At 40.4% G+C, this 72,089-nt stretch overlaps 2 protein-coding genes, 2 long non-coding RNA genes and 2 other non-coding genes across 6 annotated transcripts; 1 reads left to right on the top strand and 5 right to left on the bottom strand.

Moving 5' to 3' along the window:
* Nucleotides 1-20,647: 20,647 nt before the first annotated feature.
* Nucleotides 20,648-21,182, bottom strand: LOC130986938 (uncharacterized). Its single transcript, XR_009089500.1, has 2 exons — nt 20,962-21,182; nt 20,648-20,857 (listed from the first exon to the last, which is right to left on the bottom strand). It is a non-coding gene; the product is annotated as an uncharacterized LOC130986938 (long non-coding RNA).
* Nucleotides 21,183-45,464: 24,282 nt separating this feature from the next.
* LOC130986937 (basic leucine zipper 61-like) lies at nt 45,465-47,965 on the top strand. Its single transcript, XM_057910496.1, has 4 exons — nt 45,465-46,319; nt 46,499-46,589; nt 46,689-46,815; nt 47,255-47,965. The coding sequence occupies exons 1-4, from the start codon at nt 45,877-45,879 to the stop codon at nt 47,404-47,406; spliced, it is 813 nt and encodes a 270-aa protein (XP_057766479.1). The 5' UTR covers nt 45,465-45,876; the 3' UTR covers nt 47,407-47,965.
* An 844-nt stretch (nt 47,966-48,809) lies between these two features.
* LOC130987273 (U5 spliceosomal RNA) lies at nt 48,810-48,927 on the bottom strand. The gene has a single exon (XR_009089663.1). It is a non-coding gene; the product is annotated as a U5 spliceosomal RNA (small nuclear RNA).
* Nucleotides 48,928-49,011: 84 nt separating this feature from the next.
* Nucleotides 49,012-49,130, bottom strand: LOC130987278 (U5 spliceosomal RNA). Its single transcript, XR_009089668.1, has one exon. It is a non-coding gene; the product is annotated as a U5 spliceosomal RNA (small nuclear RNA).
* A 9,650-nt stretch (nt 49,131-58,780) lies between these two features.
* LOC131025830 (uncharacterized) lies at nt 58,781-59,956 on the bottom strand. Its single transcript, XM_057955616.1, has 3 exons — nt 59,953-59,956; nt 59,626-59,849; nt 58,781-59,509 (listed from the first exon to the last, which is right to left on the bottom strand). Exons 1-3 carry the CDS (start codon nt 59,954-59,956, stop codon nt 58,781-58,783), a joined length of 957 nt encoding a protein of 318 aa, XP_057811599.1.
* A 5,845-nt stretch (nt 59,957-65,801) lies between these two features.
* LOC130986930 (uncharacterized) lies at nt 65,802-69,193 on the bottom strand. The gene is made up of 3 exons (XR_009089494.1): nt 68,846-69,193; nt 66,642-66,704; nt 65,802-66,045 (listed from the first exon to the last, which is right to left on the bottom strand). It is a non-coding gene; the product is annotated as an uncharacterized LOC130986930 (long non-coding RNA).
* Nucleotides 69,194-72,089: the final 2,896 nt, after the last annotated feature.

Raw genomic sequence — 72,089 nt, 5'->3', positions numbered from 1 at the left:
AGAAGATTATCTTAAAATAAAGCTCATGCAAACCCCCCAAAATTTAGAACAATTAAGCATAAATCAACCCCCCACACTTAGCCTTTTGCTTGTCCTCAAGCAAAATCCATATGAATTCTAGGAAGAGATTGATTTCAACAATGCTAATTTCCATCCAAACATTCTCAAAGTCAATTCAAAATTTTACAATCAACACACATCTCTCGATCATGCAAGTAACTCAAAGTTTAAGAAACAACAAAACAGTAATGTAAGCAATTCGATCAGACCCAATTCTCCGCTAGAAGTGAATTCCCTAATGTGATCGCCTTTATAATCAATATCACCATTTTTCACACTTTGTGTGCTTAAGATTTTCGACAGTTGAGCCATAATTCATGAAATAAAAACCATTTGGATGTACTCCAAAGTCTTTTCACGTGGTTTCCCATGCTCATAGTTAGACTAGAGGAGCAGAGACTCAGAGCTGTCACGTTTTCAGAACATGCCAGATGTTTCAGAGCTGGCAATTTTGAAGTTGGCAATTCGTCCAACATTTTCACAGATAAGATACGATCGTAGGCAATCACAATGACAACACTCCTTCTAGCATCTACCAGACAAATCACGTTTTACTAACTTACAATCATGTTGCAACAATACTCAAATTCTTTGCATAAACAAGAAACATATATCAAGAGTAAAACAAGAATAACCACCATTCATTCACAAACCCGAAATTCGCATCGAAAACCATCTACTCTTCCACAAATTCATAAAAATTAGCAAGATTCGAGACCAAAAACTAAGCATAGAAAGACTAATCTCGCCCAATTAAAAGCATAAACACAATAAAACACCCCCCCCCACACTTAAAGCATGCCATGTCCTCAGGGCACAAAAGAAATAAGAATAGAGGAGAAAACGTCCCTGATTATTGGCATGGAAAAACTGAAGCATCGTGAGAGGCGGTGAAGAGTGGAGTTTGTGGTCGATGCAGAGTAGAAAGTGGCCACACTGAATTAGGTCAGCGCTGGCAGAGCAGCGCAGAGAAGTATAGCGGTGGTGGCAGCAGTGCTGGCGGCATATTGAGAATTGCAGCGCTGAAAACAAGACATGCACACCAAGCATCATAGTATCCGCAAAGCAACCGAAACTTTGGAAAAACACGAAACACACAACTAAAAATAAAGAAAGAATAAGAAAAACATAAACAAACCAACGGTGGGTTGCCTCCCACCAAGCGCTAGAGTTAAAGTCGCTAGCCCGACTTTGCTAGTGTTATCCGAAATCAGACTCAAGCTTGAACCACTCCATTATTTGGACCATTTCATCTTCATCAGCCACAACATCTACCGATCCCAAAGATAAAATTGATTGAGTCATGCTCGTCCCTTTTAGACATGCGGAGTTCACCTCTTTTGCATCATCGTCACGTCCCTGCATAAAATTATTGGAGAAAAACGTGTCAGAGGAAATGATATAACAATAATGAACAACCAAAGAAATAGAGGGTGTAGAAATTTTGTTTTGCTTGGCATCGCTTAGTGTCTTGGCAAAGGCCAATTCAGGCTCTTCCAACATCACGGTGGAATCTTCCTCTAAATTTGCCAAGCATTCAAACTCTATCATATCCTCATCCACCAACTCGATTAAATCATCACCATCCAACAAAGACATAGGAACCTCCTCTTTCTCCTTCTCCCTTTGTTTCTGCTGCGCTGCCTTCTCTTCCTGGCAGGGGCTCGTCAGAGCTGGGCTGGGCAGCGCTGGACATTGCAGAACTGGATTTTTCAGGACCGTATTCTGCAGGACTGGATGCTGCAGGGCTGGATCTGACATGGCTGAGCTGGGCAGCGCTGCACTCGGTAGGGCTGGGCTGGGCAGCGCTGCACTTGGCAGGGCTGGGCTAGGCAGCGCTGCACTAGGTAGAAGTGGACCTTACAGGGCTGGCACGTGGTTGGCAGCATTGGGAGCTTGACTCATCAGAGCTGGGTTCATCAGAGCTGGGCTCGTCAGAGCTGAACTTTGCAGAAGTCCCTCCTCGGTCATGATCTCAGCAATTGGCTTTTCAGCAGTGAACTCATTGTCATTGTTATCATAATCCTCCATGTCTAGATTTTCTCCCTTGCACTTGCGTATCATATCTCTCACCCAACTAACGACTTGAAGGACGCGAGTCTCAAAGCATTTTACTGTTGCATCCATAAACTCAACATCCTGTTGTGCCGATTGAATAACTGACATGATCGCTTGTATGAAGGCTTGAATGGTGCTCTCAGGGTCAGAATCACGCAAATGTATTTGGGAGTTATGCCCAACCTTAAAAAGTTTAGGCACTTTCGCCAACGTTCGTATGACTTCATGGTATTGAATATGTGTAACTCCATACTTGGGAATCGCTCCCTCCAAAAGGCTCATGTACTCACAAATATCATAATAATCTGCCATAGAATTTCAATCTTAATCTCGAAGCATGATGGCAGATGGTTGGTTCTTTGTAGTACTGGACTTGCAGCGCTGGCGTGCTTGCAGGGCTGGAAACGCTCTTCTTCTTCCTTGTTACCGGGCTGTTCTGTAAACACACCACTTAACACACGGATTAAACGCACCGGAGGGAGACAGTAACCAAAAACAAGAAAAAGAAAAATAAAGCAAGTAAAAACGGAAAGAAAAGTGACACAACTAAAAAGCCTAAAACCTTCCCCGGCAACGGCGCCAAAATTTGACTCAACTAGAAACACCTCTAGATTGACTTGCAATAGAACAAGGACATCCTAGCAGTGATAAGTTAACCCAGTGTCATCTCTCAAGGAAGATCTTTAAGGGCAATTAATTATGTCACAAGAAAGCTATAAACTAAGGATTGAAAGCTGTAAAATTATCTAAAGCTGTGAAAATAAACTTAACTAGAAATTTAAAGTAAAGAATTATCTAGGCGTGAAACTATTAAACCCTAGGCAAGAATTAAACCAACTTAAAGTAAAGAATTAACTAGACAAATTGAATTTAAATAACTTTAATTAAAACTTCTAATCTAATCTAACTAGGCAGAAACTAAAGTGCATAATTTAAAGAAAGCATTATAAAAACGCATAAGTAAATTTGCAGAATTTAAAGAAAGCAAGTAAAAACAAATAAATAAACTTGATTAAAGAAATACCGTAAATCGTCTCGAGAAGTAATCTATCACATAATTACAACTCTAAACGGGAACTAATCTAAAACATGATCAATTAAAAGAACTATAAACTAAACTAACTAGAACAGAAATCGAAACTAGAACTATGAAAAACAATAAACCTAAGCTTTAGCTAACTTGGCGGAAACTAAAGATTAGGGCAAAGGGTTTTATCTAACTACACGCCTGGAGGCAGAAGGATTGATTTTTACAATGAAAAGTATGGCCCTATTTATAGACTTCAAATCCTTCTTGATTACCATGAAAGTTGCCATGTAAAGTTGGACTCTTAAAGGCAATAGAATCGTGTACTTAGGTAAGTCCAGCTGGCGTGCTCTGCAAGTAATCTCCACTCTGGCTGAAATCGCGGCTCGGGAAAATCAGCTTCTCTGACTATTGATTCCTCTGACTAGTGATTCCTCTGCTCTGATATGTTGATTTCTCTGCTCTGACTTGGTTCCTCTGGCACTTATGATTCCTCTGGCACTTATGATTCCTCTGGCGATTCACTTCGCTGCTCTGGCTCTGGCGCATTTCCCTGGCTTCCCATTTCGCTGCTCTGGCATGCGGGACTCGCTTCTCTGACGTGCCAGAGTATGCACAAAAACGTAATTCTTAGCCCAAACTCTCCAAAATTTGCACTCTTCATCTCGAAAACCTAAATCTCCTGCAAAGCATAAAATACACCATAAAACGCACCAATTTCCAGAAGATTATCTTAAAATAAAGCTCATGCAAACCCCAAAATTTAGAATAATTAAGCATAAATCACTCAACCCAAAAGGCTATTGCGAAACAAAAGTTTTCCACTACGTGTGTTATCAGTCTGACTGATCTATCCTCTGATAGTCAGTGAGACTTATAACATCTCTGTTTATCAAACTCGACTGAAGCCTTACGTGCTTCAGGTAAGTTCTCGTAACTTAACTGATAACTCCTTACTGAAGAGTCTTTTAGTATCAGTCGTAACCCTGTTTTGGTCAAAACTTTTTTTCTGTATATAGGTGTCTGAGTTTGTGTTTGTAGTTTCACTTTTGATCTCTGTATTGAGATCTTGATTCATTAAAAATAGCCTATAGGTGTATTCCCCCCCACCATACACCTATTCGAGACCCTCCGGACCTAACACACCCGATTCCCAAAGCTGAACACAAAAGTCTTTACCCTTGCTTTTCTTCAGCCACATGGCTTCAAACCGAAACGGCCGAGGCCGATTCTCTGCATCAGGTTCCGGTTTATCAAGCATCAGAAACAAAGGGCAGTGATCGCTTAATTTTCGTGCAAGATGGTTGATGTCAAACCCGAGAAAGTCGAAATCCAAGCCTGACTTCCAAAACTCCAATCAAGTCTTTCCAAGATGTGTGATGTCCTGCTTTGGTTGTTAGTCCAAGTATAAGGGTCTCCAGAAAACCCCAGGTTAGTAAGACCACAATCTTCCATAACAGCTCGAAAGGTGACCAATCTGGAGTCAGCTTTAGATTGGCCACCAACTTTCTCGAAATGGTACATCATTTCATTAAAATCCCCGCCACAAATCCATCTTTCAGCCAACTAGGGTATAAGAGACCTCATCAAAGACCAAGTAAGATGGTGTTCTTCCATCCGACTCCATCTATAGATACCACAGAAATTCCAAACAGGATGGCTAGAATCATCAATAGCACCATGGATATGATTAGGAGACCAAGATTTAATAGTAATCACAATGTCATCAGCCCACAAAAGGGACAGGCCACCTCGCCGACCACCTGCTTCACAGTTGTAATCCACAACAAAAGAGTTATTAAAACCCATTTGCAAAAGAATAGGCCACCATTCATTAGTAAGTAATTTTATTTTCATAAGAAAAACCACATCGGGACGCTTTTGTTTGGCAAGCCAAACAAGATGTCGAATTGTCGCTGGATTTCCAAGCCCTCGATAGTTCCAGAATAAGTGATTCATTGTGCTCGGTGGGATTGCTCTGAAGCAATCTCCGCCGTTGTTGCATTTGAGAGGGGTTCATCATCAAGGAGTGCACTTTTGAGTTTTTTCTGGACGTGCTCCACAGCACCATCATTACTAGAAGACCTGATAGTCTCCTCCTTGCGCGACTGCCATTTCTTTGTCGTAATATGTAAAGTTGGTAATAGTTGGGTTTGTGTAGTGGGAGGGCGAACTTTGCGGGTCCATTTTTTCAATTTAGGGGTGGATTGTAGGTTGAGGAGGCTAAGGAGTTCTTTGGTTGGGGTTATGTCATTTGGAATGAAGGGAGCTTTCTGATGTTGGGCGTTTAAGAAGAAGGTAACAGGGGTGATGTCTGGGCTGTCAGCGTGGAGCTGGATCGTGGTTATTTGGTTGGGGGGATTATTAGTGGCTGGTATGTGGTGTGGCGATGGGGGGGTAGGACGATGAGAGGGTGTCGGTATTGCTATCGGGATGAGGTACTCGTGGGCCAGGGGGATAAGATCGTGGACGAGGGAGGCATTATTGGGTCCAGGGTCAAAGGTGGGGTTATATGAGAGAGGTGGTGGCCGGGGCTTGGTGTGTTTAAGAGGTTTGTATGTGGGGGTACCAAGTGTTTGCGAAAATGTCAACTCCGGCTGGGAAGGTTTACCCGAAGTTTCATTTTCATGGCTTATATTTGGCTCATCCGGCTTCATTGTGAAGTGATTGTGCACTGCCTTGCCCAAGCTTTCTTCATGTGTTGTATGCCAGAGTCGTTTCAGCGGAGAAGCCTTCAGAATCTGACCATATAAAAGGTCCTCAAAATGCTTTCCCAAATTTTTTCATATTCTCTTGCCGTAAAATCCTTAGAAGTTTTCCACAATTTTTTCATAATCTCGATTAGGTGAAACCCATTAGGAGGTTTCACATTGTTGAGAAGCCGCCCCACCAAGCTGTGGACATAAGAGTTTTCCACTGACCCCTCTACTGTATCAGTGCTATTGATTTCCGCAACATGTGCTTCACGATCAGTGCGCTCTTGACAACCAGTGTCGGATCCATAAACCCAAGGTGGTGCACCACGCTCTATAGAACCTGCACAAACAAAAAGAGATGAAAAGATTAAAAAACCGTCGGCCCTAGCACATAATCGGAGTGTTTGAATGGGGGTGAGAAAAGGAAAAACCGGGAGAAAAAGAGAAAAAAGGTGGGGGAGAGCAGGAAGGGAGAGGATGTGAGGGGGAGATAGGCGGACAAGCCGCCGACAAAAAAATAGGGCGGAATCCTAGACACAACCCACGGTGAGAATAAGAAATCCTAGAGAACAAGAAAACCCTAGACGCCTAGGGAACTTTCGAAGTTTGTGAGTGCAGCTTATTTGTCAGGGATACAATCCTTATTTAATTTAGACGTGGGAGAATAAGGAAGAATCGATAGTTGATGTTTGGAAGACGCTCAAAATTTTTATGTGTTTTGTCAACTTTCAAAATAAATATACTGATGGTGCAAGAGGTGTCTATTAATTATAGGAAAACAGACCTATTGTGACATACGTACATGCGACACTACATGTATGTAATGTAAAATTACCACACTTACGCTTTTTGTGTTGTATATTTACATCAATTGTGCGTCATTTAAACATTGTGTAGTAGTTTAGTGACACATATGCGGCACTCATTTTAACGTCTTAGAATTGCAACAATTTATTTGTGACGCTTCAACAAAATGTCATAATTATTCGACATATTAAGAATAGTGTTGCATTTAGTGTCATATATTTGCGTCAAATGTGCATCATCTAAATGCTATGTTGTAGTTTAGTGACACACATGCGACACTCGTTTTAAACTCTCAAAATTGCAACAGTTTATTGTGACGCTTCAATAAAATGTCGTAATTATTCGACATATTAAGAATAGTGTTGCATTTAGTGTTGTATATTTGCGTCAATTGTGCATCACCTAAATACTATGTTGTAGTTTAGTGACACACATGCGACACTCCTTTTAACGTCTCAAAATTACAACGGTTTATTTGCGATGCTTCAATAAAATGTCGTAATTATACGACATATTAAGAAATAGTGTTGCATTTAGTGTCATATATTTGCATCAATTGTGCATCACCTCAATAAAATGTTATAATTATATCACATATTTAGAATAGTGTTGTATTCAATGTCATACATTTACGATATATTAATTTTTCATTTATGTAATGTATCCCGACTTAATTTTAGTTGATGTTAAATATATGTTTTATTTTGCAATAATGCTATTTGGACAAAATATGTTCGGACAGAAAATGGTTAAATACTTTTTAAATATATTTATTTTAAAATTTTGATTTAATATAAAAAATAGATATTTTAATTATTTTCTCCATGTTGTAGTTTTTTAATAATATATTTTTAAAATTTTTATTATTTTTGAAGTACACAAATTACAAAAAATAGTAAAAATTAAAATAATTAATAAAAAATTATAATATTGAGAAAAAAATAAAGATAACTAAATTCTTTTTAAATATGAACCAATTTTTTTAAATAAATCATTTTTTTGTTAAGTTTTTAACATTGTTTTATCATGACAAATTAGTGTTGCAAATAGCACTACTCTTATTTATTTTGGATGGTAAAGGTGATGTCAATCATTTATGAATATTTTGTGAAATGTGTAGGAAGTGTTGTCTCTAACACTCTAGAGTGGATAGCTTTACCAGTGATTATGATTTATTTGGTAGATTTTTTAAAATTAGTAAGGAATGAATAATATTTAACTCACTAACTTTAGAACATGTGTGAGTCCATTTGCAACCCACGACGCATAAGCTTGATTTGACAGTGACTCCACATTGGGGAATTAATTTTTTACTACCATTCTTCATTTCGAAAGATGAGAGAAATTTTAAATGTGACAACCCCATTATTCTATAACCTCTTTTAAGGTATGTATAGTGATGCTAGTTTGGTATTTTATTTTAGAACAATGTGTGATTCAAATCAAAATATCTGGAGTTGAAGAAGAATCTTACACGTCGGAGTTTATATCAATATAATGAGCCAAATGGAAGTCGGTGTCTAAATAAGTTAATTACACCGATAATATTTTTTTTTTCAATTGATAATCGGATGTGAAAGTGCAAAATGAAATCCAAATGGAATCAAAGAGTGGCATACTTGAACATTCAACTGTAAACATCAAGCATAATGATATTCACAAGACCCATTCTTTTTTGCTAAAAAATAAAGTCTTCGAGCACATATTAAATTCTTAGGAGATATATTTGGTTGTTAAATGCACAAAATACATTGTCATTGTTCCTTTGTTTTTTGTTCCTATAATTGAACAAAAAACCCTTCAGAGAGATCAGAACAAAGAGATCATGTTGATTCACAGATATTTTTTATGTTTGAACCATACTCTGAACTAAAAAAATATGAAAGTCACGTCCAATGTTTGATTGATATAGCACTTTTCAGCTAGGTAAAAAAAAAACGATAACAAACTGGTAGAGAGATAAAGGGAAAATGAACACCTAGGCTGAGGAAGTTATCATGAAAGACCTCAAATTTATTGAAGAAAGCTGCTATGCTATCTTCATATTGTAGTTGATTTGTAGCATATCCCAACGTCTGCAGCAAAAAATTCAAGCATGTTGTTGGTCTTTGACTATCGATATTCAAGCCGATTCCTAACGTATAATACAAGCACCTCAGTGGAAAGCCTTGTGATTTCGAAGATAGTCTGATGTTATACCATATAGTAATATATATGACCATACATGACTAAATTTCAATAGGTGGCAGAAATAAAAGATTGAATCTTTTCTAGCATTAAAATGAATGGACAACAGGTCTGCTAACAATCCATCAAGGAGAAGGTAAAAATCAGTAATAAAAGTGTGTGTGTGTCAGACAAATTCAAATGACATAAGCTACAAACAACTAACACATTCTAAATTAAATCCATAAACATCACATAATATAAACTAGCAAGATACAAACATAAGAAATTAAATTTATTACATAGTGAATGACCTAATTTGTTTCATTCTCATCTGATGGTATCTCATCTTCAAAAATTCATCATCGTCGGAATCAGATTTATCACTAGAGAAGTATTCAGCTTCATTATCTTCATCATCGAAATTATCAACATTATCTTCACCAATATCATCAACAACTATGACACCATCAACATCTGCTCCAGTCCATGATATATTTTCGTTGTTAATATCTGGATCATTTTGTGGACAAGAAACCTGCTCATCCTCAATGCTTTCAAATTCATTAACCTCTGGATCAACATTGAATACAGCTCGAGGAGTCATCTTCAAAGCTACATGCCAATCTGGATAAACGGGATCTTGAATATACCATGCTTGTTGAGCTTGAGATGCCAAAATAAATGGCTCATCTATTTTCCTATTTCCTCTATATAGTAAGTGAGCAAAGTTGACCAAAGTGAAATTAAACTCATCACGTTTCAACCCTAAATTATAGTCAACCCAATCAAACTTGAACAATATAAATTTCAAGTTATTGGTGTACCTCACTTCTATTATATCCTTCAAAACACCATAGAATGACACGTCTCCTGCTATAGGATTCTTATCCTTACTACTCGAGAAACTATTGGTAGTAGTAGTCAAGAAAATTCCACTATTTTGGATTTTTCTTCGCATCTCACGTTTCTTAGTATGAAAACGTAGTCCATTTACAATATACCTCGTGTAACGACGAGCCCATTTACTTGGCCCAACAGCTAAAAATGGAATAATCTGGTCTACAATTTCTCTATTTGCTTTTGTCATTTCATTCACCTATATATTTTAATAATAAAAAATGGCAATGTAAATATGTGTTAAATATAGGGCTGTCAAAATGGGCCGAAAATGGCCCGGCCCGATGGGCCCGCTCGGCCCGCCCGTAGTTTTGGCCGGGCTGGGCTAGGATTTTCAAGGCCCAAAAAAAACCGGGCCTCCCTGGCCCGGCCCATGCGGCCCGCCGGGTCACCCGGCCCGCGGGCCAAAAAGCCCGTCGGGCTTTCGGGCCAAAATCGGCCCGTCAGTATAAAAGGTGAAAATTTCAAAAATTTATATCTCCTCCCAAATTTCAATCGGCCAATCCCAATGAAACCAACCCAATCTAAGTCAATTTCTTCAATTGACGACAATGACGAGTCGAAGTCTAACTTAGGATTTAAATTAGCAATCAACAATCAATATTAAATTATTTTTACTTGAAAGATTTATTTATTTTTATATTATTTTTTGTGGTTGTTATTTGATTACTGTATTAATTAATTTGTGAATAAATCATTTTCAGTTTTTGTTGTTTTTGCAATTAGTTTTTGTTTTTTTACTTGTATTCATATTATTTACATTTAGTTTTAGTCATATTTGTTTACATTTAATTTTAGTCAATTATGTAATTTAGATGTAGATGGTTTAAGGTCGAATTTGTCTTCATTTTTTTCTTTAAATTTGATTCAATTTATTAATTTTTGGAGCTAAAAAGAAAAAGAAAAAAAAATATAATTTTTGGCCCATTTTGGCCCGGCCCAAAAAATTTTGAGCCGGGCTGGGCTTCGTTGTTCAAGGCCCGCTGAAATTTTGAGCCGGCCCGACCCGGCCCAAAAAATTGCCTAGGCCCGCTGGGTTGGGCCGGGCCGGCCCGGCCCGCAAGGTTTGACAGCCCTAGTTAAATAGCGTAAAGAAATAAATAATCCAGAACATTGTTAAATTATTATACGAACTTACTTGACTTTTAAACCAATCAGGAAAGGTTTCAGTATGAAGCTTTTCTCTATCATAACTTGACATGCGCCTATTTTTACGTTCACGTTGTATCTCACGCAAATGTTCCCTGCAATATTAGGATATTATTAACTTAGCAATTTTAAATTACAAAAACCACAAATATATGTCTACAAACCTTTTAAAATTATCAATAATTGATAGACTATTGAGCACATATCTATGTGCTTGAATCCATTCAATGTCGTCCAACATAAATATTTCTTCTTTTCCCAAAGGACGACCATCTTGGTTTGGGCTAATCCCACCACCTTCATTGTTTCTAGTTGGTCTATTGAACTTTGACTCGACATCACTTAAATACATTGAACAAAATGTCATGCATTCTTCCGCGAGATACCCCTCAGCTATAGATCCTTCAGGGTTACTTCTAGTGCAGACATAGTTTTTTAATGTGCACAAATACCTAAATAAAAAAAAGTATTGTTAAATCATCATGCTAACCATATATTGTGAATTTAAAATAAAACAAATATTAAATATTACCTCTCAATAGGGTACATAGAACGAAATTGCACAGGTCCAACAAGTTTAGCTTCTTCCGGCAAGTGAATAGGCAAATGCTCCATAACATCAAAAAATGAAGGAGGAAATTTTTTTTCCAGCTCGCACAGCACTAGGGCAACTCGATCCTCTAGAGCTTCAAAATCAGCTACAGTGTGCACCTTTGAATATAATTTCTTGAAAACTTCACATAAGCCAATAATTGCTTTGCAGACATGCTTAGGAACACATCTTGTTAAAGCAACTGGTAGCAATTGTTGCATTAGAATGTGACAATCGTGACTTTTAAGACCAAATATATTTCGTTAACCTAAATTCACACACTTTGAGATGCTTGATGCATAACCATCAGGTACCTTCATTTTCTTTAACACTTGTAAGAATACATCCTTCTCCTTTTTACCCAATGTGAAACAAGCTGGCTGAAGATAAAACTTATTGCATGTGCTTTGAGGATGTAGGGACTTTCGTATGCCTAATACTTGAAGTTCCAATCTAGATTTAAGATTGTCTTTTGTTTTAGCAACAACACCAAGCAAAGTCCATAAGATATTTTCTAGAACGTTTTTTCTATATGCATAATGTCAAGATTATGGGGAACTAAATTTTCTTCCCAATATGGTAATTGAAAAAATATACTTAACTTATTCCAATTATATCTACATCTAGTATCTGCATGAGATTTTTCCTTCCTTTTTCTTTTTTCACCCATTTTTTTGGGTTCACGCTTTCCAAACTTATTCACCATACCATCAAATTGCTCTAATATCTCAAAACCACATAATCTTTTAAGTTTATCAGATTTCTCAGTGGACCCATCAAAATATATCATGTATGTACGATACTTATGCCCGCTTGGAAGAAACCGACGATGCCCCATATAGCAATGTTTCTTTCCATTTTTTAGCCATTGAAATTGGCAATTCTTATTACAACAAGGGCATGCATACGCACCTTTGGTACTCCAACCTGAAATAATAGCATAAGCGGGAAAATGATTTATAGTCCAAAACAGTGCTGCTCGTAGTTGGAACATACATTTTCCGGTTGCATCATAAGTAGGAACCCTGAGATTCCCTAACTCTTGAAGCTCATCAATCAGAGGTTGCAAATAAACATCGATATCATTCCCTGGACCTCGAGGACCATCAATGAGAGTGGATAAAATAATCGATGTTTGTTTCATACATCTACCAGGGGATAAATTATAAGGTATGAGAATAATAGGCCAAGTATTATGAGCAATGCTCATTGACTTAAACGGATTAAAGCCATTAGCTGCTAGTACTAAACGAACATTATGACAATTAGAAGCAAAGTCAGGATACTTTTCGTCAAATGATCTCCATACTTGAGAGTCTGCTGGATGCCTAAGTTTCTCATCCCTAATGTGCTATCAATTTTGCATCCTGCAAAATCTGAGTCTGAATATCCGGTGAGCTTGAAGTCATCGTCAGCTGGGTACCACAATCCTAAGTCGGGTGTACCTTTAAGATATCGCAAAATTCATTTTGCAGCATCCATATAAGCTTCCTTTGGATCTGACTGATATCTTGCACAAACCCCGACTGCATACGCGATATCTGGTCTGCTCGCAGTCAAATACAACAAAGATCCAATTATTTCTCTATATTTGGTTGAAGATATAGATTTTCCTTCTGATCCTGGATCAACTTTCCAGTTTGTGTTCATTGGGATCTTGACTGATTTCATGTGCTGAATACCAAACTTGGCGATCAGTTCTTTGGCGTACTTTGACTGATTGATCAGTATTCCTTCGCTGGTCTGCTTGACTTGTAATCCAAGAAAGAAGTTCATTTCTCCCATCATGGACATCTGAAACTTGTTAGTCATGATATCAGCAAACTTCTTGCACATGCGTTCGGATTTGGATCCGAAGATTATATCATCGACATAAATCTGAACAAGTAGGAGATCTTCTCCTGCTTTGAGAGTGAACAATGTTCTGTCCACAGATCCTTTCTTGAATCCTTATTCAACAAGATACTCAGAGAGAGTATCATACCATGCTCTTGGTGCTTGTTTCAAGCCATAGAGCGCTTTCTTCAGCTTGTACACCTTTTCTGGTCCTGCAACCTCAAACCCTGGAGGTTGTTCCACGTAGACTTCATCGGTGAGAACTCCATTGAGAAATGCGCACTTCACATCCATTTGGTGTACCCTGAATCCTTTGTGAGCTGCGAAGGCTAAGAAGAGTCTGACTGCTTCCAATCAGGCAACTGGGGCAAAAGTCTCATCGTAGTCGATTTCTTCTTCTTGACTGTAACCTTTTGCTACTAGCCTTGCTTTGTTTCTCACAACATTTCCTTCTTCGACTTTCTTATTTTTGAAAATCCATTTCAAACCAATCACATTTGCATCATCTGGTCGATCCACAAGCTCCCAAACTGAATTCCGATTGAATTCATTGAGTTCTTCTTGCATTGCGATGACCCATTGAGTGGACTTCAGAGCTTCTTCGACGTCCTTGGGCTCTGTAGATGATAAGAAACTGCTGAAATTCTTATCTTCGTTGATGCAGTTCTGGTTGATATCAAAGACGAGATTGCACAATGATCTTCGAGTCTTTACACCGTCTAATGGTTCTCCAATGATGTTCTCCTTTGAATGGAGTTCAAACTATCTTCGATACTTCTTGATCTCTTCTGGTGATGGTGGAGGTTCTTCAGTCAGAATGGTTCTGAATTGTTGAGCATTTTCTTGAGCTGGGGAGTGTTGAACTGGAGTTGCTTCAGCAGGTTCAACTTGTTCTTTGGCTACTAGAGTTCCCCCTTGACTGATGCCATCTGTTGTGGCTCCAGTATGAGCTTCAGACCTTTGACTGATCTTCTGATACTGAAGTTTTTCAGTATCTTCTTCTTTTCCTGGTCCCCACACCAAGACTGTAGAAGATTCGGTGTTGTTTATTTCAGTTCTGGAAACTTCAGTGTTCTCAACACTTGTTTCAGTTTCCTGTTTCCTGAAATCATCAGTAGACTCATCAAAAACAACATGTGGTGTTTCTTCAACATAAAGAGTTTGAGAATTAAATACTCGATAGGCTTTGCTGGATCGTTCAGTTCCAGAGTATAGAAGAAATATTCCTGGATCAGCCTTGCTATCAAATGTGTTTAATCTCCTCTTATCATTGTTGTGGATGAAACACCTAGAACCGAAAGCATGAAAATATGAGATTGAAGGCTTCCTGTTCTTCCATAGCTCGTATGGAGTTTTACCATGTCTTTGAGTGAGGAATGAACGATTTTACGTGTAGCATGAGTTGTTGACTACTTCGGCCCAAAACTTCAAAGGGAGTTTTGATTCGGCTAGCATCGTCCTTGCTGCTTCTTTCATAGACCTGTTTCTTCTTTCTGCTACTCCGTTTTGTTTAGGAGTCCTTGCCGTAGAAGTTTGATGACTGATTCCTTGTTCCTCACAATATTCACGAATGACATTATTGAGGAATTCAGTCCTTCGATCTGATCTGATGCTGATGATGTTGACTTCCTTTTCAACGCTTAGTCTTCTCAGCAGCTTTGGCTGTTCCAACAGTGTCTCTCTCTTGGTGTATAGAAAGATAACCTAAGTATATCATGAATAATCATCCACAACAACTAAGGTATACTTCCTACTGTTGTAACATCTGGGAGAGATTAGGCCAAACAGATCCATGTGAAGTAGTTGAAGAATTCTTTCAGAAGAGTGTCCCGTCTTTGACTTGAATGACGTCCTTGTTTGTTTTCCTCTTTGACACGCTTCACATTCTTGCTTCTTCTGGAACACAATAGAAGGTAAGCCTTCTACAAGTTGATGCTTAGCAAGTTTGTTAATCGTTTTGAAGTTGAGGTGGTTGAGTCTCCTGTACCACAGCCAATTGAGCTCCGAGCTGCTTTTGCTGATGAGACATGTTTTTGGAGGGCTATCTTCCCATGAGACGACGTAGAGGCTTCCTTGTCTGATCCCTCTCAGAACCACCTTTCTTTTATTGTTTCTGACAGTGAATTCATCCTTTTTGATCTTCACTACGAAACCGCTGTCACAAAATTAACTCACAGACAATAAATTATGTTTTAGTCCAGAAACATAGCTAACATTACTGATACTGGCGTTACCCATGTCGAGCACACCATAGCCTTTTGTTTCTTCGATTGAGTTGTCTCCGAATGCAACTTTTGATCCAGCTTTCTCAACATACTGAGTTAGATATTCTTTGTAACCCGTCATGTGCTTCGAACAGCCGCTATCCAGATACCATGTTATGATTGAAGCTTTAACTTCTTCCTTCTTTTTAAGTTTCCTGTTATTGAACTACAAGGAAGAGTTAATTTAGGTACCCAATCAATGTTTGGGTCCTTTATTGTTAGCTCGTGTTTCTTTTGGAACCCATATCTGCTTCAGAACCGGTCTAGGTGCTGATCTCTTATGCTTTGTCGGTTGTCTGACTGAAGTAGTCGGTGCTTCAGTCGGCACATGAGCAATCTTCTGTTGAGCTTTCTTTCTGAGAACCTCACTCTTGTAGAAGCTTTGTCTGGTGAGTAGTTGAGGTCTTCTTTGCTCAAGAAAGTATCTTCCTTGAGATACGTGAGTCATTCTTGACTGATGAAGACTTGACTGATGTTGTGAAACATGAGTCATATGATGTCCAGTTGCTCATCGTCGTGATTGGCGTTTGGCTCGTCTGGACCTATCATGGCTTTGTCTCCATGGATGTTGTTCTCTTCGGAACTGAACTGGTTTCAGTTTCTGACTGATGTTGTTGTTCTTCCCCCTGGACTGGTGAGGAAGATTCTTCTTGAGTCCTGATGTTCCTTGCCCAATCTTTGACTGAAATCTACTTTCCAGTCTTCTCAGTAGGATGAACCGGTTGGGGGCCTCCTTGGCTCGTCTGTAGCTTTGTGGAGGAGGAACATTCGTTCTTGCCATCAGCTTGCGTTTCTGAATTGCATCCATTGAAGGAATATTAAATTGAATTAACGTTCCGTTTGCCCGATGATCGTTTCTTGGTTATTATTAATTTGCCATACAACGATTAATTCCTAACATGCTCCTATGAATTTAACAGCTGCACACAGGTGTTAGGAAAACTTACTTGAGAAACGGATGCACAGATGGTTGATGATCGCGTCGAATGATTCAGACTCCAGCTCTGATCTTCTCGACTGTATCCCGCTCAATTCCCAACGTTGGATGGACAACGAGCTATGAGAACTCCCAAGACAGAATGGCACCTCACGATTTTCTGCGCCTCCCTCTGCTCTCAAACCCTAATATTTTATCAGTGTATTTTCCTGAGAGCTGACAGCTGTATTTAATAATACAGAAATAAGGAGGAGGCGCCAATTACAGTGCTAGGGCCGAAAATTCTGTCTTCATGGGCTAGGAGACATTGGGCCAGCCCAGGGACCAGATACAAGGAATAAAGATGGGCCTCAAATAAATTAATTCATCCATGGTCAGCCCAGACCATAATTAATTTATAAATATCAGTTCATTCCACTAGAGAACCGATACTGACTTACCCCTTTATTGCCGGTGATGAGTCGGGGCTTGTATTTAGACTTATTAAATCTCCGTATTTAAAATATCCGACATCCATTAATTAATTAGAGCTCTGACAGCTTAAATTAATTAATCTCTTAATAATTCCTTAAGCAGTACCACTCAATCTTTATTATTACGCCTGAACTTAATCAACCTGCAGGGTTTAGCGTAATAAACCTTATTGAGCTCCTTAAGGGGATGTCATTATCCTATACCGGATACGGGTACTAATACAGATAATCAAATATCATATATTAACTGCTATCACCCAAGATACAGAGTACTCGAGTTAGTATTTAACTCTCGCTCATAGTAAGTCAAAGTGATATACGAATTAACATATATATCTGAATACTTATTAGTATTAAGATTTATAAGTCACCGAGATCTTGATTCTTCACTTAAGTCAGATAGAAGAATACATCTCAAACTGTGGTCCTATCAATACGTAATGACGTACCAGTATAGACAAGTAGCCAAGACAAACTACTTCCATCTATACTGCAGCCTAAAACAATAACTTGTCCTAGAGTTATTTCGGCTGTGATCAAATTATATCTCTTAAGGTTATTCCAATTATATGGTCTTCTGTGATCTACAACACACCATATAATCTACTTATACAGAGATAAAGAACATACATATGCAATCATGAACACAATCAGATAGGAGATAAGAATAGTGAATAACAGGAATCATTGTATACAAGCATAAAGTTCTTGCTTTCAGTATACAAATCCAACAATCTCCCACTTATACTAAAGCAAAACTTTTAGTATACAATGTGTCTAAATACTAGCTATTACAAAACTTCACTTCATCTCTCCCACTTATACTGAAAGTTTTTCTCTAAGTGGGTGGCATCAACCGCAATCCCATCCCTCGAGCATGCTTCTCATAGGTCTTTTGCGGTAAGCTTTTCGTGAAAGGATCAGCTAGGTTCTCCAATGTATCAATCTTCTCTACTAGCACATCTCCTCTGTTTACGATTTCTCGTATGATGTGGTACTTTCTCTCTATGTGTTTTGACGCCTTGTGGCTCCTGGGTTCCTTAGAATTTGCCACTGCACCCGAGTTATCACAATAAATTATGATACTCTTAGGCAAATTAGGGACCACTCCTAGATCCAAGAGGTAGTTCCGGAACCATACAGCCTCCTTAGCAGCTTCCGAAGCAGCTACATACTCGGCTTCCATGGTGGAGTCTGCAATGCACTTCTGCTTTGCACTCCGCCATGATACGGCTCCACCTCCCAAGGTAAACACATAACCAGAGGTAGATCTCTTCTCATCCCGGTCAGCCTGGAAATCCGAATCGGTGTAACCCAAAGGAAATAGACTGTCTGACTGGTAAACTAGCCTATAATCTCGAGTCCTCTTCAGGTACTTGAGAATATGCTTTACCGCAGTCCAGTGTCCTGGTCCAGGGTTCGACTGATATCTTGCAACCATGCCAACGACATAGCAAATATCAGGTCTCGTGCAGAGCATCGCATACATGAGGCTACCTACGGCGGAAGCATAGGGTATCTTCCTCATCTCCTCAACCTCACTAGGCGTCTTAGGACACATGTCCTTAGACAGAGGAATGCCATGTCTAAAAGGTAGCAAGCCTTTCTTGGCATTCTGCATGCTAAAACGAGCAATCACAGTATCAATGTAAGACGCTTGAGATAAGCTCAACATCCTTTTCTGGCGATCACGAACGACCTTGATCCCCAGGATGTACGCTGCATCTCCTAAGTCTTTCATTTGAAACTGTTCGGATAACCACTTCTTTATGTCCGATAATAGCTCAACATTGTTGCCAATGAGGAGGATATCATCTACATAAAGTGCAAGGAAAACCACGTCACCATTGGCATCTAAACGGTACACGCAACTCTCGTTCTCACAACGAGTAAATCCATAGGATTTAATGACCTCGTCAAAACGTTTGTTCCATGACCTCGAAGCTTGCTTAAGTCCATAAATGGACTTCTTAAGCTTCCACACAAGATGCTCTTCGCCCTTCTTCACAAACCCTTCAGGTTGCTGCATATAGATGTCCCTTCCTTCTTCAAGGAAACCGTTTAGGAAAGCGGTCTTGACATCCATTTGCCAAATCTCAAGGTTCATGTGGGCTGCTATGGCAAGGAGTATTCGGATAGACTTAAGCATGGCAACCGGCGAAAAGGTCTCATCATAATCTATACCCTGTTCCTGGGTATAACCTTTCGCCACCAGTCTAGCTTTAAAAGCTGCGACTTCGCCATCCGAATCTCTCTTTCTCTTGTATACCCACCTACTACCTATAGCTAGGAAGCCATCTGGTAGTTCGGTCTTCTCGTATACATCCATAGCACCCATGGATTCTATTTCAGAAACCATGGCCTCGTACCAAGAATCTGCATCTTGATCTTTCATCGCTTGTCTATAGTTATCAGGGTCGACATCCTTCTGTTCATCAACAGGGAGTAGATCCGAAGATTCTCCCAAGAACATAAATCGATCGGGTTGAACTACAACCCTCCCACTACGACGAAGCGGTGGTGGTACAGTTGTGACAATGGTTTGTGCAGGGTCTTGTGGTGCATTCACTTGCACACTTGGCTGGGGTGATGGAATCGCCTGTCCATTGCCTTCGATTTCTTGAAGGACAATCTCGGACTTAGACTTGTGATTACTTTCATAATCGTGTTCCAAGAATCGTGCGTTGGTGCTAACAACCACTTTCTGATCCTTCGGATTGTAAAAGTAACCACCTTTCGTTTCCTTAGGGTATCCTATAAACAGCATTAGTTCGCATCTCGGCTCCAATTTCCTCGCTTCCTTGTCTAGCACGTATGCAGGACAACCCCATATCTTTATATGATTCAAGCTGGGCTTACGCCCTGACCATAACTCAATAGGAGTTTTAGGAACCGATTTGGACGGTACCCGATTCAGCAAATAAACCGCTGTTTCCAAGGCATATCCCCAAAACGAAATAGGCAATGATGCATAGCTCATCATAGATCGTACCATTTCCATAAGAGTTCTGTTTCTTCTCTCCGCTACACCGTTCTGTTGGGGAGTACCCGGTGCAGTCAATTGGGATGTAATCCCAAGATCTGACAAGTATTGCAGAAACTCGTTCCCGAGGTATTCGCCACCGCGATCAGACCGCAATGACTTGATAGATTTACCCGTTCTCTTCTCCACCTCCGCCTTGAATTCTTTGAATTTCTCAAAGCATTCAGACTTGCGTTGAAGTAGGTAAATATACCCATACCTTGAGTAATCGTCAATGAAAGTGACGAAGTACTCGTATCCTCCACGAGCTCTAGTGGACATCGGTCCACACAAGTCAGAGTGAATCAATTCTAACACATCCGAGGCCCTATTCCCCTTTGCCTTAAAAGGCCTTGCCGTCATCTTTCCCTCTATACAGGATTCGCAGGTTCTAAATGGCACAGCTTGAAGATCTTTCAAGATTCCATTTGAAACGAGCCTTTGGATCCTATTTAGATTGATGTGGCCTAATCTTAGGTGCCAAGTATGTGTATATTGTTCATGAGAGTAATATTTTCTCTTATTAGGATTTGGAAGAATTTGTGATGTAGATGCAACATGGACAGAGTTATTCATTGGACATGTAATAGTATAGAGAGAGTTGTTCAAAATTCCAGAACAAATAATCTTGTTATCTCTCATGATAGAGACACCCCCATCAAAAGTAACAGAATATCCATTCAAAAACAACTTTGAAACAGAAATTATGTTCCGCCGAAACTCCGGCACATATAAAATATCTCTCAAAACTAAAATGTCATCACCAAAACATAAAGATAAATCTCCAATAGCAACAGCTGCGACCTTCGACGCATTGCCCATGGAGATGGTGATCTCATCACTTGCCAGCTCCCTTGTTGGGTTGAACCCCTGCAAGGTGTAACAAACATGGTCAGTTGCCCCCGTATCCACTACCCACGAATGAGTAGAAAACGAAGCTAAACATGTTTCTGTTACTAAAACTTGTGACGTACCTTGTCCCTTTGCCTTGAGCACTGGACAATCTTTCTTCCAATGCCCAACCTTGCCGCACTTGAAGCACTTTCCCTTGGCTGTCGGCTTGTTCACGCCGCCGCTAGGGCCATCAACCTTGGCTTTACCGCTCCCACTAGCCTCATGGTCATGCTTGCCCTTTGGACCTTTCCACTTCTTTTTCCCGCCTTTCGACGAAGAAGTAGATCCCTTGGCAGCAACAAGGACCTCTTTCCTATTGCGCGTGCCCATGACCCCCTCTGCCGAAACTAGAGCATTCAACAACTCATTAAGAGTATAGTTGGCCTTGCTCATAACGACATTGAGACGGAAATGCTCAAAAGTCTTGGGGAGAGTATTGAGGATGATATCGACCTTGGCTTCGCCTTCGATACCCCCCTCCTAGCAGATCAAGCCTGTCAAACAGATTTGTCATATGCATGACATGATCGTGCACCGAGCTGCCCTCGCTCATTTTACAAGATAAGATTTCTCTCATCAAGTTAAAACGAGCAGACCTCTCGGACTCCCCATAAACCTCGCTGAGGTTTAACATGATGGTCGCTGCGTCATCCATGACCTGATGCTGGAGTTGCAAATTTTGCGACATAGTCATCATAATATAGCACTTGGCCATATTATTCGACTTGTGCCACCTTTTATGCGCCTCACGTTCCGCATCAGTCGACTCATCAGTTAAGGCCGCGGGACGTGGAGTGGTAAGCACAAAACTGTGCTCATCAGCGTCAAGAATATACATAATATGGCGTTTCCATTCAGTGTAATTTGGACCGGTGAGAGGATTGTTGGCTAGAATGTTAATAATCGGAGACATAGACATATCTGAAAGTAAACAAATAAACATGTAAGAACATGAAACGCATATAGTTCGTAACAGTAATATTGTAACCTTTTGATAAAACAATATTAATGAAACCTCCAACGGCTCAAAGAATCCCATGTGCAAGCCACGTTGGGTGGACGTTTACACATGAACTCCTCAACCAGACTATTTACCTAGTCATTTAATTTCCATCCATGTCAACTTAACCTTTTGACAAAGGAAATTAATAGTTGGCACCTTAACTAGACCATATCATCATCAAGAAGGGACTCCTTTGGGAGTTGTACATTGTACTTGATATGATATCTAAGCAATGACCACATTTTAACCTTGAAAATTAAATTCTCGAAATTAGCATACTCACTAGGACCATGCCGCTTTCAATTTAATTTTCTTGGTTATCTTATTTAATTCCATTCTCCAAAGTACTTGTGAAAATTACACAAGTAAGCCACGTTGGGTGGACGTTTACTGCATAACTCCCACTACTTTAATGGTTTAAATATTTTTTATAGAAACCTCTTCTGACAAACTTATGAAAAACAAATATGAAGTAAGCCACGTTGGGTGGACGTTTACTCATATTGCTAATCACTTTGTCTAGAGACCGCATGTGGAGGTCTAAAATAATTTTTAATTACTATAAAAATTATTAAACTGCTTAGTCTTTTTCTTTCAAAAGGTTTGTTCATGCTCAAGCACATAAACCTAAACATGCTTCTCTAGAACGCAACATGTAAATCATGCTCGCAGAATTCTAAAACATGCTTAAGAAAACGGCAAACCTACTAACATGCTCGTCTAAGCGCAATTAATAAACAAATATTAACAAGCAAAGACGTGCAAAAGGCAGGTAAAGAGCATAAGGGATTAACAACCACGACATGCAAAGAACAGTAATAAAAGAATTAAAATTCTTCGTGATCCATTCGTGGAAACCCAACATCTATTCTATTACAAAATAAAATAGAAAAACAAGCCCAAAAACTGAAGATAAAACTCGGCCCGAACACATGGGCCCGTCAAGCTAGGGTTTGGGCCCCCTAGGGTTTGAGAAGCAATCGCAGCTAGGGTTTGGAAACCCTAGCCGCCGCGGCCATCTCCCAAACAGCCGCCCCGCGCTCGGCAGCAGCCCGGCGCCGGCCACCCGCGCGAGCAGCCGCCCGGTCAGCAGCGCTCGGCGCCACCAGCACCCGGCCCCTCCACCGCACGAACGCACCAGCAGCAGCAGCGGGCTCCAGCGCTCCCAGCGGCAGCAGCTCCAGCAGGCATCCCGGCGTGGACAGCAGCAGCGGCAGCAGCGGCAGTGCGCCGCCCGCTGGGCGCGCAGCGCGCGAAGCGCGCAGGCGCGGCCCCCGAGCGCGCACAGCCCCTGCCGGCTGCAGCCTCCTTCCCTGCCCGACCCGCACAGCAGCAGCCGCCCGCCTCGCCTCGCATCGAGCAGCAGCAGCAAGGGCGCACGGCGCCTGCCCAGGCGCGCGGCGCTCAGCGCGCGCGCAGCCCTTGGCGCCGGCGGCCTTGCTCGCTCCGTGCCCGTTGCTCGTCCTTACACCTTCCTCGTCGTTGATTCGTCGTCGTCCTCGTCTCGTTCTTCAATTTTACAGATTTACAACGGAAAAAACAAATACAATTGAAATCCTAATCTAACCACGGATTTTCTCGTGGTGAAAAACGATTACAACGTCAAACGACGTATCCCACGAATCAACGAATCACGAAGAACAACAGCAGTTAAAAAACAACGCATATTATTAATCGTACACAAATTAATAATAGAGCCAAGAAAATAATCCTGGGCTCTGATACCAATTGAAGGAATATTAAATTGAATTAACGTTCCGTTTGCCCGATGATCGTTTCTTGGTTATTATTAATTTGCCATACAACGATTAATTCCTAACATGCTCCTATGAATTTAACAGCTGCACACAGGTGTTAGGAAAACTTACTTGAGAAACGGATGCACAGATGGTTGATGATCGCGTCGAATGATTCAGACTCCAGCTCTGATCTTCTCGACTGTATCCCGCTCAATTCCCAACGTTGGATGGACAACGAGCTATGAGAACTCCCAAGACAGAATGGCACCTCACGATTTTCTGCGCCTCCCTCTGCTCTCAAACCCTAATATTTTATCAGTGTATTTTCCTGAGAGCTGACAGCTGTATTTAATAATACAGAAATAAGGAGGAGGCGCCAATTACAGTGCTAGGGCCGAAAATTCTGTCTTCATGGGCTAGGAGACATTGGGCCAGCCCAGGGACCAGATACAAGGAATAAAGATGGGCCTCAAATAAATTAATTCATCCATGGTCAGCCCAGACCATAATTAATTTATAAATATCAGTTCATTCCACTAGAGAACCGATACTGACTTACCCCTTTATTGCCGGTGATGAGTCGGGGCTTGTATTTAGACTTATTAAATCTCCGTATTTAAAATATCCGACATCCATTAATTAATTAGAGCTCTGACAGCTTAAATTAATTAATCTCTTAATAATTCCTTAAGCAGTACCACTCAATCTTTATTATTACGCCTGAACTTAATCAACCTGCAGGGTTTAGCGTAATAAACCTTATTGAGCTCCTTAAGGGGATGTCATTATCCTATACCGGATACGGGTACTAATACAGATAATCAAATATCATATATTAACTGCTATCACCCAAGATACAGAGTACTCGAGTTAGTATTTAACTCTCGCTCATAGTAAGTCAAAGTGATATACGAATTAACATATATATCTGAATACTTATTAGTATTAAGATTTATAAGTCACCGAGATCTTGATTCTTCACTTAAGTCAGATAGAAGAATACATCTCAAACTGTGGTCCTATCAATACGTAATGACGTACCAGTATAGACAAGTAGCCAAGACAAACTACTTCCATCTATACTGCAGCCTAAAACAATAACTTGTCCTAGAGTTATTTCGGCTGTGATCAAATTATATCTCTTAAGGTTATTCCAATTATATGGTCTTCTGTGATCTACAACACACCATATAATCTACTTATACAGAGATAAAGAACATACATATGCAATCATGAACACAATCAGATAGGAGATAAGAATAGTGAATAACAGGAATCATTGTATACAAGCATAAAGTTCTTGCTTTCAGTATACAAATCCAACATCCATATCATGATCTCTTGATTCTTCTGACGTAACATCTGCTTCTTCGATCATGATATTCTTTCCTTTATCAGTTGGAGCAACCTTTCCTCCGATGCTTTCAACGAGGCTTTTTGAAGGAAAGTTGGTTATCATGGGAGACTTCATCATGCAGTCCTTGACTGTTTCTTCCAATTTGTGATTGAGCCTCTTGATTTCATGAGATGCTCTGTCACACTCTGAATTAGAAACTCTGAGTTTCTCTTCCAATCGATTGTTCTCCATGATCAGTTGATCAAGACAAGTTTCATCCGGAAAGTAAATGATTGTCTGATTCTTGGCTCGTTCATCATTGATCTCCTTTTCCATTTTCTGATTCTGCTTGAGGAGATCTTCGAACATTTTCCTCAACTGACAGTGATCAGTCATGAGCTGATCGAACTCGTCAGTTTCATCGGCTGAGCTTTCTCCAGATTCTGAATGATCTCCTGAAAACACCAGGGAGTTATCAATATAAGGAGTTTTTTAGTGAGAGTTTACCTCTGCGACATTCATTCCGTTGTCGTAGCTGTTGTCGGCCACACTTTCGGTTTCGTTGGCCATAAGAGCTTGGCTCTCATCATCTGAGCTGGTAGAGTTGAAGTTGGATGATTCTGATGTTTCTTCGGAAGATCCTGCATCGTCAGCAACCATCGCTTTCTTCTTCGCATATTTGCGCTCTTTCTTGGGTTTCAGCTCCTTGCGCTCAGACTGCGTCAGTTCAGGGCATTCAGTTCGAAAGTACCCTTTCTTTTTGCATCCAAAACATTCCACATCTTTCAAGTCGAAAGCGGTTGATTTTCTTTCTCCGCTTCTGTCAGTAGAATATCTGGACTTGCTTTCTCTTTCCTTTCCTTTGTAGCGCTGCTTGTGGAACCTCCTGTACTTGCGGAATTTGGACTCCATTTTGTTGAATCTTTCAGTCAACAAAGCATATCAGGCTTAAGTTCCGTTGGTTTCTTTGTTTGCTTCTTGCTTTCTTTTGTTGAAGCTTTCAGTGCTGCTCCTTTTGAGGTTGATGGACCATCTTCGTCTGATCCTCTAGCCCTCTTGATTCCAAGATTTCTCTGAATGTCGAACTCATTTGCCAAGAGGTCAGAGAAGAGAGAACAGGTAACAACAGATAAGGCAAATAGCAAGCAATTTTTGAAAGAGAAAAGTTTTTCGAGACCTTCAAGAAAAAGGATCTAGTTCAATTAGAACCTAATCAAAATAGAATTGTTCTTGCGAACAACCTGCTCTGATACCAATTGTTAGGTCCGGAGGTGTATGGGGAGGGGGGAATACACCTATAGGATATTTTTAATGAATCAAAATCTCAATACAGAGATCAAAAGCAAAACTACAAACATAAACTCAGACACCTGTTTACAGAAAAGAGTTTTGACCAAAACAGGGTTAACGACTGATACTGAAAGACTCTTCAGTAAGGAGTTATCAGTTAAGTTACAAGAACTTAACTGATGCACGTAAGACTTCAATCGAGTTTGATAAACAGAGATGTTATAAGTCTCACTGACTATCAGAGGACAGATCAGTCAGACTGATAACATATGCAGCGGAAAACTTTTGTTTCGCAATAGCCTTTTGGGTTGAGCACGTTGTTAGTCTTACGTTTCTCTTTGCTATTAATGAGTTTTCAGTTTATGAAAGGAAGAGCACAAGTAACAATTTAAATACTGAAAGCTGTAAATAACACATAGATTTTTACATGGTTCGAAAAACACTTCCTACATCCACGGCCGGTTGATCAGACCAACAACTTCACTCTGCAACTGCTTACGGGTGTACTGCAAACCGATGCTCGTGTTTACGGGTGCACAGCAAACCGAACCGTGTGCTTGCGGGTGCACACAACCGAAATAACTGAAGATCCAATCTTCTGTACCAACACACCTTATTGGATTTCTCACTCCTAGCACGAACTGGCACTAGGACCTCACGGAGTCAGAGTACCTTCCTGAACTCCTTTGCAACTCAAACACTCGATTCTATCGGTCGAAGGGAGGTTTGAAATCTTGCCAACTGAACTTCAAAGAACAAGTTCTTTGGAGTTAGTTTGACCTAGGCTTTGGATAAACAAGGTTAGCTTAAGGTCTAAGAGAATTTATGTAATCAACAGTGACTGATTTTTGGCTTTGGGATTCTCTTCTTCGATTCAAGCTTTGGGGAATTTGAGCTTTGGCTGAGAAGCAATTTTGGCAGGGCTTCAGCTTATGTTGTTGAATCGGTGAAGATTGAAGTGATCCTCGAGCGCTATTTATAGGAGAAGTCTTGAATAGATTCGTTGGCGGAGAAGGTCTTCAAGATTTCTTTTGTTGGAGAGTAATTTGAACTTGTGCTGAGGCTTCAATCTTCAAGGTTCCTTGTTTGGTGAGAACGGCTATGTTGAAGAGCAGGAGATGCGACGTCTCTGATAAAGTAGTCACCAAATAGGAATGACCTCTGGAGAGAAAGGACGATCCTGAGATCTCTGCATTTAATGCGGCTGTACTTTTGGAGTATGTGGCTTCCTTTGAACGTTGGAGGTTCAGTCCGAGGAAGAATGTTTAACTGATACTTGACTTTAGTATCAGTCTGCTGATTCCACGTGGCACACATTAAGTAACCAGTTCAAGACTAATTCTTCGACTGATACTTCAGTCGGCAACTTCAGTCTTCAGTCTTCAGTCTTCAGTCCTTCGTTATTCAGTCTTCAGAACAGCAACTAAACTGGAAAAAGAACTCTAACACTTGAGTTCGAACAGTTTCTAGTCTATTACAAATAAAGTCTATGGATTTTGGTATTATCAAAACAAGGATTATGATATTTCATAAAGTTCCCAACAGGGTGATGCCTCTTTTACTATTGAGGAGTTACAGCAGAAGATAGCGGCGATGGGTCCTCAACTTAAACTTTGGGAAAAATCTGAATTTGGCCATATCAGAAAACGATGCGCTCAGATCCGTGATGCACATACAAAGGATGAACAACGGCTTCTTGAGGCGGAGCTTGATAATCTCCTTGCTAAGAAATAAGTTATATGGAAGCAAAGGTCCCGAACTAACTGGATGGCTGAAGGTGACAAGAATACGGGATTCTTTCATAGAGTGGCTGAGGGAAGAAAGAAAAGAAATTTTATCCGTGAGATAAGTGTGGGGATGGAACTGTTACGAGAAAGAATACCGAGATGGATGAAGTTTTCATGAATCACTTTCAAACGCTCTTTACTGCTGGTACGATCCATAACCCCTCGGAGGTCCTTAGTTCCATTGAACCAGTGGTAACAAAAAAGATGATCAGGTCACTTACTGCCCCCTATACTCAAGAGGAGATTGTTCAAGCTCTCAAACATATGCACCCTCTCAAGGCCCCCGGGCCGGACAGTATACCAGCTCTTTTTAATTCTTCCACTTGGTCCTGTACTAAAGGTGTTATTGTTCATTTACTTCTTGATGTGCTTAATAATGGAGTGTCCCATAGACCTATCAATTCCACTTTCCTATGTCTTATTCCCAAGAAAAAAAATTGCATTGTCCCTAGTGATTTTCGTCTGATAAGTCTTTGTAATGTGGTATTTATAATTGTGTCGAAGGTCATTACAAATCATCTGAAACTTATCCTCTCTTCTGTCATTAATGAGTGTCAATCTACTTGTGTTCCTGGATGCCATATTATTGACAATCCCCTGCTTGCTTTTGAAATTTTCCACATGATGAAGCTTAATAAAGCAAAGACTCATGGGGTGTTTGCTTTTAAATTAGATATGGCAAAAGTGTATAATAGGGTTGAATGGAGTTTTTTGGAGTCTATGATACGCCACCTTGGCTTTCCTTCTTCTTTGGTTGATCTTATTATGCGTTGGGTTACCACCGTCTCTTTTCGTGTACTTGTTAATGGTTTTCGAGGGGCTGGGTTCGAGCCAAGCAGGGGACTCCGCCAAGGCGATCCCTTATCGCCCTTTCTCTTCATTTTTTGTGCTGAAGCTCTTTCGAGATTGCTCCGCATGGCAGAAACAGAACAATTGATACACGACGCACGTCTTTGTCGCACAGCTCCCCGCATTAGTCATCTTCTTTTTTGCGGATGATTGTATAATTTTTGGGCGAGTTATTTATGTAGAGATTGGGGTGATAAGTGATATTCTTAAGAGGTATGATGCTGTCTCGGGCCAAATGGTTAATCTGGAGAAGTCCAATATATCCTTTAGTAATGGTGTCACGGCATAAAGGAAACTTGAGCTGGCCGATCAACTCGGTGTCCAATGCCAAGGAAAGCGAGGTACTTATTTAGGTATCCCTAACATGGTGGGCCGATCTAAAATTGAAAATTTTCAAATGCTAGTGGATCACACATGGAAGAAGTCTAAAGACTGGAAGCGTAGTTTCCTTTCAAGGGCAGAGAAGATGGTGCTCATCAAAGTGGTGTTAGAATCTATTCCAACGTATTGACTCAACCTAAACACTACTCTAGATTGACTCGCAATAGTACGAGATCTATTGTAACGTGTAAGTTAACCCAAGTCGATCTCACAAGGAAAGTCTTAAAGGGCTTCTAGTAGTATCGTAAGAAAAACAATAAAAAGAAGATTTAAACTAAAACTTGAATTTAAACTTAAACTTAACCTAGGCAAGATTTTAAATAACTTAAATTAAATCTAACTTAAGAAAATTAAATACTTATAAATTAAAACTAACTAATCTAAGCGTGAAACTAAAGTGCATAATTTAAATTGCATGATTGAAAAGAAAGCATAAACACGAATGAAAAACGTAAACATGATTAAACAAAATAAATTGAATTGAAATACGAAAATACCGTAAACGTCTTGAACGTGTAATTGTGTCACGCAATCACAATCCAAGAATAAAAGCTAAACAAAACTAAATTGAAACCTAACTAAAAACAATGAAAATCGACAACTATGAAAGCACTAAGAAATCAAGTAAATCCTAAGCTTCGGATGCCAACAGATCACAAAGATGGCGTCTAAAACTAGGGCATAAAGTTGTGTTTTTACAATAAAAACAAAACCCTATTTATAGACCTCAAATTCCTCTTGATCACCATGGAAGTTGCCTTGCAAAGTAGAACTCTAAAGGCAATAAAATCGTGCAAGATAAGGCAACTCCAGCTGGATGCGCGCCATGGAAAACACTCCTTCTTTGGCCAACAATCGCAGCTCTGGCGGGAATAACTCTGCTCTGGAAAGGTCGGCTCTGGTCCGCTACAGTGCTATCTTCGCAGCTCTGCTCTGGCGAGCGTCTCTGCTCTGGCATAGGACTTCTCTAGGGAAGTTCAGCTCTTGTTGATTTCGGTTTTGACTCTGCAATTCAGCTCTGCTCTGCTCTGCAAAGTGTGCCTAAAAACGCCATTCTTAACCCCAAAATCTCCAAAATTGCACTCTTCCATCTATAAAACCTAAATCTCCTGCAAAGCATAAAACAACACATAAAATGCACCAATTTTCAGAAGATTATCTTTAAAATAAGCTCATACAAACCCCTAAAATTAGAACAATTAAGCATAAATCAACCCCCCCCCACACTTAGCCTTTTGCTTGTCCTCAAGCAAAATCCATATGAATCCTAGGAAGAGATTGATTTCAACAATGCTAATTTCCATCCAAACATTCACAAAGTCAATTCAAAATTTTACCAACAACACACATCTCTCGATCTTGCAATTAACTCAAAGTTTAAGAAGTAACAAAACAGTAATGCAAGTAATTCGATCAGACCCAATTCTCCGCTAGAAGTGAATTCCCTAATGTGATCGCCTTTATAATCAATATCATCATTTTCACATTTTGTGTGCTTAAATTTTTGACAATTGAGCCATAGTTCGTGAAATAAAAACCATTTGGGTATAATCCAAAGTCTTTTCACGTGGTTTCCCATGCTCATAGTTAGACTAGAGGAGCATAGACTCAAAGCTGTAACGTTTCAGAACAGGCCAGATGTTTCAGAGTTGGCAAAATTAGAGCTGATTTTCAGCATTTTTCACAGATAAAGATATGATCGTAGGCAATCACAATGACAACACTCCTTCTAGCATCTACCGGACAAATCACGTTTAACTTACTTACAATCGTGTTGCAACAAAACTCATAATTCTTTGCATAATCAAGAAACACATATTAAAAGTAAAACACGAATAACCACCAAAACAAACACGAACCCGAAATTCACATCGAAAACCATCTCTTTTTCCACAAATTCATAAAAATTCGCACGATTCAAAGACCAAAAACTAAGCATAGAAAGACTAATCTCGCCCAATTGAAAATATAAGCACAACAAAACACCCCCCCACACTTAAAGCATGCCATGTCCTCAGGGCAGAAAAGAAATACGAAGAGTTGAGAAAACGTCCCTGATTATCGGCATTGAAAAACTGAAGCATCGTCAGAGGCGGTGAATAGGGAAATTTGCGGTCTGTTGCAGAGTGGAGAATGGCAGCGCTGACAGTTGCAGAGTAGAAAGTCAGCTCTGACTTTGCACGACAGAGTCAGAGTAGAAAATGCAGAGTAGAGATGGCAGCGCTGAATTTGGGGAGCCAAGGCGCTAGGCAGCTCTGAAACTGGGCAGCGCTGAATCTGGGCATCGTAGCTATTGCAGCGCTGCAAGTGGGCTGGGCAGCGCTGGCGTTCTGCAGCGCTGGTGGCAGAGTTAGAACTGCAGCGCTGAAGTCAAAACATGAACACCAACATCAAGGTATCCAAAGGCAACCAAAACTTAGGAAAAACTCAAAACAAACAACGAAAAACAAAGAAAGCACAAGAAAAACAAAAACTAAAAACAAACCAACGGTGGGTTGCCTCCCACCAAGCGCTAGAGTTAAAGTCTCCAGCCCGACTTCAGAGCTGAACTTCAGCTAGGGTTGTGCAGAGCTTGAGACTCCACCTCCATAGGCGATCTCTGGTGCTCGTAGTACGGCTTCACTCGATGGCCATTCACTCGGAAACTCTCCTTTGTGTGCTCGTTCAATAGCTCTACCGCACCATGCTCGAACACCTCTTTGAGTAAAAATGGACCACTCCACCTAGATTTCAGCTTTCTCGGAAATAACTTCAGTCGAGAATTGAACAAGAGCACCTTCATTCCAGGGCAAAGCTTCTTGTGGCAAATGCGGCGATCGTGGAGTCGCTTCACTTTGTCCTTGTAATTTCTTGCATTCTCATACGCCTCATTGCGTAGCTCATCTAGCTCCTCCATTTGTAGCGTGCGCTGCTTCACAGCAGAGTTCAAGTCATAGCTGGCAGCCTTGATCGCCCAATAAACTTTATGCTCAATTTCCACCGGCAGATGGCAGGCCTTGCCATAGACGAGACGGTACGGACTCATCCCAAGCACGCCCTTGAAGGCAGTTCTGTACGCCCAGAGAGCATCATTCAACTTTGCGGACCAGTCCTTGCGCGAGGGCTGCACCGTTTTCTCCAAAATTCCCTTGATTTGCCGGTTGCTCGTCTTGGCTTGGCCAGAGGTCTGCGGGTGATAAGGTGTTGCTACCTTGTGCGTGATCCCATTCTTCTTCATGAGCTTTGCAAACAACTTGTTGCAGAAGTGCTTGCCTCCATCGCTAATGATGGCTCTAGGAAATCCGAACCTAGAAAGAATGTTCTCTTGCACGAACTTAAGCACCACATTAGCATCACATGTCCGCGTGGGAATAGCCTCAACCCACTTGGACACGTAATCTACAGCAAGTAAAATATATTGAAACCCATGCGAAGTAGGAAATGGCCCCATGAAATCAATGCCCTACACATCGAAAACTTCGACAATTAATATGCTTTGGAGAGGCATCTCATTCCTGCGGCCGATATTCCCTACTCTCTGGCACCTATCGCATGCAAGAGTGAAAATATGTGCTTCTTTAAAAATGGAAGGCCAAAACAAACCTGATTGAAGAATTTTATGTGCTATTTTCTGCCCCCAGAGTGTCCACCACAATGATCTTCATGGCACATTTTCAATACTTGTTGTTGCTCCTCTGCCGGCACACACCGTCGAATGACATTATCATTTCCAAGCTTGAAGAGGTGAGGAATCTCCCAATAGTAGTGCCTGCACTGAGCTAAAAATCTCTTTCTCTCCTGCGATGTCAGCTCAGGCCGTAAAATGCCACAAACTAAGTAATTGACAATGTCCGCATACCAGGGTTCAGCGCTCGCAGGGCTGGACTGAGCAGCGCTAATATCGGCAAGGTTGGCAGAGGTGATCTCGGTAGAGCTGGCCAGGGCAGAGCTGGCTTCGGCAGCTCTGAAGTCGGCCGAGCTGACTTCGGCAGAGCTGACTTCGGCAGCTCTGAAGTCGGCAGAGCTGACTTTGGCAGAGCAGAGCTCGGCAGAGCTGGACCCGGCAGCGCTGGCTATAGCAGGGGTGCTCTTGGTAGAGACGTTGATGGGACGCGCGCCCGTCGCCCGATGCGCGGTATCAAATTTAATTTGTGTTGCCCCAGACGGACAGTACACGCTCATATTGCTCGCAACCAAAGAACAGTCTTAGTAGCAAGTATAGGGTCGATCCCACGGAGAGTAAGGAACTACTTTACTCTTCGGGTGCACAAATTAAGTTGTCACGGTCTCAACCTATTTATCTGCACAAGTAAACTTAAACAAAGAACAAATATAACAAGGGGTAAGGTTTTCGGTTAGGTCATAACTATTGTCAATATTTATTTCGGTCATAGGCATACTGATGATCCGTCCATGATCCGTATAAACTCAAGGCGTGGCCCAAAGACATTGGGGCGTTTCAAGAGGTTATACTTCACACTTAGGATGGTTGAGTCCATTGTAGTCACTTGGTCCGAAGGTCACACATTCCCCGGTCACAAGGCAGTGCTTCACTCCTCCTTAGATAGTAGTCATACCCGTTACTCACCAAGTATGACCCTCACCAACCTTCTCTCCCGAGGTCCCCAACTCCGCACTTTGAGTGACACATGCCTCCTGGACACAACCATTTTCAGCTTTGTCAGCCGACCAGTCATAGACATGCTACGGCGCCGAGATTGCTTTCCTCGTTTGATAACCATGGCTTTATGCCTCGTCACAGTTGATGGATAGTCTCTAGAGAAGCCCAAGACTGAGGAAGGACAGTGTATCCCATCAATCCTTTCCCCACCTTCCGGATCTACAACGCCTTTTGTTGACGCTGCTCAGCTACTCGGTCTTGGGTATACCGGTTATCACGCCCTGGTATGCCTTGGCCTTTGCTTGACACGGACAGTTTTTTACCGAACGGAGATCACCCGTTAGGCCCCTACTGTCCATGGTTTGGCACAGATCCGTCTGGAACCACGAGACTCAACCGAAAGAACAAATGCCTCACAAATGTTTACATATTGACAACAATTATTTCCACCCCTTAAACCTCACCAAAGGAACTACTCACACATAATGGAAAACATAAATGCGAAATAAAATAAACACATGAATGAAAGGAAATTTGAAATACTTGATATAAAAATACCTAAGGCAACAACCTTGGCTTTGTTCGTCACAACGGAATTGAAATACGAAAAACAACTAAATTATTTGGTGCGAAAAATATAAAAGAACTAAAAGTAAATTGTTTTCTTGGTGAACTAACAAAAGTCTAAGCCTAGAAGAGCACTAAAAACTGATGTATAAGTGTAAAAATTTGTTCATCCCCCTAAAACTGCTGTCAAATTCGCAAGACTACCCTCTGCCAGCCACACATGCTGAGGTTTATATAGCAGTTCGGTAAACCCTAGCCGACAGACCAAATCTGGCAGATTATTTCCTTCCATATTTAGCTTGATCCTTGATTTGATTTGATATCTAATGGATCTCCAGCGGATTTGGGGTTGATTCCACACTCTTCCAGATCCTTCCATTGCTATAATTCACCAGAATCTTTCGGCCAATCTCCTCCACACGTCTTTCCATATATAGCTCCAGCTGCTGACTGCTGTTGACGGGAATGGTCATACTAGCTTCTTTCTTCGGTTGGCCTCATACCAGGTGGTACACTTCGAACGTTCCCGCACCTCGAATGGTTCTGAGGGGTACTTCGTCGAGCTCTCTTCCTGGTTCATATATAGTTCATCTGTGCTGACTATGACTGCTGTTATGGCCTTACCAACTGCTTCCTTCGGTTAGCCTTACACCAGGTGGTACACTTCGGAGATTCCCGCGCCTCGAATGCTTCTGAGGGGTACTTCACCGAGCTCTCTTCCTGGTAAGTTTCACTTCTGGAAGGTTGGATAGTTTTGTTCTCGTAATGCCCATTCTGACCATATTTCGTGCATATGCCCTTTTCCGAGCTTCCTCCTCCTGAATACCTATTTTCTCCCCTAGACGACTCAAACAAAACAAAAGAAAGAGAAAAATAGGGCCAAATGGCCCAAAAGTCGAAGACGCATCAGACGTGCCGAGAAGGGGTGAGCTCGGTAAAACTGGACTCTGCAGTGCTGCACTTGACAAAGGTTAATGCATATGTATGTTCAAAAGGGAAGGATTCCGGGATGCAATTAAGACTCGACTCTATCATATGATTATCCAAGCGTGAAAGGTGGTCAGCTACATGGTTCTCGCTCCCTTTCCTATCCCTGATCTCTACATCAAATTCTTGTAACAATAAAACCCAACGGATTAGACGAGCTTTAGCTTGAGGTTTAGTCATCAAATATCGCAGCGCAGCATGGTCACTATGGACAATAACCTTAGACCCAATGATGTAGGCACGAAATTTATCTAAGGCAAAGACCACAGCAAGCATCTCTTTTTCAGTAGTGGTGTAATTTACTTGTGCACTGTTCAAAGTTAAACTAGCATAGTAAATCACACGTAACATCCTATCCACACGCTGACCTAACACAGCTCCTACGGCAGAGTTAGACGCATCACACATGATTTCAAAGCGTAAAGACCAGTCAGGTGCAATCACAACCGGTGCAGAGCTCAACTTTAGTTTTAATGTTTCAAAGGCATACATGCAAGAGTCATCAAAATTAAAAGGTACGTCCTGGGCTAGCAGTTTACATAGAGGTTGGCTAATTTTAGAGAAATCTTTAATGAAACGCCGGTAAAAACCGGCGTGACCTAAGAAACTCCTAATTCCTTTAACATCAATAGGGGGTGGCAACTTTTGAATTACCTCCACCTTAGCTCTGTCGACCTCTAATCCATGCTTAGACACCACATGACCCAAGACAATAACCCGTGTAACCATAAAATGACTTTTTTCCCAACTCAAGGTTAGGCCACTTTCAATGCACCTTTGTAACACTACATCAATCTTATTCAAACAATCATGAAAAGACTGCCCAAAAACCGAAAAATCATCCATAAAAACCTCCACGAATTTACCAATCATTTCAGAGAATATGGACTTCATGCATCGTTGAAACGTCCCGGGTGCATTGCACAACCCGAACGGCATCCTCTTCCATGCAAATGTCCCAAAATGAGTGGTGAAGGCAGTCTTGAGTTGATCTTCCGGTGCGATCGCGATCTGGTAATATCCTGACAAACCATCAAGAAAACAATAAAAATCATGCCCAGCTAAACGATCTAACATTTGATCAAAAAAAGGGAGAGGGAAGTGATCCTTTTTGGTGACGGCATTGAGTTTTCTATAGTCAACGCACATTCGCCACCCCGTCGTAGGCCGAGTCGGTACCAACTCCATTTTGTCATTGCGCACAACCGTCATCCCTCCTTTCTTTGGCACGACATGCACTGGGCTCACCCACTCACTATCGGCGACAGAGTAGATGATCCCTTCGGCCAACAGCTTAAGGATCTCCTTGCGCACGACATCCATTAGAATAGGATTCAATCGTCGCTGGGTGTCTCGCTTGGGTGCTGCTCCCTCCTCTAGGTTGATTTTGTGCATGCATGTGGCTGGACTTATGCCACGTATGTCTGCTAGACTCCATCTCAACGCGGCCTTGTTTCTCTTCAATACCTTGAGCAACGCTGCCTCTTGCTCCCAAGTCAGCGTGGAAGAGATGATCACTAGCTTCTCCTCACCTGCTTCTAAAAATACATACTTGAGATTGGCATGGAGTTCCTTCAGTTCCAGCGCTTACCTCTTGGTTTCCATCTGTTCATCAAATGGCAGCTCGGTATGGCTGGACAGCGCTGAGCTTGACAGAGCGGGTTGGGCAGCGCTGAAGGGTGCTGAGCTCGGCAGAGCGGGCTGGGTAGCGCTGAAGGGTGCTGAGCTCGGCAGAGCTGGCTGGGCAGCGCTGAAGGGCGCTGAGCTCGGCAGAGCGGATTGGGCAGCGCTGAAGGGTGCGGAGCTCGGTAGAGCTGACTGGTCAGCGCTGAAGGGTGTGGAGCTCAGCAGAGATGACTGGTCAGCGCTGAGGGGTGGCAGAGCTGGCTGGGCAGCGCTGAACTCTTCAGCTTCCCTAGCTAATTCCTCCATGTCGGCCGATCCAGCGCAAACTTCCATATACTCTTGTTCCTGTATAAATACCTTCTCAACAAAGCCATTAATAGCATCTATATATGAACATTCATTTATGAAATTTGTAGAAGGCATTGCGCGATTTTCGTGCACCGAGAAAGACACCGACTCCCCTAACGCCGTCATTTTAATAGTTCCATGTTTAACATCAATCAAAGTGTTGGTGGTCGCCATAAAGGGTCTTCCTAATAGCAGAGTGTGGTCTCTACCATTCTCATGCACATCCCCAATCTCAAGCACTACGAAATCAACGGGCACAATCAAACCCCCGACTCTAACCAGAATATCCTCTACTATCCCACGGGGGTACCTAACGGATCTATCAGCGAGTTGTAGACACATGCGAGTGGATTTCAAATTACCTAACTCTAATTGTTGAAAAATAGAGTAAGGCATCAAATTAATTCCCGCTCCCAGATCTAACATACCCGTGGCTTCCTTACCATTTCTCAAAGCAATATTAATCACAAAGCTACCTGGATCGCGCTGCTTTGGTGGTAAGGATTGCTGCATGATTGAGGTTGCTACTTCCGAGACTAGAATCTTCTCATTGTCCCCGAACTTTCTCTTGTTGGAGACCAACTCCTTGAAAAACTTCACATACGCCGGGAGTTTTCTGATCACATCAAGGAGAGAAAGATTCACGTTCACCTTGGCGAGCATGTTGTAGAAGTCGGCGAACTGTTTATCCAGCTTTTCATTCTTCAATCTGCTCGGAAAAGGGATCGGAGGTCGATAAGGTGTGGTAGACTTGTGAAGTTTATTCTCCTTTTCTTCCTCCATCACTCCGTCTTTTTGTTGATCTGCCTTCTCTCCATTGGCTGGGCTGGTCAGAGCTGATCTCGGCAGCTCTGGTCTGGACTGGGCAGAGCTCGGCAGCTCTGCTCTGGGCTGGGCAGAGCTCGGCAGCTCTGTTCTGGTGAAGGTAGAGCTCGGCAGCGCTGACATTGGCGGAGCTGGATTCGGCAGCGCTGATCTCGGCAGGGCTGATCTAGGCAGCGCTGGCACTTCCACTTTGTTATCCACCATCTTACCATTGCAAAGAACAGTTACAGCTAGAGCTTGATGCGGGTGAGCAGGTTGGCCATGAAACTTTTCGGGCTACTGTTGTTGTTGGACTTGATTTAAAGTACCGGAAAGTTGGCCGACAATTGTTTCAAGCCTTTTTATGATAGATGTTTCGGACTCCATATTCTGCTTAGTCATCTCCATATTTTGCTTACTAATCTCCATGAAAGCTTGCAAGGTATCCTCTAGCGATGTTTTCTGTGGTGGCATGGGCTGTGCACTCTGCTGCGGGGCTGATTGTTGGTGTTGGTATTGCGGTCTATATGGTTGAGAGGAGCCTTGCTGCGGAGGGAAGTATTGTGGTTGTTGTTGGTAGCCCATTTGGGGTGGTCGACGGTATTGATTCCCCCCAAAATTTTGATTTCCCCATCCACCATTCGGCTGACTTCTCCATCCTCCATTGACATTCTGTTGACCTTGATTCATGTTCTGCCCATATGGTCTGCTTGGCCCTTGATTGTAGCTTTGAAATCCTTGTGCCGCATAGACCTCAGCTTGTCCTTCCGGAGTAAACTCTCCCATTCTATGGCACTCATTAGCTCCATGGCTGAAATCTCCACATATACCACAAGGCTCCATATTCTGCATAGTTGGGTTCGGCAGAGCTGACATTGGTAGCTCTGCATTTTGCAGAGCTGAATTCTGCACCGGAACGGAAGGTGTATCCATCTTGCCCATCTTCAACTGTTGTACATCCCGCATGATTGAAGCCAATTGCTGCTGTATCTCAAATTGGTTCGTCACCGCGCTGGCTTCAACTCTTCTTCCACGGACGGATTTTTGTTGGGAGCTCTCGGCTAAAGTTTTGAAAATCCCTTTTAACTCAGATGTCGTCTTCCGAGCTATGTTACCTCCTGCCGTGCTATCCACCATAAATTGGGCAGTTTGCACTAACCCATCGTAGAAGAACTGCATCAACATAACATTAGTAAATTGATGTTGAGGGCATTGACGGAGGAGTTCTTCATATCTCTCCCAAGTTTCATGCAAAGGCTCGTTCGCTCCTTGAGTGAACTCCATTATTTTTGTTCTCAGCTCCTGTGTCTTGTGGCTTGGGTAGTATTTCAGCATGAATTTTTCACAAGCATCTCCCCATGTAGTGATAGAGTTGGGCGGCAGAGATAGCATCCACGTCCTCGCCCGGTCTTTAAGTGCATAGGGGAAGCACTTGAGCTTGAGTTGGTCCTCCGTGAGATTAAGCAAGGGAATTGTTTGCACTTGTGTGCAAAAATCTCGGATGAATTGCAGAGCATCCTCGCTTCGCTTCCCGTGGAACACCGGCAGCAAATTCGAATCATTGGGTTTGAGATTGTAGTTTCTCACAGCAGTGGGGAGCACGATTGCCGACGTGTTGGTATCTCCGATCATCGGCCTGGTGAAGTCTCCCATGTATTCCATGTTCTGCGCCATGACTTCTTTCTCCTCGTATGTATTCTGCTCTGCTTGGTCAGATTCAGAGCCGGCGGCTTCCTCCTTCTTTTCTACTTCGTGCTCTGCCGTGTCTGTATTCTGCTCTGTATCGGCAGAGCTGGCGTCCTCCTTCGTTGGCTGCTCTGAAGACTCAGAGTCAGAGCTAGCTGGCGAATCTAGTTCCTCATCTCCTACGGTCTGCTCTGGATCTTCAGGTTCAGAGTCAGAGCTGGACTTGACAGAGCTGGCAGCGCTGTCTTCAGCGAAGACTCCCTTGCAGCTATACTTCCTGAAAATCCCTTCGCTCGTACTATGCAACGGGGACACAAGTTTGCCTTTAAGACTACGGCGTCCCTGCATGCACAACACTAAACAAACGGATTAAACGCACCGAGTGGAAGAAACGTAAAAACAAAAACGAGAAAAACTGGAAATTAAATAAAGCAAGTAAAAAAAACGACATAACTAAAACGCCTAAAACTTTCCCCGGCAACGGCGCCAAAATTTGACTCAACCTAAACACTACTCTAGATTGACTCGCAATAGTACGAGATCTATTGTAACGTGTAAGTTAACCCAAGTCGATCTCACAAGGAAAGTCTTAAAGGGCTTCTAGTAGTATCGTAAGAAAAACAATAAAAAGAAGATTTAAACTAAAACTTGAATTTAAACTTAAACTTAACCTAGGCAAGATTTTAAATAACTTAAATTAAATCTAACTTAAGAAAATTAAATACTTATAAATTAAAACTAACTAATCTAAGCGTGAAACTAAAGTGCATAATTTAAATTGCATGATTGAAAAGAAAGCATAAACACGAATGAAAAACGTAAACATGATTAAACAAAATAAATTGAATTGAAATACGAAAATACCGTAAACGTCTTGAACGTGTAATTGTGTCACGCAATCACAATCCAAGAATAAAAGCTAAACAAAACTAAATTGAAACCTAACTAAAAACAATGAAAATCGACAACTATGAAAGCACTAAGAAAGCAAGTAAATCCTAAGCTTCGGATGCCAACAGATCACAAAGATGGCGTCTAAAACTAGGGCATAAAGTTGTGTTTTTACAATAAAAACAAAACCCTATTTATAGACCTCAATTTCCTCTTGATCACCATGGAAGTTGCCTTGCAAAGTAGAACTCTAAAGGCAATAAAATCGTGCAAGATAAGGCAACTCCAGCTGGATGCGCGCCATGGAAAACACTCCTTCTTTGGCCAACAATCGCAGCTCTGGCGGGAATAACTCTGCTCTGGAAAGGTCGGCTCTGGTCCGCTTCAGCGCTATCTTCGCAGCTCTGCTCTGGCGAGCGTCTATGCTCTGGCGCACTTCTCTGCTCTGGCATAGGACTTCTCTGCTCTGGCATAGAACTTCTCTGCTCTGGCAGCGGACTTCTCTAGGGAAGTTCAGCTCTTGTTGATTTCGGTTTTGACTCTGCAATTCAGCTCTGCTCTGCTCTACAAAGTGTGCCTAAAAACGCCATTCTTAATCCCAAAATCTCCAAAATTGCACTCTTCCATCTATAAAACCTAAATCTCCTACAAAGCATAAAACAACATATAAAATGCACCAATTTCCAGAAGATTATCTTTAAAATAAGCTCATACAAACCCCTAAAATTAGAACAATTAAGCATAAATCACGTATCTTATGAGTTGTTTTCCTATTTCGGAACAGATTTGTTAAAGATTGAATAGTGTGGCGGCGAGTTTTTTTTTAGGACGAAAAAATGATGAAAGGCGGATTCATTGGAAAAGTTGGAAGACTCTTTGTATGGCTAAAGACGATGGGGGACTTGGTTTTCGGGATATTCGCTGTATCAACTAAGCTATGTTGGCAAAGCAAGTTTGGCGTATAACCCAAAATGAAGATTCTCTCTTAGCCTGTTCTTTAAAAGTTCAGTATTTTCCGAGATCCGATATTTTGCTTACTAGTAAAGCCGATAATCCTTCTTTGCTTGAACTAGCTTACTAGTAGGTCGAGATCTATTGGAATCTGGAATTGCTTGGCGATTGGGAGATGGCAAGAGAATTCGGGTTAGCTTAGACGCGTGGATACCTGATGGCAAAGGAAATTTTAATGTTGCTCATGTCCCGCCGAGAAAGGAGCATACTCGAGCGAGCTCGCTTCTGCTGGAAGATGACTATGCGTGGGATCTCGGTAAAGTGGCATAACTGGTTCAGTCGAATGAGGTATAGGAGATTTTGACGAGCCTTGCCTTGGATCTTACCTCTCATGATAAGATTTTCTGGCCGCATGGAAAGAATAACATGTACACAGTGAAGTCCGGTTACTACTTGGCAGAACAGATTCAGAGAAGAAATGAAGCATCCTCTTCGGCTAATAATGTGTCTCTGTAGGAATGGGTTTGGGGTTTGGATGTTATGCCAAAAGTGAAACTTTTTTTGTGAAAGTGTTTATCAGGTGCGCTGCCGACTGCTCAAAGACGACGATCTATTGACGTGGATCCGATATGCCGTAAATGCGGAGAAGCATTTAAGAATACAGAACATGTGCTTATGAATTGCAAGTGGGCCTATTTTATTTGGGAAGTTTCACTCCTCCGACTTTCCAAAAATAGCCAAGATGAGGTGCGAAGTATAGCCGAATGGTTTGAAGTTATCCGGCAGATTCCTCTTAAGGAGCATCATAACATTTTTGCCAACATTGCATGGACTTTATGGTATTCTCAAAATATGCTTCTCTTCCAAAGGAAAGTGATATCTCATGTTGATTGTCTTATTATCGCGCAATGTGTTTTCTGGACCAAACGAGTCTGTGAGATGCCTGCCAAGCTACACCGATTGGTATGGAGTGCAGTCGCCGCAACCAAGTTAAACTCCGGAGAGATGTTGCAATTGACCCGAGTTCAGGAATGCGGTTTGGGGTTTTATTGGAAGATGATGTAGGTGCTCTTCTTGGCAGCAGGTATGGCTTCATCCCAGGGGTTTTCTCACCGATTGAAGCGGAAGCGATCACTGTCTTAGAAGGCCTCTACCTTTATCGCGAACGAGGGGTGCAAGACGTGATATCGAAAATGGATTGTCAAGTTCTTTTTTGGCTTCTGAAGAAACGTGGATGCGATCTCTCATATTTGGGCAAGACGCTGGAAGATATCTACTATGCGGTTTCATTGTTGCGCCACCATGCTTTCAGTTGGACGTCGTGCAAAGGGAATGAGTTGGCAGATCATTTAGCTAAGTTTGCGCTTTGTAATCGTGTTGCTATGTTTTCTGATGTGGGTCTCCCAATCATGTTGAACTTTTAAGCTCTTTAGTAATGATATTTTCCTTTTTATCTAAAAAAAAAAATAAGTTGCACTCCAAATGACATCACATCAATCATCATTAGAGAATTTTAGTATCTAATCATCTAATTTTTTTTAACATTTATAATAATTGATTATCTAAATAAAATTTTGTTTACACATAATGTTTTATATACTCACTTCGTCCCCAAAATGACTTCATATCTTTCATTTTATGACAACCCTCCAGATAACTTTCTACTCATTTTAGGACACTACCCTACCACTAATAACACCCCATATATTCTTATTTTTCATATTTTCATCACTTTCAATATAAATTATAATAATTTTTTATTATATTTTATATACTCAATAATTTTATCATAAAATCTATACTCCTTTCTTAGAGAAAGTTATTTGGGAAGAAGGGAGTATATATATTTAAAAGATGAATAATTATTACAACTCGATCTAAAAATGGAGTCATAAAATATAATTAATCGGTATATTGAGTAGAAAATATTACTCCCTCCGTCCATGAAAAAGAGTCCTACTTATCCCATTTTTTTTGTCCATGAAAGAGTTCTATTTAACTTTTTGAATCATCACATCATACATTTTCTCTTACATTTAACTATAAATTGTACTTTTATTCCACTTTTTAACTAAAAATGTACTTTTATTCTACTTTTTTGTAATAATAATACCGCTACAAATTACTCCCTCCGTCCCGCTATTCAAGTCCCATTTTCCTTTTTGGGTTGTCCCACCGATAATGTCCCGTTTCCTAAAAAGGAAATAATAAGGGGATGCTTAACTCACTAATTGTTCAACTAATAAACCCTTAATTAACAGCCCATTCAAAAACACATTACAATTTTACGCACAAGAAGCATTCAACCCTAGCCCCGCCGCACCCACCCACTCACTGTCACGCCGACCCGCCGCCCCGCCGTGCCGGACCGAACCACCGCCCAGCGCCGGACGGCCCCTTCTCTGCCCAGACGCCCAGACTCGCGCAGTGACTCCGCTCGGTGCCCACTGGCCACTGCCGCTGCCCACTCCGCGCAACCCGCGACCACCCCTCGGCCCTCGCCGCCTCACCACAGCCTCCTCCGCTCGCCTAATCTCAAACCCTAGTCGCTGCTCTCTGCGCCTGAGTCTCCACCGCCGTCGTCTGCTCGTCGCCGGAGGAAGCCTTCTCCTCCACCTTCACCTGAGTCTCGGCTCTCTCTCTCTCTCTTTCTCTCTCTCTCTGCGCCTCGACCATCAGAAGCGGCGGCGGAGTGCGAGCGGCGGCGGCTTGAGTGAGAAGGTGATCCAGATCTGTTCCTGAAATTTTCACTCTCTGTTCATGAAATTTTCTCCAATTTTGTTTGAGTTCGATCGGTTCGAAATCTATTTGATTTGTTTGAGTTCGATTGGTTCGAAATCTGTAGATTGGAATTGTTGATTGCAGATTTTTGTTCTTGCAAGTTTTTCACATTGGAATTGTAGATTGGAATTGTTGATTGCAGATTTTTGTTCGTGTGGTGTTCTTGCAAGTTTTTCAGATTGGAGTTCAGATTTTTGTTGATTCATAATTGCAGATTTTTGTTCGTGTGATTGTAGATTGGAGTTCGATTGGTGTTCTTGCAAGTTTTTGCAAGTTCGATTGGTGTTCGTGTGGTGTTACTTGCAGATTGCAAGTTTTGCAGATTGGAATTCTGCTTTTGTGTACTTGCAAGTTTTACAGATTTTTGTCAACTTATGCCCATTAATTTTTAATTTGGGTTGGTAAAAATTTCATTAAACAAGCATAAAATTAATATAAATAAAATTACAGATTATATGAAAATAAATTAAAAAATTTAAGTCTTTTAATAATAATAAATTAGAAATAATTAGTTATTCCTTAAACACAAACTAAATCATGTGGACCACACTCTTAAATCATCTAATTTGCTTCTCCTTAATCTCCGTGCCGAAAAGAAATGAGACTTGAATAGCGGGACGGAGGGAGTATACATTTATCTCACTTACACCTACTTTAACAACTTTCTTAAAATCCGAGTCGAACCCCAAATGAGACTCTTTTTCATGGAGGGAGTAAATTGGAAACCGGTGCAAAAGAAGATAAAGGGCTAAAAATGTCACATCGGCACGTGGTGGGCTGATTCCCCGGTTATTAAACTACCTATACTTTCCACTGAAACCGTTGGATTTGTGATTTAGATTACCCCTTTCTCAAATCCCCAGCTGTTGCTAGCTGTCCTACTCCCATGTGACACCCCCCACCCCACCCCCCTCTTCCCTCCAAATTCTTTATTACAAACAGTTATCCAACGGACTAGGATTTCTTCGTTTTAAGACATATGTTTCCATTTTCTATTTTAAAATTATTCACATCTATAATTGGTCGATAAATACATGTCCGAGAAAACAAGTTAAAACACTCGAGGGTTTCCCTTATTACAATTGACATTATAAGTAGACACTTAATATATTCTTAAAATAACAAAATAAAAAAAGAAAAAAAAATAGCTTATGCATATACCTTGTCATGCTAGGCCTAATTCTATATATACACACATAGCCCCATCTGACACCTTAATTTTCTCGACATCATCAACCAGGCAGCATTTTGCTGGGCTCGGTATAATTAAGTTGTTTTCGGTTGTCAGTTATTACACATCTATGTACAATTCTGGCAAAATATTTTAGAAATCGAAGTTAGATTTTTGATCAGTTATCAGTTGAAGTGCATGGAGCAATTGCCCCCCAAGGCCCCCATCAGCATGGCGGCGCACAACTGGCCGTCGTTCCCACTGCAGATGATGCCGGCGGGCAACTCGTGGATGGACGAGTTCCTCGACTTCTCGGCGACGCGGCGCGGCGCCCACCGCCGCACCGTGAGCGACCCGATCGCCTTCGTGGAGGACGCGCACAACCACGGGTTCGATCGGCTCGACGACGAGCAGCTGCGCAGCATGTTCTCCGACGACCTCATCGCCCTCGGATCGTCGTCCAATCCCTCCTCCACGCCCTCCGATCAGAACAGCGACGACGATGACAAGAGGACCGCCGCCGAGCTCCACCGCCTCCACCCCAAGCCTGAACCGGGAGAGGTCGACAGCTCCGGTCAACCGCCCCCGCCTCAGACGAAATCTTCCGACAACGCTCCCGGAGATCCCAAGCGGATCAAGAGGTCATATTCTTGTAATTAAATTTATTTTTGTCATTTATTGAATTTCATGTAGTTTAGGCAAGATCCATGCAAAATTTGTCCATGATACCTTGAATAAATAAATAGATATTAATAGTAGCTGATTACGTTAATAACTATGTGATAATTTGATCATTTTTTTTAACATCAAACTAGTGCAGAATCTTGGCAAATAGGCAGTCCGCTCAGAGGTCAAGAGTGAGAAAGTTACAGTACATTTCTGAGCTTGAAAGGAGTGTTACAACATTGCAGGTACGTTAAAATTAATAGTTAATTAAATAAAATTGTTAGTGATTAGTTGCTTATTTATTCGTGCTAATTAATCGGTAAAAACGATGTTGAAATTTAAAGACGGAGGTATCGGCATTGTCGCCCAGAGTAGCATTTTTGGACCATCAAAGGCTTCTATTGAATGTGGATAACAGTGCTATTAAGCAGCGGATAGCGGCGTTGGCTCAAGACAAAATATTCAAAGATGGTACCATCTCTTCTACTACCATTTTTCAATTTTCAATTTTCAATAACTAGTGTTTTTTATTAAATTAATAATTAAGTACTAATATTAGATAATACTTCTTTTGGAATAGAAAAAAGTCACGTAAAAATAATTAGTAGACTCGATGTTTATATAATTACTGCTATCATGTGTATATATTTATTATTATTTGCAAGTTGTAGCATGCGTTTTTTCTTTCTTTTCTGAGCTCAAGTTGTGACATGATTAATTTTTTGAGTTGCAAAAATATTCTAATGGAGATAATTTCCTTGGTTCGAGATCACATGCAACTTTTTGCTTCTCATATATTCGTACCCTCTTTAACTTTTCATTGAATGTGCAATTATAAATTTTCTAACAGCATTCTCAAACTACCTTAACCGATTCATATTGAATAAAATGTTTGTTATAAATTGGATAGCCCACCAAGAAGCACTGAAGAAGGAGATAGAGCGGCTGAGAAAAGTCTTCCACGAGCAAAACATGAAGAAGAATATGGAGAGCAACGACGCGCCACCGCCGGCGGCGGCCTCTCCGCCGTTCAGCAAGCGGGGTCGGGCGGAGGAGGAATAATGCTATTAATTGATGGAGCATTACATTCTAGAGATTAATTTTGGGAGTGAGAAGCATGCGAATGCCATCACATGGTGTGTCTCTATCTTTCTAATCTAATAGTGGGGCCCCTCGCTTCTTCTTTTATTTTTTTTTAATTTCTATTTTTTAATTTGGGTGGTGATTAATTGGAGCCATTGTCAGAAAGAAACGTGGACAGTTGCATATGATCTTGGATTTGGGTAGGGTTTTATTTGTCCAAACAAATGACAAATGGAACAATATGAGGGGGATTAAAGAGAGAAAAAAGAAAAAGAAAAATATATGGGAATTGCTAGGAACAAATTCTTGTGACATCCTAATTTGTTAAGGTCTTTTTCTTGGCTTCTTCTTGGAAAAATTCATTATTATTTGTGTTTTTTCTTTAATTCTTGATTCGCAAGTAGATCGGAGTCAATTTCTTTGGAAAGTTAGCATAAGATCGGTTTGTGGGTCGTGAGATCGTTTGTGTGAGGATAGATTGATTAATTAGACTTTTGTAATATAACATTTTGAACATTATTTAGACATTATTTTTCAACTTTTGTTTGGAGGAAGTGTTGTGCTACACATGTCGGAGCTTACCTTTTTAACATGATAACATGCGTCCCTATGTACACAATTGACGTATTAAGAATTTAAAAGTCGGTAGATAATATTTAATTTTCTAATATATTTCTAATGGATCCGTAACTATATATAGTGCCACAACTTGAACGCATATTAATTAATGATATACACAATGTCTCATGCGAAACTGATATCAAATGTATATATGGAAAACACGAGTCCGACCGGGGTTGAGAGGTTGTAAGTTGTTTTTATCAGTGGCGGATGCAGAATTTCTATTAAGGGGTGGCAAAAAAAATTATATCAACTGAAACTAAATATATATATATATATATATATATATATATATAAATTATTTATGAAATCCAATCTATATTTGACCGTGATGATACGTCGTGATTTGAAACTCATATATAATAGCATCATTAGAAATTTAGAAACACAACATGTTTGGTAGGTAGGATAAAGCTTATATTGCTTACATATTTTGAGTTAACTAAGCGTTTGGTAGCATAGATACATTAGAGGAAAGACTCGTTTAATGTAAAGGTCCGGCTTAAGTTTGTTGTTCATCTTTAGAAAATAAATCTCACCTCCACCCCATGACAAGTTTTAATCTTGATTAAAATCTGGGATATCAAACAATCAATCCATTATATATGTTTCATATCTTAAATACCAACACAAATATTTAAGACATATTTATAAATAAATAATTAATTAGGGGTAATATAGGTATTTCAAATCAAAAATCAAGGGGTGGCAATTGCCTTCCCTTGACTCTATGTGTGTCCGCCCCTGGTTTTTATAGGCGGGCCATAAAAATAATTATTATTATAAAAAATGAGATATGCTATTTGAATTGTAACGAGTACACGGTATTCTTCAGTAAAATGCAAAAGAATAGTTCGCTATGTGCTCAACGCGTAGCTCCATAAAAAATATATACATATATATATATAGGGAAAACACGAGTCGGACCGGGGTTGAGAGGTTGTGAGTTGTTTTTATAGGCGGGCCCTAAAAATAATTATTGTTATAAAAAAATGAGGTATGCTATTTGAATTGTAACGAGTACAATGTATTCTTCAGTAAAATGCAAAAGAATAGTTCGCTATGTGCTCAACGCGTAGCTCCATAAATATATATATATATATATATATATATATATATATATATATATATATATATGCACTCTATAGAAAATGACTCTTAGATTAAGAATAAGGAACTAATATGGTTCCTCAATTTCATTGAATCTAACGGTTCAGATTTTCTAATCAAAATCATTTAACTAATTAATATAAGTGTTGAAAATTAGTTGTAAATTCGTTTGGGTTATATTGGTCAATTGTAGTTCGTCGGATTTATGGAAAATCAAATCAAATCCCGTGATATTCTCATCTCCCTTCTTAATCCCAATGGTATGGGGTTTTCAACGAATTTGTATCATTCCTTTGTTCAGATTTGTTTTTTCAGTCATTTTGCTTTTCATCTTCTCCATTTTTGTTGTTTTTTATAAATAACAACTTGAAAACTTACAGTATAAATCTCCATTAGGTTATAAGTTCATTAGAAATAACTAATAAGTTCATTCAACTTGTGAAATTCCAATGCACGAAAATGTTATGGAGATTGATAAGTTCAATAATTAAGTTCAATAATCCGGCCGTCCATATTCATAACATTTTCGTGCATTGGAATTTCACAATTTGAATAAACTTATTAGTTATTTCTAATGAACTTATTGAACTTATCAATCTCCATAACATTTTCGTGCATTGGAATTTCACAATTTGAATGAACTTATTAGTTATTTCTAATGAACTTATAACCTAATGGAGATTTATATTGTAAGTTTTCAAGTTGTTATTTATAAAAAACAACAAAAATGGAGAAGATGAAAAGCAAAATGACTGAAAAAACAAATCTGAACAAAGGAATGATACAAATTCGTTGAAAACCCCATACCATTGGGATTAAGAAGGGAGATGAGAATATCACGGGATTTGATTTGATTTTCCATAAATCCGACGAACTACAATTGACCAATATAACCCAAAAGAATTTACAACTAATTTTCAGCACTTATATTAATTAGTTAAATGATTTTGATTAGAAAATCTGAACCGTTAGATTCAATGAAATTGAGGAACCATATTAGTTCCTTATTCTTAATCTAAGAGTCATTTTCTATAGAGTGCAACCCTATATATATATATAGGGTGTGGTTCTAGAGAAAATTACATTATTTGTAAGAACGTGAGAACCATCAAATCTAATGCATCCGCTGTAAAAATTAATGCATTCGCTGTTAAAATTAATGCACTCATAAAAATAAAAATAAAAATTGCTCCATTTAAGATTCGAACCCAGGATCTGCATTCATCCAACAAGAAGATGCATCCACCGTAGATCTTGATGATCGAATAGATGAAAATGGTTCTCCGTTATTCTTTTATTTAGTGGTTCTTTCTTGAACCTCTCCCTATATATGTATATATGTATATATATATATATATATATATATATATATATATATATTATTGTTATAAGAAAAAGTAATTATTGATATAAAGAAAGATAATGTTTCAAAAATATTACTTTTCTTTGTGTCGATTATTACTTTCATCACAATAATAATTACTTTCAATAATTCATATTTTTCAATCAATCATGGCTGACAGAGCAGCGAAGGGAACGAACGCAGAGCGAAGAGCGTGGCAGTGTACTTATTTTGATCAAGTAATTAATATTGTAAAAAAAAAAGTAATTATTGATATAAAGAATGATAATGTTTCAAAAACATTAATTACTTTTCTTCATGTCGATAATTATTTTCATCACAACAATAATTACTTTGAATTATCTGACCCAGATCCGCGACCCGCGCTCAGACCCGCTCTCCAAGCCCCCTGATCCTCTAACCTATGCATGCGATCTGACAGGAGAATTTGTGATTTTATATAGAGGAATACTATGTTAACATCATTTTTTTATTCAATAGTTTTATGTTGATTCTAATTAATACCTCGAAATTTTTTATTGATGTTATTAATTTTATAAATTACACAAAAATCAAAAGTTGATTTGTTCATTTTCCCCATAACTTTAGATAAATGAATAAAAAAAATGAGCTTTAATTTTTATGTAATTTATTAAAGGGTTAATAGCCAAAAAATACATGAACTCACCGAATTTGCATATTGCACATCACATTTAAAATTAGCTCCAGAATACATGAACTTTTGATTTAATTGTAAATTGCACACGCGTTTACCACTACCTTGATCGGTGTTGACGTGGCTCCCGGACTTTGCAGACGTGGACACACCGGAGATGTAGTAAAATGACGTCATTTTGTAAGCTCTTTTAAATTTAAAAAAAGAAAAGAAAAAACTTTGCTGCCAGTGGACGGTAGTGGACGATATAGTCGTGGCGGAAGAAGCTTTTTCTGCTTAGGCCGTCGACTATGATGACACCAATTGCTGGATTTCACTATTTTAGCTTTTTCTCCAAATGGGATTTCATGATAATCTTGAAGCAGATCGTCCATATGAATCCAAGAGTTCGCAATAGAAATGCAAGAAAACCCCCAATTTCCCATCTCTACATATAGATTTGAAAATTCAGCCAAAAAATTCAACCTGAAATTGAAGCATGAGCCTGAAAATACTGGTACAGAATTGAGCCCTAGATCTTCCATCCCCCACAATCGACGCCGCCTCTGCAATCAACGTCGTCGGTCTTCCATCCTCCACAATCGAACCCGCCTCTACAATCGACATCGTCGGTCTTCCATCCCCCACAATCGAACCCGCCTCTGCAATCGACGTCGTCGGTCTTCCATCCCCCACAATTGGCGTCGCCTCTGTAAAATCCTCAAATCCAAAACCACGGTCGTTATCTCTCTCTCTCTGAGTCAACCACCTCCCTTTCATTCCCTCTCTCTGTTTCCCTCTTTTGATTCCCGCAACTTTGGCGCGGCGATAATTCGTCGTTCTTCCATTGGTCGGTGCCTGGCGGTGCTTGTGAAGTTTTGAGGAAGGAGAAAGAGACGATTTTTTAAGGCGTGAATGAGAGGAATAAAAACGACATCGTTTTCTATTTTTATGACACGTGTATTGCCACATCCTTAAAAATGTCACGCGTATTGCCACCTACATTAAATAATAGTCCACGTCATCGCCGGTCAACTTTATTTATAGCCGGAGTTCTCGCCGTGTGCAATTTACAATTAAATCAAAAGTTCATGTATTCTGAAGCTAATTTTAAAGGTGATGTGCAATATGCAAATTTGGTGATAGTTCGTGTATTTTTCGGCTATTATCCCTTTATTATTAAATGCGATTTTATTAAAAAGAAAAAGAAAAAAAACCTAAGAAAACCCTTGAAAGCACAAGAGAGCAGACTAAGGGTCGAGCCTCATTAAAACCTTTTCACGGAAAACCCAGTTGGAAAAACCGAGAAAAGGAAAAAGAGTACCCGTCTAAAAAAGAAAGCAAAAAAGGAGAAGAGCGGAAGGGAAAGTTTCCGAAACTCCGGCCTAACCCTCGTCCCCAAACAATCCCGGCTCTCCTCCATAACGAACTAACAAAGCAAAAGCACAAGGCCGGTGAGACGCCGTCGCCAAAATGCCAAACAACAAAATAAAAGCTACACGGCCGGTGAGACTCTGTCGCCGGTAGCTCACGTAAAACCCAAACAGAGATAAGGCAAAGGGCCGGTGAGACACCGTCGCCACAATGCCAATCAACAAAAGCAAAGCTACACGGGCGGTTATACGCCGTCGCCTGTAGCTTTCTAAAGTACCCAAACCTAAAACCACAACGGTTGGAACTATCCGGCCGGTTATACGCCGTCGCCGTTAGTTCCCCACAAACAACCCTGAAAAGCTCAAGATTTCGGCCGGTGATGCGCCGTCGCCAGGAATCAAAGCCATTCAAACTTTTGCCCACAGCTAAAAAAGAAAACCCATTCCTCTGAAGAACCGCCAACATGCGATAGAAATTCCCACCAGAGTAGATCCACTTCCAGCAAAACACCATGTTATTACCGCAGCTCCAAGTTGCCTTAATCATCACTCCGATGAAGATTAGCTCCGAGCCGCAACGATAGATCTGAATCTGGAACAGGCTGTCGAGCGCCCGTCTGTGCAGCGCTTCAATGACCTTCTCAGCGCTGGAAGTCAGCTCCGAGCATCGCACTAGAAAGTCGACCGAGCTCGAGCTGTGCCGTAGAGGCTCACACTGGCAGAACAGCAAGTACGAAAGAAACCTGCTCAATCTGCCACTCGCTTCCAACACCAAACACCAACAACTATCCCAAAAAAGTACGCACATAACTGTGTGTGGACATGTCTTTGGCCACAGCCAATTTAATATCATCGATAGCAAACGGCCACCATCCTTCCGCACGTTCATTATTGGCCATGATGTCAGCAGGTTGATTTCCCTCCCGGTATATATGTGTAATAATAAGCTGAAAATCTTGTAAAAGCCTCAGCGTGTTCTTCCAAAAATTCATAAAACGCCAAGGTACATCAGAAGAGCGAGTTTCCAGGAGCCTCACCACATACATAGAATCAGCCTCGATCCATAAGTTCATCCAATTCCGATCATGTGCCAGATTGATAGCTGTAATGACAGCCAGAAGTTCCGCTTCAAAGGCAAAGCCCACTCCACCTTTGATATGAAAACAGCCACGAACCACCTCCCAATTATCCCGAAAAACACCTCCAGCAGCAATCAAACCCGACGCGCCCAGAGCCGAGCCATCCGTGTTAACTTTCATCCAATGATTAGTCGGAGGCCACCAATGAACCTCAATCATGCGAGGCGGCGGCTTAGCTCTTTGCGTAATCCCAAGCTTCCTAGTAACCAGATAATCCAACCAGGTACTGTCAGTGGAGCCAATGTTGTGGAAATTGGTCTCAATCTCTTTAAAAAATGATTTAACAAAAACCAACACTCGTTGAGCATCAAAGTTGATATTCTCGAAAATCTTGGAATTTCGAATATCCCAAATTTTCCAAATCAAAGAAATAACGCCAGCTTTCCAAAAAGTCTGAAGTTGAGAACTGAAATTAGTCGACCAAGCCAAAACCAGAAAGGAATGAATGTCCAAGCAATCAATAAGATCCTCTTTATCAAACCAAACAAGGGATTCCCTCCAAATCAAATTCACCTTTGGACAGTTCCAAAAAATATGCGAGATCGATTCTGCGCTGCTCAAGCAAAGACAGCAACCATTAGGTGCTATCAACCCTTGTCTGATAAGAATATCCATCGTGGGAAGCCTACCATGAATCACCCTCCAGCAAAGAATAGAACGTCGCATCGGAATATATGGCTCCCAAATCCATTTTCCCCAGTTAACCTCAGGGAAACGATGGCAACGACTAGAAAAAGCTAGTTTAGCAGAGACCTCACCAGAAATTGAATGCTTCCAAAACCTGACATTCGCGTCTCTATTCATAGGAAGGCGTAAAATATCAGCAACAACCTCAGGGAAACGATTCACAAAAGCAGCAGAGAAGTGCCAGACACCGTCAAAGAAGTAATCTTTAACCGAGAAATTCAGAAAATCATGCATGTAATGTGGGATATGCAATTTGTCGATCAACGTATAGCCAAGCCAGTCATCTTTCCAGAAATAAGTGCAATCACCTCGGTCAGCACAAGAATAAGATTCATCCACCAGTTGATTAACTTCATCCTTTATACCAAGCCAAACGGAAGAGTTGGCAATGTTAGCTTTCGCATACCCGAAGATCGTGAGATAACGGGTTCGCATAACTTGATAAGCCCAATCCGCCCCCTTGATCATCTTCCAGGCAAGTTTCATCAGATAAGATTGGTTCATTAAAGTGAAAGAACGAACTCCCAGTCCTCCCTCTTCCCAAGGAGAACACGTTCTTCCCCAACTGACCGGGCAGCTTGGACGTTGATCAGTACAGCCGGTCCACACAAAATTCCTGCACTTCCTGTCCAAAGAATGAAGAAGAGATTTGGGCCACTTGTAAATCATCATAGAGTGGACAATCGAGCTTTGAATCACAGATTTAACAAGACAAAGACGGCCAGCAATGGACAGCTAAATTCCTTTCCAGCAAGCAAACTTCTGAACAATCCGATCAAAGATGGTCATAAAATAAGCGGCTCGAGGACGACCAACAAATATAGGAACTCCCAAGTAAGTCATCGGTAGGTTACCAACAGAAAACCCAATAGCGCAATGAATCTGACGACGCCTATCCGTGGGGACACGACGAGAGAAGAAAAGATTAGACTTTTCTTGATTGCAGCTCTGTCCCGAGAGGCCCTCATAGTATTCAAAAATTTCCTGAATCTTCCTCGCATTATGAATAGTTGTACGACAGAATAAGATGACATCATCTGCGTAAAAAAGATGAGTCGGAAAGAAAGTCGACCGACTAAAACTCATAGGCTTCAAATGTCCCGAATCCACACAGCTGCTGATTAAGAAACTCAAAACATCTTCAGCAATCCCAAATAAAATAGGGGATAAAGGATCTCCTTGTCGAACACCCCTAGAGCAAGGAAAATAGCCCGTGAGATGGCCGTTGTACAGAATAGAGAGTCTTGCTGAACTGAAAATAATCGCCACCCATTTAATAAAATTCTCGTGATAGCCATTAGCTCTAAGCACTTGAAAGATGAACTCCCAGCGAATGGTATCAAAGGCTTTCCTGATGTCGACTTTACAAGACATGTTGATGCCATTGTTCGTACGCTCCATACAATTAAATCCCTTAGAACTTAGCATAATACAATCATGGATATTTCTGCCTTTTATAAATCCAAATTGATTAGGCGAGACATGCGAAGCTGCGACCGAGCTAAGACGGGAGGCCAAAATCTTTGAGACGATTTTGAAGAAAAAATTCGAAAGAACAATTGGCCGAAGGTCCCCCACCACGGAAACGTTCTCCTTTTTTGGGATAAGAATCATAGTGCTTGCATTGCAACCACTAGGCAGATAAGAATGACTGAAGAAACGTTGAACAGCTTGAATAACATCAACTTTAATAATCTGCCAGCATTTTTGGAAGAACATGCCAGAAAACCCATCAGGCCCCGGGGCGCTATTGGCATCCATGTCAAAAACCGCCGCAGCAACTTCCCCCTCATCCGGAATAGTAGTAAGAAGCCTATTTTGAGTCTCGGAAACTCTTGGTTGGATCAAGGCATCAATTTCAATCTGTTCAGCTGCCGGGCTGCCATCATCAGAGAAAAGGGTCGAAAAATGATTAACGATATGCTGCTCAATAACATTCGGGCTGTACTCATCGACCCCGTTAATATTCAGTCTAGTGATCGAGGCATTGCGTTTTCTAAACTTAGCAAGCCTATGAAAGAACGCCATATTTCTATCTCCATCCACAAGCCAAGAAACTCTACTTTTTTGCTGAAGAAGTTTACTTTTCCTGGAAAGAGCAACGTTGATTTCGGCTTGAATCTGAACTTCTTCCTCAAATAACGCTTCATTGTACCCCAACTCCGAGATTCTAGTCTGGACGTTTAACAGATGTTTCTGCCAATTCTCCAAAGCTCGATCAACATTACCAAAAACATCCTTATTCCAAACCCGAATATCAGCACGAAGCCGTTTAAGCTTTTGCATAATACAAACGATGGGACAAAAGGAGTCAATCGGAACCCTCCACGAATTCTGCACCATGCCCATGAAGGAAGGATGTAGCGTCCACATATTAAGAAACCGAAACTGACGTCTCGCCGGGGGAGAAGAGTTTTTACATTACAGCACCAAGGGAGAATGATCCGAAGTAAGACGTGGGAGAATGGAAGTGACGATAGAGTCCCATAAGGAAGCAAAATATTGGGAAAATAAAGCTCTATCCAGCATCGATTCCACATGGCGTGGCAAGAATCTGCGCCCCGACCAGGTAAAACGCAAACCCTCCGTGGGGGATTAAATAAGATGAGAATCATTAATAAAATTATAGAATTCCCAGCACGAACCGCGGTGAGGCATAACATTGCTGATGCGTTCGTGAGCCCCTTTGATGGCATTGAAATCTCCAATGATAATAGTGTTAGTAGTGAGAAGTCGAAGAATATCAGACCAGAGATCACGACGAAGAACCTGTTCATTGGAGCCGTGAACAATCCCAATTCTAAAGTGCAAAGAATTCCAACTTCAGTTGACTCAACCTAAACACCTCTAGATTGACTTGCAATAGAACAAGGACATCCTAGCGATGGTAAGTTGACCCAGTGTCATCTCTCAAGGAAAGTCTTTAAGGGCTTTTAGTAGTATCGTAAGAAAAAGCAATAAAATAAAGCAGTAAAGGTTTTGATTTAAAAACGTAACTTAAACTTAAACGTAAATTGAACTTAAACTTAACCTAGGCAATCATTTAAACAACTCGAATTAAACCTAACTTAAGGAATTAAATACTTGTAAATTTAAAAACTTCTAATCTAAACGTGAAACTAAAGTGCATAATTTAAATTGCATAATTAAAACGAAACCATAAACATGAACATGATTAAACGAAAGAAATTGAATTTAAATACGAAATACCGTAAATGCCTTGAACGTGTAATTGTGTCACGCAATCACAATCCAAGAATAAACTAAAAACTGAATTGAAATCTAACTTAAAGCAATGAATTTGAAAACTATGAAAAACTATGAAAGCAAGTAAATTCCTAAGCTTCGGAGCAGTGCAGCGCTGAATGCTTCTTCACGGCAGACTCCAAAAATTAGGGCAAGAGATTGATATTTTACAATGAAAAGTATGGCCCTATTTATAGACTTCAAATCCTTCTGGATCACCATGAAAGTTGCCATGCAAGGTAGAACTCTAAAGGCAATAGAATCGTGCAAAATAAGGCAACTCTCCAGCTATGACGCGCGCCCCGGAAATAATCTCCTCCCTGGCCGAATTCGGGGTTCTCGCCAGCGGAATGGCTTCCGCTCTGGCTATCGCCAGCGGAATGGTGATTTCTCTGGCGTTTGATTCCTCTGGCATAGCGATTCCTCTGACACTTATGTTCCCAGTAGCGAAGTGATTTCTCTGGTGATTCCTCGCTCGCTTCGATTCCTCTGGCATTTCTCATTTCTCTGGCTTGAGCGGATTTCGCTGGCGACTTCTGGAGCGCACTCCTCTGCTCTGAAGCAGGCTTCTCTACTATGGCACGGGCCTTCATAGAGAAGTTCAGCTCTGCATAACAAAGTGTGTCTAAAAACACCATTCTTACCCCCAAAATCTCCAAAATCGCACTCTTCCATCTATAAGACCTAAATCTCCTGAAAAGCATAAAACAAACCATAAAACGCACCAGTTTTCAGAAGATTTAACTTAAAATATGCGCATGTAAACCCCCAAAATTAGAACAAATAGGCATAAATCAATAGTCAACCACCACAATCTGATCAGACGAGAAAATCACCGTGGAGATCACGGACGGATGAGAAAGAACCCAGATGTTAGAGCAACGCGGAGTCCGGCAGTTTTGATGCACCAGAATGAGGTTTAAAGAATTCCAAAAAGAGTGTCGAACTCTATGAAAAGCAGTTTTAGGCTCGATCAAGCCTAAAATAATGGGAGAGAAAGAACTGCAATGTTCTTTAAGCAAACGCTTGGACTCATCCGTCATCCCGCGGATGTTCCATGCAACAACATTCATGTAGAGTGTTGCGAGAGAGCGGAAGAAGCTTCGCTTCTTTCCACTTCGGCAGCCCAGCTTTCCTTAGCAACGTTATCCATAGCCACAATACTAGCTCTCGAACTGTTCTAAATAACGAAATCTCGCGCTTTATACCCCGTATCTGTTGAGTGCCGCAGATGATTCTTAATGCTCTCATGAGCCGCTGTATTGAGTTCAACAACTTTATTATCGTCAACCTTGGCAGCTTTGGCCGCTAGAGCTTGCTTTGAAGGTCTGCCCCTTTTCTTGGGCGGTGACCCCATTTTCATAGGAGCTTTGGCGATAGCTAATATTTGTTCCAGACGCTGGGCCTTCATCGCATTCTCGATGGCCACAGCCTCGGCACCTGTTGCTTCTAGAATCCTGCGCTCATTTATCAATCCTGGAACCTCCATATCTTCCTCATTGAATTTTCCATCGGATTCCATAATTATCTCGGCATCAACTTCTTCCTCATCCTCTGAAGTTTCAATCTCTTGATCTGGTAGATTAACAGGTTGTTTATAAGCTTCCGTATCTATCTGCTCTCCCCTGCTAGTCAAAACCTCAAATCTGTTTCCCAAATTAAGCTTCGAAATCTCAAGGGCACTCGTTGTACTCCTCCCAGCTGTAGGACTCACCTTGTCCTGACAATGTATCTCCATAGCGTTAACTTTCTTCAGCACTTCAAGACCATTAACAGTATCAGTCCTTGTCGGCGTTCGGAGGCTCTCAGCCGATCGTGAAATATCTCTCTCATGCAGATTTGTTTCATGAATCGCGAAGCCACTTCCCTTGTCCAAATCAACATGATCAACGCTTTGATCCAGCGGCTCCTTCTCGGGAACAAGTTGCCATTGTTAACTCAAGTCCATGGCCTTCCCTTGTGTATTTTGTGGCTGATTTCTAGCATTCCGCAATCCCTCCCCAATGAAGGGTTTTCCTTTCCGACATTTCTCGAGAGTATGTCCTGTTGTTTTGCATCTGGAACAAAAAAAGGGAGATATTTATATGTAAATTCCACATGAAAAGCAACGTCATCTCCATCAACAAGAAGAGTATTAGGCAAAGGTTTAGACATATCTATTTCGATAAGAATTCTGGCGAATTGGCCAAAGTCTCTTTTTGCTGAAGTTCCATCAACCCTTAACGGGTGTCCCACATAACGAGCAATGCCTGTGAGAACTTCAACATTCCAGTATTCAATGGGCAAATAGTGTATCCTCACCCAAACGTTTGCCAACGAGGAGTGTTCTTTGAATGGGTCAAAGTTTTTCACCCATTCTCTTAGACGCAGGTGTCCACCAGAAACTTCCCAAATAACTTAAGCTTTAGCGCGGAGCTTATCCTCAGCATTGTTGAAAATCAACGTGTAGTATCCCTTTCCCAAGGGAATAATTTTGCAAGAAGCGTTGATGCCCCATAACTTTTGCAGTTCGTCTTTAATCATCATCGCAGTCTTAGGTTTTTCACCCTTCTTTAGCAGCAGTCTTCCAGTTAAAGCATGAGAGAATTGAGCGATCTCTTTTCGAATCAATTCCTTGGGGATTTTAAGAGAGAATTGGTCTCCCTCCTTTGTGGGTCGTAGCGCATGATAATGATGAGCAGGTAAATCCGGGCGTCTCGCCGCACGGTTGGTAGCTATATTAAACTAAAGGCAGTAATAATAATTTTTGTGACACTAGAATCGAAATAAATGTACAAAAAAAAAATCTTACGTCGACTAAATGAGTTTTTGTCACTTATAAATTCTATTAAAATTATTTGTGGAGTTTTTGTTAGGGGTGAGCATCGGTTCAGTTCGGTGCAAAACCGCACCAAAACCTGAAAACTGAAAATCGAACCGATTCTGAAAATGAGAACTGCACCGCACCGATGGGAGGTGTGAAACCGAACCAAAACTGAACCAATAAAACCGTCTATTTCAGTTCGGTGAACCGAACCGATCCACTTTTCAGCCTAAATCAAACTGAAGCCGGGAATCTCAGCCTAAAACTGAAACTTAAATCTGCACAAATAATGATTTTATTCAATTATTAGCAATTTCAGTATATAATTTCAGCAATTTCATTAACAACAGTAATTATTAGCCTAATTTCAACCTAATTTCAGATCTACAAATAATGAAAAACTTACGGTTCAATACAGGGATTGGCGTTAGCTGTGGGACGTCGGGATGCTGGAATGGGGGAAGCCGGGAAGGGGGCTTGCCTGCTAAGCTATCGCCTATTGCGGACGGGTCACGAAAGGGGAAAGTTTCCTGTCGCGGATGCACCTGGGCTGTCGCCTGTCGCCTGTCGCACACGGCAGACGGACGGCGGGCGAACGACGGCCGGACGCGGACAGCAAGAGGTCAGGGGACAAGAGGGCCAGATGGTGGAGGCTTAGAGCGGAGGATTCGTGACCGGCAGAGGGTGGAGGCTTGAAATTTTCAGATTCTAGGGTTAGGTTTACACAATTTAGATAATTTAAATTAATATATATTATCTAATATAAATATAATATATATATATATATATATATATATATATTGGTTCGGTTCAAAACCGCACCAAAAACTGAAAATTGAAACCGAACAGAAAATTTTCGGTTTTCAATTTTTGAAATCGAACCGAAAACCGCACCAACATATTCAAAACCGCACCAAACCGAAATGGTGCGGTTTGGTTCAGTTTTGCGTTGCGATTCGATTTTTGCTCACCCCTAGTTTTTGTCACTTTCGATTCATGTAATATACTAATATTTATAGACTCCAAAATAAGATTTATTATTGTTGAGTTATATAATTTATAAACATTCAAGCATTTATGATGCACACCCCGCAATTTTTCTTATCAAGTTTAGTTCTTCTTTTATTTGACGTGAGTGCTATGCTTCCAAAAATTATCTGGTGCAAGAAATTTAATTTCTAGCCACTCTAAATTTATTATGATATAATTTCACTAACATTCTTTTATCAGGTGCATTAATAAATAAATTTAATGATTGCATGATGGTACAGATAACTTAAAATTTTAGACTTCGTACATTAACTATGCTACTATTAGATTAATATACGCACATTATTGATCACTAATATGCTTTGTATAGCATAGCGTGATTCATCAAGTAGACTGCACATGTAATCAGAGGTGGAGCTAGGGGTGGGTAGGTGGGTCATTGGACCCCTTGGATTTTTCAAAACAAGCAGGGATATTTTTGCAAATTTATAAAGGGTAAATATCTCTTTATGTCTCATTGTTTGGCCGAATTATCAGTTATATCCTAACATTCCGATATTATCAAATTGATATCCAACCTATCGACATTTTTTAATTGTGTCCCATAAAAAAATTTCGACGTCCAGGAAGTGACGTGGAACGCCGGAGTTTGATTACCTTTACTTATTAATCTACTTAGAATTGTCAGCCTTATTATACTTAAATAAAAATGAGCAACATAATACACATGGGCATCTAAATGGTGCAATGTCACTTTTGCAGAGAATCTCAAATCATACTTTCACCTCTCCCCCCGATTCCTCCCATCGACAAAAAAGAAGAAATTCGAAGAAGAAGGTGAAATTCAAAGAAATCCCCCCAATCGATCCGCTCAGACGAAGCTTTCCCAACTTTTAATTGGTGAACTCGATTCCATATTCGAACCCTTGTACGAAGTCGATCCCACAGACGGTATATTATTTTCGAACCCTAACTTGCGTTTTTAATTTTTTTTCGTTGGGTTCTAAGGGCGAAAGGTGTGTCAATTGGGATGGGGGTTTGCTGTTATTAATGATGAGCTGTGGAGCTGTTCTCGTGTGAATTGGGATGGGGGTTTGCATTTTTCATTTTATCGTTGGTTTTGTAGAAATTTTTTATTTTATGATTTCTTATAAAGTATTTTTTTTTCATTTCCACACAGAAATGGCGTCTCTTTCTGTTCTTTTCAGAATGTGGCATGGTGGTTGTTTTGTGGATAATGATAAGTCTTATGTAGGGCAAGATTATCTTGATATTCTTGACTATGATGTATTTGATGGGAGGATGCATTTGTGGCTAAGTTGTTGCGTGTTGATTTAGGGTATAAGAAAATATAAAGATATGGATTAAGAAATAAGGAGAATGGTGGGGTTTTGTTTGTGGTTCCTGAGGATGGTTCCATAGATTTCGTGAGTCTTGCCATAAAATTTATGAATGATAAAGAAAAGTTATTGAAAATTTTTGTTGAGTGTGACAAAGTAATGTCTCAAAAGACGAAGTAATTGAGAAAGAGAAGGGTAAAGAAAAAATGGTAGAAGAAGGGGAGGCTGACGATGATGAAATTGAAGATGGAAAGGGGAGCGAAGATTCCGAGTATGAAGTAGACATCACAGTTTTGGAAGATGAAGGTGAAACAGATGATGAGATGGAAGATATGGACTTCTCTGATGAAGATGAGGAATTTCTTGAAGCGAGAAGACATGAGGGAGTGAACTGGATGAAAATAGTAGCTGAAGCACCTAAAGAGAAAGGAAAATCAGTTGTAGTTGAGGATGTAGTAGAGAAGATCGTGCTTGATGAGGAAAATGTTGATTCGAATACTTCATGCCCAAGTTCGGACAGTGATGGCAATACAAAAAGCAAGACCAAGTTATACTCAATTGACATTCCTTTTACTGAGTTGAAGTTAGAACTTGGGATGCGCTTTAAAGATCCCAATGAATGTAAAGATGTTGTCAGGTATTGGGTAGTGGCTAACGGGTATAACATTAGGTGGACAAAGAGTGCACGTGGAAAAGTGCAAGCTATTTGTACAGAGGGATGCAATTAGAGGTTATATGCTTCGAAGATACATGGAGAGCTGACATGCATTATTAAGACTCTAAGTAGGGAACATACCTGTACACGCACTCAAATAAATCGCCAAGTGTCATCTAAATTCATGGATGACCACTTCATGGAAAAAATCAAGGCCAATGCCAACATCACAGTTAAAGAGACGGTAAAGGACTTGCGGCTAATATATGGTATCAATGTGAGGCCCTTGATATGCTATAGGGGGGGAAAATGGCATTAGAGTCCATACGTGGTACATTTGATGAGCATTACGCAAAGCTGAGAGCATATATCTTAGAGATGATGAAGACAGACAAGGAGGGGCGTTTTGAAATGAAGACACATCTGGATAAGTTTGATAGACCTATATTTGAGAGACTTCACATTGGTTTTTCGGCTTTACGGAGAAGATTCCTTATTAGCTGCTAAAGATTCATTGGGTTCGATGCATGCTTCTCAAGACGGTGCTAGGAGGGGCATTGTTAGCTGTGATTTCTAAGGATTGTAACAACTGCATGTATCTAATTGCATGGGCAGTCTTAGAGAAAGAAAATGAAGCAAGCTGCACTTGGTTTTTTGAGAGACTCTTCGAAGATTTAGATATTGGGGATGGTCTAGGATGAACATTCATATGCGACAAGCAAAATGTATATTTAAATGCATTGCTCCTAAATTATTTAGTTTGTCATTTGCTTGTATTAGTGCTAATTGGAAGTTTATTAAATTATTTTCAGGGCTGATTAATGGTATTCATTATCTTGCCCAAATAGTGAGCATAGAAACTGTGCTAGGCATATATATGAAGAAGAACTTTGAGGACCCAAACTATAAAGCACTGTTTTGGAATGTTGTGAAGGCAACGTGCAAGGCGAGTGGGCAATAAATGAATTGAAAAAAACAAGCACAGAGGTTGCCTTGGATTTTGAGGGTAAAGGGCCGAAAGCTTTTTGCAAGGCTTTGGTTAATAGCTTCACAAAGACTGACGTAGTGGACAACAATGTGAGTGAAACCTTCAACTCTTACATTCTCAAGTGTAGAGATAAGGTGTTAGTTGACATGCTAGAGGATATTAGAACAATGATAATGACTAGGATTTACGACGTATCAAGTAGCATGGAGAAATGTGTTCATTCGTCTAACCCACTGTGTCCCAATGTGAGGAAAAAACTGAATAGGCTGCAAGAGAAAATCATGCTTTGTGATGTGAGGCCGACTGTGGAGGGGACGGAGGGGGGGATTTGTGGTGCACATGTATGATGACATGCATGTAATTTGTCTTCTTGATAGGGAATGTACATGTAGAGCGTGGGAGTTGACTAGTATCCCGTGTTGCCATGCTCTAAGTTGTATTTGCACAATAAAGATGACCCCATTGAATACTGATTCAACTCAAAACACCTATTGAATTGACTCGCAATCGTACGAGGTCATCCCAGTGTAGTAAGCTAACCCAAGTCGTCTCTCTAGGAAGATTAAGCTGGGCATTCAATCACGTCACACACAGAAAATAGTAAACCTAAACACTCTAATTGATTTTGTTTGTTATTGCTATTATCCTAAAGTGCTTAATTAAATAACTAAAAATAAATCTAATTCTAGAAATGACAAAGCAGAAATAACAAAACACAAGTACGATGCAGAAAATAAATATGAACCCTAGGCAATAATTAAAAGAAAAATAATTAACAACCTACTGAAATAAATTACTGAATAAAAAGCTCTAGATTGAAAATACTGCAAATCAAATCTACTGATCTAGAATGACATAAAGAAAACAACATATTGAAAAGTGCGACATACTTCAATCAGATTCAAATAAAAGGAAAATACGAAATACCAATAAACGTTGAGAGAATGGAATCCACGCGTCACTGCTTACAACTTCAAAGAGAAATGAAATCTAAGACTGAAATGAATTTTAACTAGAATAGAATACTCGAAAAACTCAAAGAAACTGAAACCCTAGAAAAACAATGTTTTAGGTGCCAGAACGTGGACGAAAGTGATAGGTCATAAAGAGTAGTCAAGCTCTTTAAATAGTTTCCTTCCCATAAAACACGTTTCGTCCTTCTCTTAACTTGAGTGCGACAATTGAAGAAAGGAAGGCCCAGCCTGTGCTCGAGCGCGGGGGAAAAGGACTCGATCGCTGGAGATTGACCTCAGACGATGGGGCTAGGAAAGCTTCGGCCGCTGGGATGGCCAGCAGACGTGTCACAGCCCGCTACCCTTAATGACGGTTTAGCCGGGATTATGACTTGGGATGAGAATTTATGAGTGGGAACGGAAATGGACAATTACTTAACATTAAAGTATATGGAAATGTCACTCATAGATAAAATGCTAGGATCATATATGATCATTTGGATACTTATAAAACATACACATAAAGGAGAACTGATTAAGGTGGGTTACCCAATAACACGTGTCACAACTTCATAACATAGAGTTATCCTAATCAAAGTGTTTTGCAGCGGAAAACGTGTGAGATATACATATGAAGATGTATACTCAAGGTTACATTTCTTGAAATGACAAAGGAACACCCGCTCAACACCATTCCATTCCATCAGCTGCTCAACCTGCACATTTAGAAAATACATGCAGGGCTGAGTATAAAAATACTCAGTGGCATAGCCGAAATACAACATGCATACATATATAAATTGAACTGCCATAACAGTACTACACAGGGGTTTTCTTAAATGACCTGCGCTTACTAAAACATTTGTTTCATTTTCATAAAGTCGATCAGCCGATCATTTTCCTTCATATGATCCATATCTGTTCATTTCTGTCATGCGCCGGGAAGGAGGCCTCCTTACCACGGACGCCAAGACCGGTCGCAAGCGACTCGCGGTCTCCATGAGTGTACACGTTAACCCTAGCTAGCGACATTTGTCTAGCATAGGATCCCAATTGGATTTCCTTTAAAGTTGGCGAACCAACACAGATAGGATTCATATAAAAACATAAACATTTTTGGCAGTCAATCATTTCATAAACATTTCATTTCATTTCATAAACATTCCATTTTCATTTCATAAGAGCCATTTATCATTTGAGCATAATATAAAACTGAAATTAGCAGTTAAAATCATCCATGCATATATATTCGTATATGAGGCCTACGTCACGCAGGGGATCTCTATATATGTATAGTAAAAGTAATGCCCACCTCAACGTTCTTAAGCTAGCGTGGAGTCGCTTCTTCTTCGGCTTCACTTCCTGTCGCTCGGACCTTTATTGATGAAGAGTCGGTAAGTTCGTGAAGAAAATTGTCACAAGACAAAGTCTAATTCTACGTGCTTAGGGTATCTTTTAGTGTTTTAGGGTTCTAGCATCCATAAGTCGTTTCGATTAAAACAATCAAAAACCAACATAACATCGACTAACCACATAATATCACGAAACCACATAACAAACGAAATAAAAGAATTCAACATCCTTAAACTTAATATCATTTAGAAATTCACATGTTCACATAAGAGATAATAATCATGCACCATCTTATAACATTCTATACATTTCATTTCCATGTAAATAAATACGAAATTCCATTATTCATTTATAAATGACTTAAATAAGCATTTTAAACTCCATTAAAATGGAATTAGTTTAAAACATTTTAATCCTTTTAAAATCCATACTCATAAAGCCTTAACTCATGCTCTATCTCATATTCTATCTCCTTACTCAACTCTATATAAACTCTCCACTCATCTCAAATCCTTAAGTTCATGGATAGGTTTCAAGAAAATCATGGTTCTAAGTCTCGATTTATCTCTCATGTAAGGCTCGTCTAATCTCATTCAAACACATAGGCAACACAATCACATAAGGCACATAAGAATCACAATCAAACATCATTAAAACATGCTCTGTTTTTATACTGATTCAACTTCAAAATTTAATCTGTTCTGACTCCGATATCTCCTGGACTTGAGACTCATACCAAAAGAAAGATCTTTTAGTCTAGTTTCATATAAAAAAAAGTATAGTCGAAAACTCCAAGTGGTTTGAGAGATATGACGTTTTTACCACGATCTACCATATTCGGCAGTTTTGAGCAATCGAAAACTTGGATTTTTGAAAAATAGTAAACGTTATCAAACTGTTGGTGCATATCTATCTAACACAATAAGGTTAATAACATAAAATTTTGGAAAGCTAGATCACACAGTAAGCTACTAAAATGAATGACTCTTTCACCTGTTCTCTGAAATTCTCGGTAGTAATGTGCAGTTTGGATTTTGCATTTTAAAGAAATATCAAAAGAAGTTGTAATGGCTTGAAATTTTACCGGTGTTCTCAAGACTCTCAAATATACTTACCATAAAATTTTCATGGTGTTTGGGTAACAAAAACTCCTCGAAAACAATAGGTCAGTGTATCACAAAAAATGACTTCGAACTCAATCACACAAGCAAACATGCTCAACTCAACATTCCTTCAAAGAAACTCATCAAAGCTCATTTTAAACACTTATAGCACTCAAAAACATTCAAGTACAACATAATACTCATCATACTCAATCTCGACTCTTTTCTTACATCATAAACTCAAATCTCAAGGAAAACGTTTCAACGAACGCATCAATTCAATTCTCTTTTCATTTTCATGCTCAAAATTACTCAATCATTCATAAATGACCTCATACATCATATAACTCATTATACACACATAGATTTCCTTTAATCATACAAACTAAACTAAGTCCAAAATTTTACTTAGCCAACAAAAGACTTAATCAAACATAAATAGACACTAATTTCATGCTCAATCACATATATCATAAACCAAAATCACTTAAATAACACATAGGCAAAAAGTCCTAATTTTTATTAAACTAAACTCTTTGAAATTTTATAAACACACATGAAACCTTAATCTAATCATAGATCTATCAATTTTACCCATTTAAACTCACATATAAACCACCAATTTCCAATTTAGGGCATAGATACACATATCCCTAATTTTATTAAACTAACTCACCTCAAATTCATCAATTGACATCATATATTCCATATACTCCATCAATCATCATCATAAACATCACATAGACTCATTCTCATCATCAATTCATCTTTTAACACATCAACTCACCAATTCCCAATTTTTAGGTAAACTAAACTCATTCAACTTTCACATCTCAAGGCATATACTTTCACAACACACATCAATCATCAACAAACACCACATAGATCTCATTTTTCACCCCAAATCAAGGAAAGAAAAAGAAAAAATTTTGAAGGGTAAAGACCCATTTTTTCGAAAATTGAGAGAAAAGGAAGGGGTGATTTTTCTTGCTTCAATCTTTCAAAAATACTCACATACAACATCATTCAAGCTAGATCTATGGATTACATGATCACTTACCCAAACTTTACACCACATATCAAACTTTCTCTCTCTAGCTTTGAGGCCAATCTTCAAGGATCTCCTTGGATTCAAGTAGATGGGAGGTGTTTAGGTAAGGTTTTGATGGTGATTTATGTGTTTGGCATACTTTTGTGAAGCTTTGAAGGTCTCGTTAATGGTTGACAATGGAGGAAATGTGAGAGATGAGGGAGAGAGAGTGAGTGTCGAATGGGGGTGGAAGGAGAGAGAGAATTGCTTTGGAAGATATGAATTGATTTGGTAATCTTATGAAAGATTTGCTAATCTTTGAGAATATATGGCATTAAATGCCTTAGTCTCTCTCTCTAATCTCTACACTCTCTCAAGCAATACACTTGGCAATTGTATAATTAAGCACATGCTCAAAAGTATAAAATAATAGTGTGAGAAGGGTGATTAAATAATATCCCTAATAATTATGGAAATATTACTCATTAATAAAATACCATAGCATAATTATTCATGTGACCAAATAAAATAATTATAGCACTAATATTAGTGCACTCACTCAATTATAATATTCCTCATCATAGGAAAAATAATTTAAAAAATATTATGCTTGGAAAAATTTCCATAAACCGTCATCATTCGATTTCTCGGTAAAAATAAACCACACTTGCTTTGGAAACTTAATCAAAATTCCAAGTGCTAAAGTCCTCAAATAAAAATCATAATAACTTGCTCATAAAGACACAAGTAACGAAAATCACATAATCAATCAGTCACGTAATTTCACATAATATCACGTCAAAGCAGTCGGCAAACACAAACAAACTAGACGTCTCTCTGACCGACTCTTTTCATCAAGGTTCTCACTCTTTCTTCCTCGACTCTATGTCAAACTCATTATTCCTATTTTCTTAATAGGACAGTCAATCTCTCTGACATCTCAGTACTCTCAATAGTGTTAAGACACTATCTCACAACATAGGGAAAAGTACGGGGTGTTACATGTACTATCAAATTTAGATAAAATTCATGACTTCATGCATAATTTAAAATTCATGTGGCTCATATAAATACACTTAATTCACCAATTAAAACTTATGCACCGCATTTATAAAAAATTTCTTTAACTAAGCACATTAAAACACATATATAACGATTAAATCACATCAGATAAATCAAACCAGTTTTATTATTAATGGATGCCGAACCCTAATTATTAATAATTAAGCCCTTAATCAGGGATTAAAAGTCTGGGTATGACAAGACGCGGGGGCAAAGGAAGGCCTCGGCTGCTGGATCTTCGGCCTCGGGCGCGGGAGCAAGAGGGGCCTCTGCCGCTGGGATGGCCAACGGGCACGGGTGCAAGGGAGAAAGAGCCTAAACCGCTGGGAAGAGGCCTCGGCCGCGGGAGCTTTGAGGAGCTCGACCCCTGGCTTTGAGGCCTCGACCGCGGGGTGGAGAAGGGTCCTCGGCCACTGGAACAGGGGCCTCAGCCACGAAAGCTTGGAGGAGCTCGACCGCTAGCTTTGAGGCCTCGGCCGCGGCTCTCGTGCATGTGTCATTTTTCTTCTTTATTGCTCCCATTTTCCTAAATATAACAATATCCTCCATTTAAATTCTTCTGCAAAAAGTAAAACACTCTTCATCAAATTCACCAACACCAATAAAATATGAGTTCAAATTATCATCAATAATCCCCAAAAATATGAACAATTAGGCATAAATCAAATACATTGATCGGTTTTATTACAAAACTAATGTGTAGAGTGCTACAAACATGGTTTGAGTCTTCTACAGGGTTATAAGTCTTGGCCCAAGGTTGATGATGTGTCTATCTTACCCCTTAAGTATTTAAGGTCGGTTGAAAGACCAAAGAAACATAGGATTGGAGGGCTTAATGATCAATAAAATATGTCTAAGACAAAATGAGCATGTGTGGCTTTAGAATGAATTGCAAGAATTGTGGTCATTTTGATCACAACTGAAGAACATGTAAACAGCCACCTCGAGTGCCAAATTCAAATTCACATTCACCTCTTTGCATAAACTTGTTTCACAAACGCAACCAGTCTCTCTAACAAATCATGGCTTCTCTTCCTGTCGGGCCACCTCAAATCTACGCACAATCGTCGTCCTCTGTCGCCGCCACCAATAATGTAGACGTCAGAACTATGGTCTCAAATTTCGGGAATTCTCTATTCGATTACTGGCCTGAAATGGCCCCGACCGAAAATATTTGTCCGACGTTTCTATCGACGGGCGATCCTTGTCTGGATTTCTTCTTCCACGTCCTCTCCAACACGCCGCTGGAAACCTTGATCAACCGCCTACGGATCGCGTGGACTCACGACCCATTGAAGGCTATGAAGCTTGTCTGCAATCTCCGAGGAGTCAGATGCATCAGAAAATCTGACAAAGATCTACACCGTCGCGTTGTGGCTGCACGATCGCCACCCCAAAACCCTAGCCGCCTACGTGGCCGCTTTCGCGGATTTCGGCTACTTGAAAGATTTGCTGGAGATCTTTTTTCGGATTCTAGAAAAGCCTAAGGCGAGAGAATCGGTGAAAGAGATGGGGGAGAAGATGAAAGTTTGGAAATGGGCCAAGGCAGAGTGGGTGCGTGTAAAAACGGAGATGAGAAAGTGTGGTACAACACCAAATCCACATTTGTTTATGACGAAGCAAAGTTTAAAGGTCAGTTGATTGAGAGTATGAGAAGTCTGGAAACGGGGTAAACCCGCCAAGAGAAGAGGCTGAAAATGGCGAAGAGGGTTGTGAAGACGTCTAATGACGATCCCAATTTCAAGCTCTTGCACAACCAAGTTTCTGATCTCTTCGCGCAGTGGTTGAGATCGGATATAGAGATGCTGAAATCGAGGGTTCCAAACAAGATCAACCTCGTTGCGAAATGGCGCCCCTCTTTGGATTCGTCGTTCAACAGAATAACCTTGTTGTGTGAAAACAAAGCGAAGAAGGTGTTTCCAAGGGTGGAATATGCAAAGTATGAAGGTGTTGAGGAGGCACATTACGCGTATCGGGTGAGGGATCGTTTAAGGAATGAGGTGCTCGTGCCGCTGCAGAAGCAGAAGCAATCGGAGGTTTACAACGGAGGCAATTATCCTTACAAGAGAGTGGCGTCTGTGGCTATGAAGACCAACTGCCAAAATTTTTACGAGCATGACATGACGTGATTCTTAAGTGGTGTAAGGAGTTTAAGGTTTTGGTCGCAACATCTTGATATGCATTTCATGACGTGATTTTTCCGGTTAATGCT

This window comes from Salvia miltiorrhiza, chromosome 5 (genome assembly GCF_028751815.1).
Source record: "Salvia miltiorrhiza cultivar Shanhuang (shh) chromosome 5, IMPLAD_Smil_shh, whole genome shotgun sequence".
NCBI classification, from domain to species: domain Eukaryota; kingdom Viridiplantae; phylum Streptophyta; class Magnoliopsida; order Lamiales; family Lamiaceae; genus Salvia; species Salvia miltiorrhiza.
The sequence above is the reverse complement of the archived record's forward strand: the minus strand, read 5'-3'. Positions and strand labels throughout refer to the sequence as shown.

Coding starts and splice junctions, on each gene's coding strand:
- LOC130986937 (XM_057910496.1), top strand. CDS start 45,877: ATGGAGCAATTGCCCCCCAAGGCCCCCATCAGCATGGCGGCGCACAAC. Junction 46,320..46,498: donor GATCCCAAGCGGATCAAGAG/GTCATATTCTTG, acceptor AAACTAGTGCAG/AATCTTGGCAAATAGGCAGT. Junction 46,816..47,254: donor AGACAAAATATTCAAAGATG/GTACCATCTCTT, acceptor TAAATTGGATAG/CCCACCAAGAAGCACTGAAG.
- LOC131025830 (XM_057955616.1), bottom strand. Junction 59,510..59,625: donor AGGACATACTCTCGAGAAAT/GTCGGAAAGGAA, acceptor GTTCCCGAGAAG/GAGCCGCTGGATCAAAGCGT.